The sequence below is a fragment of the Cervus canadensis genome, chromosome 9 (assembly GCF_019320065.1).
Source record: "Cervus canadensis isolate Bull #8, Minnesota chromosome 9, ASM1932006v1, whole genome shotgun sequence".
In the NCBI taxonomy this organism is placed as follows: domain Eukaryota; kingdom Metazoa; phylum Chordata; class Mammalia; order Artiodactyla; family Cervidae; genus Cervus; species Cervus canadensis.
In genome coordinates, this window is record NC_057394.1 from 42,784,655 (window position 1) to 42,856,743 (window position 72,089).

At 36.9% G+C, this 72,089-nt stretch overlaps 1 protein-coding gene across 2 annotated transcripts; it reads right to left on the reverse strand.

The window, feature by feature from the left end:
- Positions 1 to 4,512: 4,512 nt before the first annotated feature.
- Positions 4,513 to 29,537, reverse strand: LOC122447360 (ferritin heavy chain-like). 2 transcript variants are annotated; one of them, XM_043477955.1, is made up of 4 exons: positions 28,826 to 29,537; positions 20,637 to 20,643; positions 12,152 to 12,161; positions 4,513 to 4,525 (listed from the first exon to the last, which is right to left on the reverse strand). In XM_043477955.1, exons 1-4 carry the CDS (start codon positions 29,326 to 29,328, stop codon positions 4,521 to 4,523), a joined length of 525 nt encoding a protein of 174 aa, XP_043333890.1. In that variant the 5' UTR covers positions 29,329 to 29,537; the 3' UTR covers positions 4,513 to 4,520. The 2 variants fall into 2 exon arrangements, with proteins under 2 accessions (XP_043333890.1, XP_043333889.1); XM_043477954.1 differs by lacking the exons at positions 4,513 to 4,525; positions 12,152 to 12,161; positions 20,637 to 20,643 and having other exon boundaries at positions 28,621 to 29,537.
- Positions 29,538 to 72,089: the final 42,552 nt, after the last annotated feature.

The window sequence follows — 72,089 nt, forward strand, 5'->3', positions numbered from 1 at the left end:
CTCAACATCTTACTCTCTTAAGACTACGTCCTTGGAACACCTCCCACTGTGGGAAAGGTAGGCAAAGTATACACCCCAGAAAATGAGGGAAAGGGGAGGAAACTCTGGATGCCAAAGTCCAGCTCAAAGGACAATGGGAGGTCATGTCCTGGCCTCCTTCAACATCCACAAAATTTAAACACCTTGAATTTGACTAGTAAAAGACCATTTTCAACATTCATTTATTAATTGCTTCTAATTAACAAGCAAATTAATCTCATTCCTTTGCAGTCTTCCTTCAAGTATTAATCCTAAATAAGATTTCTTCTATTAAAATCTCTTTTTTTAATACAATAGAGATAAAACAGAAGAAAAAGTCAAGTTGATTGTTCAAAATTATTAAGGCATTAAACATAATCTTATATTTTAAACTCAAATAGCATTCTTATGGAAATAGCTATATTTACTGGCTGAATATAGCAGTATTTTCCAAAGTCTCTCTCTCTCTTTTTTTTTTTAATACTGTAGATTTTTCAAGTTCTTTTCTTATTTCCAATTTTGTCATCTTGTTGTTTCGTAAAGATCATCTTTAAAAGGAGTAACAAGCTTGATATTCCTGTTACAATTGAGATACTGGCATTTAAGAAGGTACTTAAACGTTTTCAGTTTGTTAAAATGTGTGTGTTAATCGCTCAGTCATGTTTGACTCTTTTCGATGTTATGGGCTGTAGCCTGCCAGGCTTCTCTGTACATAGACTTCTCCAGGCAAGACTACTAGAGTGGATTGACATATCCTTCTCCAGGAGATCTTCCTGACCCAAGGGTCGAACCTGGGTATCCTGCATTGCAGGCAGATTCAGCTTGAGCCACCAGGGAAGCCAGTCAGTGGTAAAATGTTTACTTGGAACTCTGGTAATCCTTTCAGATCCCTAATTTTTTTTTTTTTTTTTTAAGTATAGTAATAGCCTGGGGGAAAATTGAAGCTTCAATGCCTGCCAACATTATAGCTGCATTTCAGTTTAAAGAAAAACCCTCCCCGTTATATCTCCCAGTGTTCAATATTTACCTAAAACTAAGTGGAAAAAAATTAGTTTTTGAAGGTGTTCAAGGCACATTTTCCTAAGAGATGGCACCTTGGCATATTGAATATTTTAAGCTGAAGAAGTTTGAGAAAAGAGCTGAAAGAGGAAAGTTGCTCTCTTCTAGCCCCTCACCCATCTTTCCTGAAACAGGTTAGGAAATCTTCAAGTGAGGGGTGCTTTTCCCATACCCAGAAGAAAGAAGCATCCTTATCTCTGAACACAAATGAAGGCCCAGAACAGTCTTAACACACAGGCCTTGATAAGTTTCCCCCAGTTTATTACAATTACCTTACACTCCTTACCTTCTTATTCTTCCACAACTGTCTACTCATCATCAAACCTAGCCTAAAAGTATGTATGTATGTTTCTTTGGGTCTTCATTTCTTTCTAAGACCTCCTGTGTCACATAAAACTTAAATCAATTTGCATGTTTTTCCCCTGTTAATGTCTTTGTCAGTTTAAGTTTCAGATCTAGCCAGGGACCCTAAGAGCTGAAAGATATCTCACTCCCCTGCATTTTCATTTCTGGATCCTTCAAATGTCTTTCTTGTTATTGTTGCTTTAAAAAACAATTTGTTCTCTTCCTTTTTTTTTTTTTTCTATTCTAGCATATGCTTCTTTGTTTGAAAGCCATGTAAAATAGATTCAAGCACTCCTATCTGTGAAATGGGGTATTTACCTCATTAATATATTGTTTCTCCATTCATATAATTTAATATAGTACCTGGAACAGAGAACATAATAAAGAATAGTCTTTAACTGTATTAGATTAATCCAGTCAGCACAATAAATATATTGTTTAATTTTTAATTAAATTTGATTCCATTTTAATCCTAAAAATATCTCAGCTACACATCACTGCTGTGTTAATGTCTATTTTGTTTATAGAAGAGCATCACTGTTCTGTTTGAGAATTCAAATTTAATTATGTTTATACATTTTTCTAAGTTAAATATTATTTACCCTCAAGAATTACATTCTTTCCATATATTATTGGAAAAGACATCTAGTTCCCTCTAATAGCAGAGCCATGGTTTATCTTCAAGTGGCAGCAGGTAATAATAAACCTGTTTCTTTCTCTCTCTATTTTTCCTGCATTGTTCATGATCAGCAGTAAAAAGAGAGGCTGCAGGACTCATTAGGTTGTACACTTGATAAATTTTATAAAGCAACCCTCAATAGGAAATAAGAAAGAAGAAAAAATGAGCAATAAATAAAGCAACAAAATTGAAATGAATTGCACATTTCTTGAAAAATCAGGAAGACAAGGAAGAAGAAAATTTTGTTTCTTGTGGAGCATGCAACATTTGCTTTTCTTTTTTCTATTGTAAAGGTTATTGGGGGAAAATATTTTTGTAGAAAAATAGTAATCATCATCAAGTTTTATTCACCTTTTTGCTGAACACAAAAGTGTTTTGTGACACAAAAGTGTCACACCAAAAATTAATAAATTTACTATATCCCCACTGAAACTTCTTCCTATGTTACATCCCAGGGACAGTGAAGTTTGGAAACAGCAAATTTCCTTCTCTCTTTAAGGCAATGCCAAAGAATGCTCAATCTACCTCACAATTGCACTCAGCTCACATGCTAGCAAAGTAAAGCTCAAAATTCTCCAAGCCAGGCTGCAACAGTACATGAACTGTGAACTTCCAGATGGTCAAACTGGATTTTGAAAAGACAGAGGAACTAGAAATCAAATTCCCAACATTTATTGGATTATTGGAAAAGCAAGAGAGTTTCAGAAAAACATCTATTTCTGGTTTATTGACTATGTCAAAGCCTTTGAATGTGTGGATCACAACAAACTGGAAAATTCTGAAAGAGATGGGAATACCAGACCAGCTGACCTGCCTCTTGAGAAATTTGTATGCAGGTCAGGAAGCAACACTTAGAACTGGACATGGAACAACAGACTGGTTCCATATAGGAAAGATCTACATCAAGGCTGTATATTGTCACCCTACTTATTTAACTTATGTGCAGACTACATCATGAGAAACGCTCAGTTGGATGAAGCACAAGCTGGAATCAAGTTTGCCAGGAGAAATAACAATAACCTCAGATATGCAGATGACACCACCCTTATGGCAGAAAGCGAAGAAGAACTAAAGAGCCTCTTGAACAAATTGAAAGGGGAGATTGAAATAGTTGGCTTAAAACTCAACATTCAGCAAACTAAGATCAGGGCATCTGGTCCCATCACTTCATGGCAAATAGATGGGGCAACAATGGAAACAGTGACAGACTTTATTTATTTTTTGGAGGGGGGGCTCCAAAATCACTGCAGATGATGACTGCAGCCATGAAATTTAAAAATACTTACTCCTTGGAAGAAAAGCTATGACAAACCTAAACAGCATATTAAAAAGCAGAGACATTACTTTGCCAACAAAGGTCCATCTAGTCAAGCTTTGGTTTTTCCAGTAGTCATGTGTGGATGTGAGATTTGAACTATAAAGAAAGCTGAGCACTGAACAATTGATGCTTTTGAACTGTGGTGTTGGAGAAGAGTCTTGAGAGTCTCTTGGACTTCAAGGAGATCCAACCAGTCAATCCTAAAGGAAATCAGTCCTGAATATTCATTGGATGGACTGATGCTGAAACTGAAACTCCCAAGATTTTGGCCACCTGATGCGAAGAACTGAGTCGTTAGAAAAGACCCTGATGCTGGGAAAGATTGAAGGCTGGAGGAAAAGGGGATGACAGAAGATGAGATGGTTGGATGGCATCACCAATCCAATGGACATGAGTTTGGGTGAACTCAGGAGTTGGTGATCGACAGGGAGGCCTGGCGTGCTACCGTTCAGGGGGTGACAAAGAGTCGGACACGACTGAACAACTGAACTGAACTGAACTCTTCTTTTTCTCCCTCCCACTTCCCATTCTTCTCTTCCCACATCTTCCTCTCTATTCTTCAGCAACGGCATTCAACTCATTTTAGGAAAATGTTTTACCTTTAACTCCAAACATTTGGGTTCTTCCAGAACCATCATTTGCATCATCTTTTTCTTGGCCAATTCAATTCATTCAGCTGTAGATTTTTCTCCATAGTTGGGTCTCTCATTATATGCTCATATCCTGAACTTTGTGATCCTAGGACCATGCTTTCCACTTAAAGATATTCTTACCATCTCTTTTAGAGTCTCAAGACTCACACTGAAGCTTAGCAGTCTTCCATGTCTGTGTTTTGGAACATATTTGAATCAATAAGTATAAATATATAAATATATATAAATAAAGTGAGTTCCTGATTATCTTTTAAAGCCATTAGATACTGAGAACTGACACAGAATGATTTCATATCTGTTTAACAATTCTAATTCTCTCTCCAAATGAAACATTTACTTTATCAGGTATTCACTCATAAATGGAAATAATGATCACGCATCCATACATACTACATTTTGCCTAAGCAGTCTCAAATTATCTGTAATAAGGATCCTTTTTACATTTTTTTCAATCTATTGCAGATGAATACATAAAGACTTTATGTCAATGTTAATTGCTTTTAAAGTTTCTAAATATTTTTTTTTCCATTTCTGTACTTATTTTGTTAAAGAACTGTGACCAGTAAAGTATAGCACATTACATTGAACTGAATACATTTATTACCATGGATATGTCACTATTAGCTTTCTCAAAATAAAGCCTGTACTTTATCAGACATTCACTCATAAATAAACCAGCTGATCCTAAAGGAAATCAGTCCTGAATATTAATTGCAAGGACTGATGCTGAAGCTGAAGCTCTAACGCTTTAACCACTTGATGTGAAGAATTGACTCATTAGAAAAAATTCTGATGCTGGGATAAGATTGAAGGCTGGAGGAGAAAGGAACAACATAGGATGAGATGGTTGGATGGCATCACCAACTCAATGGACATGAGTGTGAACAAGCTTTGGGAGTTGGTGAAGGATGGGGAAGCTTTGAATGCTGTAGCCCATGGGATCACAAGAAGTCAGACATGATTGAGTGACTGAACTGAACTGAACTGATATGCCACTGTATCTGTTTGGATTAGATTTAGTGGGAGCACCAAGATCAAAGTGTCATAAATAAGAGCTCTTACAAGTAATTTTTCTGTTTCATGTAAAGTCTGAAGGTATGCATGTCAGGACTGTTGTGGCAATTTTCATTTTGGAGTCCCCAGATACCTAGGCTTTTTCATCTTCCTTGTTGATGTTTTTAGACTCTACTAGTTTTCCATATGGGATATATAAAGAATTCAGCACTTGTCATCACATTTATATAAAGGAAGCAGAAGAAAAAACAAATAGAAGAAAGAACAGAAAAAAGAAAAAATGAGGAAAAAACAAATTAAAGTAGGAAAGCACTCATGTTATCTATTGAAGAAATTCCAAGCAGCTGAAATATGGCACTTCTGTTTTTATCCTATTATCCAAATTTAGATACATGACCACACTTAACATCATGAGAGGTTTTGAAATGAAATCTTTATTGTGTGGAGTTTGATTAATTCAAAAAAAGGAAAAAGAAAATTGTAAACCATATCTGTTACATTATTGTATAGATTCCATTTGGTGTTTAAAAGAGTTTCCCCTATGACATAACTGGACAATTTTTTCCTCAATAGTACCATTTACTGAAGAGACTGAAGGAGGATGCACTCTTATCATTTTAACTTGACAATGCATATGATTTCTGGGATGGATTAAATACTTCCATGACAATTTTCATGGTCATTTTTTATATTTCAGGATGGACTTTGATAATATATGCCCTTCAAAAAACTAATATTAAAAGGATATTGCTTAAACACACCTGGAGGATATTTTTTCCTAATATAATTTATGAGGTCACAGTTGCCTAAAATCATTATCAATAGAATTCATTAATCCAAATGGGTCACTGTGAGGAAGAAAATAATTAATTTGAAAATATGTGAAAATTAAAAGTATTGAAAAAAGAGAGATTTAACCTTTTAAGGACTTTTGCTAAGAAGTCACACAGTAATTTCTGCTTTTCTCCTAAAACTGCTCTTTCTTCCCCAGTAACCAGATCAAGGACAAAAAAAGAAAAAAAGAATCACAACTTGGCTTAGGATATATTAGGTGGCATGATTTAGATTACAGTTTTGAGGATTAGACATTGGAGCTATAAAATTCCTATACTAAAAGAGTGAGTTTTATACCCACTGGGGTATAAAACCCATAGTGGTATATACCCACTGATTATTTTTCTACTATTGGCATTAATGCTCAAAATATGTATTTTCTCATACTGTAACCTTACTGTCTAAGTCACATTTGGAGTTCAGATAGAAGTAATTCTGTTGTCTAGACAAGGTTGTATCTTGCATAAGGTTAATTTGGACATACATGAATTACTTGGTTTTATTTTTTGATCATATATTAAAAGGGTTCAGTGATGCACTGTCCATGGGGGAGAGGCAAAAAGAGTGATGCTTGTGCTTTCTTGATGGCTCAAACAGTAAAGAATCTGCCTGCAATGAAGAAGACTGGGATTCAATTCCTGGATTGGGAAGATCACCTGGAGAAGGAAATGGCAACCCACTCCAGTATTCTTGCCTGGAGAATTCAATGGACAGAGGAGCCTGGTGTGCTATAGTCCATGGGATCTCAAAGAGTGACTGAGGTACTAACTTTCACGTTTCTCTTTGGGTATATAAACTGGTGAAACTGACTACATATTGTTGTCAAGCAATTAAGGTAGAAAGCACTGAAAGAGGGTCATATTTTGAAATCAGTATTGTACACATTTTTGGAGTGAATGCAATACACAGGATTACTATGCTCCTAAATTACAAAATAATATGTTCTCAAGGGTAAAGGAAAAATATTTTAGAAGTTATATAACCCACCATCCTAACTGATAATATCTAAACTATTTCTGTTTGAATGTTTTAAGTGTTGATATTTTCTTGGATTAATAGACACGGAATAATACTTTTAAAATAGGCATTATTATTTTGGTGTGATAGGATGACACCTGACTCTTTATAGAAGATAATAATAGCTTTGGAAGGAAGTACATTCCTATAGGACATGCTGCATCTTTTCAAGAAGATCTTAACATTACTTAATGAAACACATATTAAATATAAACTATCAAATATATTTATTTCCATGTTTATTTTATTAATAACATACATAGTACATAAAGTATGGCCTTCCCTGGTGGCTCAGCTAGTAAAGAATCACTTGCAATACAGGAGACCTGGATTCGATCCCTGGGTTGGGAAGATCCCCTGGAAAAGGGAAAGGCTATCCATTCCAGTATTCTGGCCTGGAGAATTCCATGATTGTATAGTCCATGGAGGCACAAAGGCTTGGACTTTATATAAAGTAAATTTTTATTTTATATAGAGTAAACTGGCCTTTTCCCTCAGTTCCTGGGAGCTTACCTCTAAATTCTTTACATTTCCACATGATATGCCTATCTCTGTTCATGGTGCACCTTTCAGACAATTCTACTAATGATGTGTGACTAATGGTAGCCCTTACACAGATAATGATAACCTGAGATGACTCAGGATACAAGCCATTTCCAAAGGACCAGTCAAGTAATTAGAGGCTTTGTTTGATCTTTTTGGACGGGAGACGGCTGGAGATGGAGTTTAATCTCTTGGTCAATGATTCAATTAATTATTCCCACTTAATGAAATCCCAGTAAAATCTCTGGACACTGAAGCTTGCAAATGCTTTAAATGCTGTTTTAGTACAAATGCCTTGGTTCTTTTGCAGAATGTTTTATATAATATATGTTTAATCAGAAAAGTGAAAGTGAAAGTCACTCAGTAGTGTCTGACTCTTTGTGACCCCATGGACTATAGCCCCATCAGGTTACTCTGTCCATGGAATTCTCCAAGCCATAATACTGGAATGGGTAACCATTCCCTTCTCCAGGGGATCTTTCCAACCAGGGATCGAGACAGATCTGCCACATTGCAGGTTAAATCAGAAAACGTGGAAGAAAATATTTTATGCAGTATATGTTGTCATAAAAAGTCTAATACTTGGACTTACTTGTAAGTTAGGTTAGTCTATACAATTTTATGTATATTCTGACAGAAATATTAAATTTCTGGATCTGAGAAACAAACCGTGTATTGGACCAAACACACTGGAGAAACATCCTAATCCCCATTCCTTGACCCCCAATCCTCATTGGATTATGCAATGGCTTAGTCTGTTCAGGCTCCTATAACAGAATATCATAGACTGGGTGGTCTATAAGCAATAAAAATTTGTTTCTCACACTTGTGGAAGCCAAGAAGTCCAAGATCAAAGTGCTACTAGCAAATTAGGTGTCTCGTGAGAGCCCACTTCCTGGTTCATAGACAGCTGTCTCCTCGCTATGTCTTCACACAGTGGAAGCAGAGAGAAAGATCTATAAGGCTTCTTTTATAAGAACACTATTCAAGGGGTCCACCCTTATGATTTAATCACCTCCCAAAGGTTCCACCTCTTAATACTCACATTGTGGTTAATATTTTAACAAGAATTTGAAGAGAAATACAAACATTTTGCTTATTGCGCACAGTATTTGGTATTAATTTGGCATGCAGTGGGTTTACATCACAGCAGTTGTACCCCAAAATTGAAATACTTAGTGCTTATATGGGAGAAGGAAATGACAGCCTATTCCAGTATTCTTGCTCGGAGAATCCTGTGGACAGAGGAGCCTGGAGGGCTGCTGTCCATAGGGTCACAGAGAGTGGGACATGACTGAAGCGACTTAGCAGCAGCAGCAGTACTTACATAGAGTAGCTGGTGCCCCTACCCATTTTCACTGCCAGAAAAGGAAAGGGATTTCATTCTTTTTTTTTTTTTTTTTTATTTTTTTTTATTTTTTTTTTCCAGTGGGTTTTGTCATACATTGATATGAATCAGCCATGGATTTACATGTATTCCCAATTTTTAATCAGAAAGATCAATGAATCTCCTCATATGAGGATTAGAAGGGCTTCATGCTTATTACCCAGAAATTAAACTGTATGTCTCTCAGAAGATGGAGTGTCTTAAGTTTATTATTAATGTAGAACACAAGCAAATCTACTTCAGGAAAAAGAGGGGATTTTTTACTATCCTGAAATGTGTCTAGGGAAAGATATGTTCTCTACATTTACTATAGTTTATATTTCTTGTCCTAGAGAAGGCCTGAAATGTGCAGAAAAACAGAAATCCAGGGAGAATTATCTCCTGCATTATCTTTAAACTGTAATTGATTAAGAAATATTTTAAGATATAGATGTAAAATTTTCCAGGGATGATTTTTCATCTTTGAGACTCTGATTTCTTAACTTTCTTTAATATTTATTTATATAAATTATTATTACATCCTAATAATATAATAAAAAAACATAGTCTTAAAGGCTACTTCCCTCATGGAACACACAGTCTAGTGCTGAAAACAATGTATGTAGTGTAAACATACAGTTCAGTTCAGTTCAGTCGCTCAGTCGTCTCCGACTCTTTGCGACCCTGTGAATCGCAGCACGCCAGGCCTCCCTGTCCATCACTAAACCTGAGCTCACCCAAACTCATGTCCATTGAGTTGGTGATGCCATCCAACCATCTTATCCTCTGTCATCCCCTTCTCCTCCTGCCCTCAATCTTTCCTGGCATCAGGGACTTTTCAAATGAGTCATCTCTTCGCATCAGGTGGACAAAGTATCGGAGTTTCAGCTTCAACATCAGCTCTTCCAATGAACACACAGGACTCGTTTGACTCCTTGCAGTCCAAGGGACTCTCAAGAGTTGTCTCCAACACCACAGTTCAAAAGCATCAATTCTTCTGCACTCAGCTTTCTTTACAGTCCAACTCTCACATCCGTACATGACTACTGGACAAACCAAAGCTTTGACTAGACGGACCTTTGTTGGCAAAGTAATGTCTCTGCTTTTTAATATGCTGTCTAGGTTGGTCACAACTTTCCTTCCAGGAGTAAGCGTCTTTTAATTTCATGGCTGCCATCACCATCTGCAGTGATTTTGGAGCCCCAAAATGTAAAGTCTGACACTGTTTCCACTGTTTCCCCATCTATTTGCCAAGAAGCGATGGGACCGGATGCCATGATCTTAGTTTTCTGAATGTTGAGCTTGAAGCCAGCTTTTTCACTCTCCTCTCACTTTCATCAAGAGGCTCTTTAGTTCTTCACTTTTTGCCATAAGGGTGGTGTCATCTGCATATCTGAGGTTATTGTTATTTCTCCCAGCAGTCTTGATCCCATCTTGTGCTTCCTCCAGCCCAGCGTTTCTCATTATGTACTCTGCATATAAATTAAATAAGCAGGGTGACAATATACAGCCTTGATGTACTCCTTTTCCTATTCGGAACCAGTCTGTTGTTCCATGTCCAGTTCTAACTGTTGCTTCCTGACCTGCATACAGATTTCTTAAGAGGCAGGCCAGGCAGTCTGGTATTCCCATCTTTTTTCAGAATTTTCCACAGTTCATTGTGATCCACACGGTCAAAGGCTTTGGCATAGTCAATAAGGCAGAAATAGATGTTTTGCTGGAACTCTTTTGCTTTGTCAATGATCCAGCGGATGTTGGCAATTTGATATCTGGTTCCTCTGTCTTTTCTAAAACCAGCTTGAACATTTGGGAGTTCACAGTTCACATATTGCTGAAGCCTGGCTTGGAGAATATTGAGCATTACTTTACTAGCACAAATGGAAAGAATATTGCAATTTATAAAGGTCTACCAGTAGAATCTGACAGTTACAGAGATCTGAGAAAGATTGTCTGAGACACAAATGCTGTTAAATGAAGAATGGATGTAATTTACTTAGGAGAACTCTCTAAGGAGAGAGACTTGCATGCACCATGCTCTGTGGTGGAAGCACACATAGCCTGTTCCTAGCTTAGAGCAAATCAAAGTGTAAGAGCAAGTGGGACTTGAGGTGCTGAGGTCCCGCTGTGATGGGGATTTCTAAATCTTAGGGTCAATGGGCATTACTTATTTTCATAAATAAAATACCATGGAGGTATTTTTAGTGGGAGAAAATAGATGGTGATTTAATGTACATTTTCAAAATAATACTATGCCTGCTGTTAATAAAAAACAAATGAAGACCTGATTGCCAATAATAATATGTCTCCCAGTATAAATTCAAGCAAAGTATAGTCCACAGTAAAGTAAAAACCAGATTGCAAACTTCATGTATAACTAGTAATTCATGACTTAAAACATCACATGCATATTATAGTAGACAGAATTCTGTGATGGCCTCTGTAGTGCTAAGGAATACTTTGTGAATATGATGCTCACAGATCACTGTGCTTTTCTCTTGTTGTAAGGAATAATTTGTGAATATGATGGGATATGAGTCCCCTATTAATTATAATCTGTTGATTTAAAAGGAATTTGAGGGCATCTAAAATATGTCATTCAAAGGTTCTGTGTCCTCCTGAAGTCAGGAAGGTTTGAATGTGAGAAAGCATTGGAGAGGACACATATCGAGGCCCCGAGAGTGTTACCTGGGAGCTGAGCTACTTTGTGCAGTAGCTTGAACATTCTTTGGCATTGCCTTTCTTTGGGATTGGAATGAAAACTGACCTTTTCCAGTCCTGTGGCCACTGCTGAGTTTTCCAAATTTGCTGGCATATTGAGTGCAGCACTTTCACAGCATCATCTTTCAGGATTTGAAATAGCTCAACTGGAATTCCATTACCTCCACTAGCTTTGTTCATAGTGATGCTTCCTAAGGCCCACTTTACTTCTCATTCTAGGATGTCTGGCTCTAGGTGAGTGAATGTACCATCATAATTATCTGGGTCATGAAGATTCTTTTTTTGTATACTTCTTCTGTGTATTCTTGCCACCTCTTCTTAATATCTTCTGCTTCTGTTAGGTCCATGCAATTTCTGTCCTTTATTGAGCCCATCTTTGCATGAAATGTTCCCTTTACATCTCCAATTTTCTTGAAGAGAACTCTAGTCTTTCCCATTCTATTGTTTTTCTCTATTTCTTTGCACAGATCACTGAAGAAGACTTTTTTATCTCTCTTTGCTATTCTTTGGAACTCTGCATTCAAATGGGTGTATCTTTGCTTTTCACTTTTCTTCTTTTCTAAGCTATTTGTAAGGCCTGCTCAGACAGCCATTTTGCTTTATCACATTTCTTTTTTTTAAGGATTATCTTGATCCTTGTCTCCTGTACAATGTCATGAATTTCTGTCCATAGATCATCAGGCACTCTGTCTATCAGATCTAATCCCTTGAATCTATTTCTCACTTCCACTGTATAATCATAAGGGATTTGATTTAGGTCATACCTTAATGGTCTAGTGGTTTTCCCTATTTTCTTTAAGTCTGAATTTGGCAACAAGGAGTTCATGGTCTGAGCCACAGTCAGCTCCTGGTTTTGTTTTTGCTGACTGTATAGAGGTTCTTCATCTTTGGCTGCAAAGCATGTAATTAATCTGATTTCAGTGTTGACCATCTGGTGATGTCAATGTGAAGAGTCTTCTCTTGTGTTGTTGGAAGAGGGTGTTTGCTATGACCAGTGAATTCGCTTGGAAAGACTCTGCTAGCCTTTGTCCTGCTTTATTCTGTATTCCAAGGCCAAATTTGCCTGTTACTCCAAGTGTTTCTTGACTTCCTTCTTTTGCATTCCAGTCCCCTATAATGAAAAGGACATCTTTTGGGGGTGTTAGTTCTAGAAGGTCTTATAGGTTTTCATAGAGCTATTCAACTTCAGCTTTTTCAACATTACTGTTTGGGGCATAGACTTGGATTACAGTGATATTGAACGGCTTGTCTTGGAAATGAACAGAGATCATTCTGTCGTTTTTGAGATTGCATTCATTACTGCATTTCAGACTCTTTTGTTGACTATGAGGGCTATTCTATTTCTTCTAAGGGATTCCTGCCCATAGTAGTAGATATAAGGGTCATCTGAGTTAAATTTACCCATTCCAGTCCATTTTATTTCATTGCTTCCTAAAATGTCGATGTTCACTCTTACCATCTCCTGTTTGACCACTTCCAATTTGCCTTGATTCAAGGATCTACCATTCCATATTCCTATACAATATTGCTCTTTATAGAGTCGAAATTTGTTTCTATCACCAGTCAAATCCACAACTGGGAGTTTTGTTTGCTTTGGCTCCATCTCTTCATTCTTTCTGGAGTTATTTCTCTGCTGATCTCCAGTAGCATACTGGTGACCTACAGACCTGGGGAGTTCATCTTTCAGTGCCCTATCTTTTTGCCTTTTCATGCTGTTCATGGGGTTATCAAGGCAAGAATATTGAAGTAGTTTGTCTTTCCCTTCTCCAGTGGACCACATTTTGTCAGAACTCTCCACCATAATCCTTCCATTTTGGGTGGCCCTACATGGCACGGCTCATAGTTTCATTGAGTTAGACAAGGCTGTGGTCCATGCAATCAGATTGGTTGGTTTCCTGTGATTGTGGTTTTCATTCTGTCTGTCCTCTGATGGAGAAAGATAAGAGGCTTATGGAAGCTTCTTGTTGGGAGAGACTGAGGGGGAAACTGGGTCTTGTTCTGATTGGTGAGGCCATGCTCAGTCAATCTTTAATCCAATTTTCTGTTGATGGGTGAGTGCGTCTACTTTCAGAGTTTATTATAACTGCCTCCTGAAGTGGTCAGTGTGAGCATGAAGTGTTAGATGGACAGAGTCTTGGACTGGGGAACAACCCAGTGTGATGGTCTCATCTCTGTTTCTGATTCCTGTGCCTTTGATTGCAAGTCCATAACATGGAAATAATAATTCTTGTCCAATCTCTCTCACGAAGGACAAAGAAGTGAAGTCACTGCCAAGAGTGCGTCATCCTTAACAATATCCTGAAATTCATCTGTACTCCCTGAGGAGGTCAATGAGCACAAGAGGCCATTGCTGGTACCAAAGCTCCAGTTCCTCATGGAGTCCAGTCAAAGGAAGGAAGTCCACTCTGTGACGCTTCATCAGCCGCCATAGTTGTCAACTAAAAGAAAAAAAAAAAAAAAGATGTACAACTTGAGAGTTGTGAGTTAAGTTTTATTTGGGGCTAAATGAGGACTGCAGCCCAGGGGGCAGCATCTCAGATAGCTCTGACAGACTGCTCAAAAAATAGTTTAGTTACCTCAAATGTCTAATGGGAATAATATTAGAACTAATGGAGCTAAAGCTGGAATCAAGATTGCTGGGAGAAATATCAGTAACCTCAGATATGCAGATGCCACCACACTTAAGGCAGAAAGTGAAGAACTGAAGAGCCTCTTGATGAAAGTGAAAGAGGAGAGTGAAAAAGTTGGCTTAAAATTCAACATTCAGAAAACTAAGATAATGACATCTGGTCCCATCACTTCATAGCAAATAGATGGGGAAACAGTGGAAACAGTGACAGACCTTATTTCTGGGGGCTATGAAATCCCTGCAGATAGTGACTACAGCCAAGAAATAAAAGATGCTCGCTCCTTGGAAGAAAAGTTGTGACCAACATAGACAGCTCATTAAAAAGCAGAGACATTACTTTGCCAACAAAGTTCCATCTAGTCAAAGTTGTTTTTTTTTTTTCCAGTTGTCATGCATGGATGTGAGAGTTCAACTATAAAGAAATCTGAGCACTGAAGAATTGATGCTTTTGAACTGTGGTGTTGGGGAAGACTCTTGAGAGTTCCTTGGGCTGCCAGGAGATCCAACCAGTCCATCCTAAAGGAGATCAGTCCTGAATATTCATTGGAAGGACTGATGCTGAGTCTGAAACTCCAATTCTTTGGCCACCTGATGTGAAGAACTGACTCGTTAGAAAAGACCCTGATGCTGGGAAAGATTGAAGGTGGAAGGAGAAGGGGATGACAGAGGATGAGATGGTTGAATGGCATCACCAACTCAATGGACTTGAGTTTGGGTAAACTCCTGGGTTGGTGATGGACAGGGAGGCCTGGCGTGCTGCGATTCATGGGGTCACAAAGAGTTGGACACGACTGAGCGACTGAACTGAACTGAACTGAACTAAGGGAGTTAAAACTAAAACTATTTTTCAGTGAATGCCATCATCTTAATGTCATGACTATAAATTTCCTTTAGTAAAATGCAAAAAATTGATGTACAATAATTGATTAGATTGTAAATTATATATTGTATGATAGAAATTGTGCAACTTCCTTCTACTATCCCACACATTACATATTGTAAATATAAAGTTTAAGAGAATCATTGACAGATATATTTTCATGATAGACAAATAAATTGGTTAGTATTTTAATATTCCAATTATTTTAACTAATTGTGCAATTATTATAATTTAAAATCTCATTTTATTGCAGTTATATAGAACATGAACTATAAAAATTTTGTTACAAGATCCTGTTTTAAACATACACACACACATGAGCTAAATTAGCATTATCTATTAAGCCAGTAAAAAATTTTAATGTTCCCATTTCAGTGTACAAAACTAGACATGTAGATGAAGAGTAGATATTTTTAGAAAGATTATACAACCTGTAAGCAGTTAAATATGCTCATATTCAAGACCTAACTCTGATAACCATCCTACTTATATTGTAGCTCACATAATCAATGCACTTGAACTTTTTTACATATAAGAATGTATTGAGAAATTTTTCTATTTAAAAATAGTTTTTGATTGTCTTTGAAATCTTTAAATTAATTGTTGAAGTAAAATATTTACCTCTAACTGTGCTTATTCTTTTCATTATAAGAGAAGAAGTGAAAGGGAGACAAAGGCATAGAATAAAAAAAGGAAGCATTACATAATTTGTCAATGTACAAACCTTTTACTACAGTAAAGTGCTTGCAAAGTATTGAGTAGTTGTCCAATATTAAGTCATCTTTAGGAACAAAGTGAAAATTTGACTGACAAACAATGCAATCTTAATTTTTTAAGTGAATTGGATTTTCTGAGTGTCTGATGGTTTGTCCCTGTAGGATCAATGGATTTCCTTTTTTCTAGATGAAAACTGTTCAATTGGACATTGTGCCTCCCTTTTGCAGTTCATTATAAAGCCTAACAGAGTAGCTGGCCAATGTCAGTTTGTGTGCAACATTTCCAGTTAGGTTCCTAGGAATCAGAAAAAAGAATAGAAGGTAGGAGCCAGGTCCTGCTCTTTAAGTGATGTTTTACAAGAAAAGAGTCAGGTACCTGTTCCTAGCTCTTCTGAAGATCTGAGCAAGAAACCCTTAGCAAATGAATATTAAAAGAACATTAAGGAATTTTGTGAAAATGGAAATAGTATTTCTTAAAAGGATATAATCAGGAAATTAATTATAGATAAGTAACTTAGGCTCAGAAAGGAAGAAATTCAGTCTAGCTTGTCAGTTTAAAGTAAAGATGACAGGAAAGCAGTCAGGGAGAAGCAAATAATTTTATCCATTTCTATGGCTGATTCATATCAATGTATGACAAAACCCACTGAAATGTTGTGAAGTAATTAGAAAAAAGAAAAAAAAAAAATAGTGATATTTTCTCATAATGATAAAATTATGAATTTACCTAAATTAAGAGTAAAATATGGCAATCTAAATGACAAAAACCACAATATTAATAGTATTTTTAAAAATCAGTTTTATTCAATTTGAAGACCTTATGTAAGTTGAAATTGTGTAAACAATTTAGTTTTTGAAAAATATACTCATTAGAACATATATTCCAATTGATTTTTACATGTGTTGAAAAGTTGCTGTTGGAAATTGAATATAAAATTTTAGATAAATAGTTTTATATGATGAATGATCCCTCACAGTCTTTAATACATGAATATATACTATGAATCTCTAAGGTTAGGGTAGAGTTTTCAGTACTTTCTCAGAAATTTCTATTTTTTCATCCATTTACTCATTCATTTACTCAATCAATATTTTTTTTTTCAGTATCTCCAAATACAAGACACTTTATTAGGCACTAGAAATATAGCAATGAACAAAAGAGACAAAACTGCCTATCTTCAAGACTTTGCGTTCTAACTGAAAATCTTGTGGGTCTAATGTTTTCCGTATCAGTCTTTGAGAAACACTGACAAAATATACACAGATTGTTTCAAAATTTAAATAGGGTAATAGGTAACATTTAGCTGAAGTGGAAAATACTGTGGTCTTGGATGTTTTGTTAGCAGAGATCTTGAGACTATTTATTTGACAACACTTCAAAAATATATATTCCAGTAATAATGCCATATATATTCCATGAATAATGCCATTCAACATACATAGCTGATAAAATTAGAAGATAAAAAAACAATAATCATAAATATAATTTAAGAAGTCAGACACATAAATTAAGCAGTAGATTAGAAAATCTTACAATTTCATAGTTGCTGTTTTTCAATCACTAAATTTTGTTTGACCCTGTAACCCATGGAATGCAGCATGCCAGGCTCCCCTGTCCCTCATCATCACCAGAGTTTGCCCAAGTTCATGTCCACTGAATTGGTGATAGTATTCAACTATTTCATCTTCTGCTACCCTCTTCTCCTTTTGCTTCAGTCTTTCCCGCAACAAGATCTTTTTCTGTGAGTCAGCTCTTCACATCAGGTGGGCCAAAGTATTGGAGCTTCAGCTGCAGCATCAGTCCTTCCAATGATTATTCAGGATTGATTTCTCTTAAGATTTCCCTTAAGATCTCCTTGCAGTGCAAGGGAATCATAAGAGTCTTCTCCAGCACAACAATTCAATAGCATCAATTCTTCAGTGTTGAGTCTTTTTTATGGTCCAAATCTCACATCTGTACATGATTACTGGAAAGACCACAGCTTTGACAATATGGACCTTTTTCTGCAAAGTGATGTCTTTGCTTTTTAATATACTGTTAGGTTTGTTATTGCCTTCCTTCCAAGAAGCAAGTATCTTCTAATTTCAGGGCTACAGTCACCATCCACAGTGATTTTGGAGCCCAAGAAGAGAAAAACTATCAATGGTTCTACTTTTTCCCCCTTTTTTTGCCATAAAGTGATGATACCAGATGCCATGATCTCAGTTTTTTTAATGTTGAGTTTTAAGCCAGCTTTTTCACTCTCCTCCTTCATCCTCATCAAGAGTTTCTTTAGTTCCTCTTCATTCCTTGCCATTAGAGTGGTATCATCTGCATATCTGAAGTTGTTATTTCTCCCAGCAATCTTGATTCCAGCTTGTAATTCATACAGCCCAGCATTTCGCATGATGTATTCTGCATACAAGTTAAATAAGCAGGGTGACAATATACAGCCTTGACTTACTCCTTTCCCAATTTTGAACCAGTCAGTTGTTCCATGTAAGGTTCTAAGTGTTGCTTCCTGACCCACATACAGATTTCTCAGGAGACAGGTAAGAAGTTCTGGTATTCCTATCTCTTTAAGAATTTTTTGCAGTTTGTGTGATCCACACAGTGAAAGGTTTTTGAGTAGTCAATGAAACAGAAGTAGATGTTTTTCTGGAATTCCCTTGATTTTTCTATGATCCAATGAGTGTTAGCAATTTGATCTTTGATGCTTCTGACTTTTCCAAACCCAGTTTGTGCATTGGGAATTTCTCGATTCAAGACCTGCTGAAGCCTAACTGAAAGGATTTTGAGCATAACCTTACTAATATGGGAAGTGAGCTCAATTTTCCAGTAGTTTGTACATTCTTTAGCTTGCCCTTCTTTGGAATTGGAATGAAAACTGATCTTTTCCATTCCTGTGGCCACTGCTGGGTTTTCCAAGTTTGCTGACATATTGAGTGCAGCACTTTAACACCATCATCTTTCAGTATTTTAAATAGCTCAGCTGCTTATCATCTCCACTAGCTTTACTGGGCTTCCCAGGTGGCACTAGTGGTAAGGAACCCACCTACCAATGCAAGAGATGTAAGAGACCTGGGTTTGACCCCTGGGTTTGAAAGACCCCTGAGGGAGGAAATGGCAACCCACTCCTGTATTCTTGCCAGGAGAATCCCTGGACAGAGGAGCCCGGTGGGCTACAGTCGAAGGGGTCGCAAAGAGTCAGACATGACTGGAGCCACTTAGCAAACATACAAAGCCCATGTGACAATTTCATAGTAAGTGTTGCAAATTAAAAGAACTGATTCATTGAACATTCTAAAATTTAAGAGGCAAGTGGCAGGATTTTTATTATTCTCTGATAGATTGCAGTCTACATGTCATGATACTTTCAATTTCACCAAAGACCACCACACAGCTTTTGACAGCCTAAGTTTTACAGAAGTTGGCATTATTAGCTAAAAAAAAAAAAAAAAAAAAATTATCAAAAGTGAAGTGATTGCTCTGTGGCATCATCGAGAATTGTGATTGGATCAACCTAAGGCAGTGATACTCACTGTATCAACAAAGAGATCTCTTCTACTTTAAACTTATCACAGGAAGTGATAGTTGCCTGCATATAAAGTTGTCTATGTTGGCATATCAATGGTTGTGGCTAGATGCTATCACAGGGAATCTCAGGAACACATGAGTTACAACATACACATGCTTTGGAATGTGGTATGTGGTGCAGGTTCTGTATTGAAATGAGATGAGAAACACTGAAGATTGATCTTCACATATTTTGAGCACAAAAAAGTTTTGTTAGTGCTCATAAAGGTTTACAATTTTTGCTTAATTATTATTTAGTTATATTAAGTTGCTGTCTGTTGGGTTCTATAGTATACTTTCATATCACCTCACTTAGCCATTGCACCCCAGCAAACTCTTGCAAATATTTTAATGTTGCAGAAAAAGAAGAAGATACATGCCAAGGTTAAATAACAAAGTTCATACAGTGGCCCTGATATATGACATCTGATCTATGCAAACTGAAAGACAGTACTGATTCTATTCTTCTCTACTTTCCACACAGTCTTGAGTTATATTTTGAGATAATGATAAACGTAGTGTCCTCCCAATGTTAGAACAGTGCTCAGCACAGAGTGATAAATATATATTAGCAATATGAATGTAACTAGAAGTCTTTATTCTGATTTACAAATGAATTGATTCCATACTAAGGTTTGAAAATAAAGTTGATCATTATCTAGCAATAGGAAGTGACCGGTTTTTCTGTATTTTTCCCATTACCAACCAAAAATAAGTTTAAAATGTTGCATCTATTTTGAGATATCACTTTTCAAGGCTATTTTCCCACTCTACTCCATTAAGCTTATCTGAATATATAAATTGACTTCTGGGTATGCAAATATACATCACAATCTGAATTAAGTTTCATATATAATCAGGCTGGTAGTGAAATTGGTTTCTTTTTATTGTATATTTACTTTTCTTTGCTAACAGAGTGTATTGTTTAAGAAAAGACATTTTTGGCGTTTACAAATGTGTTTGGATCTGCATGCTTGGAAATATTGCAACGAAACTCAGTTTGATTAGTCAATATGTATTGATCACAATCAGAGTTATTCAGGTATAGTGATCATAAATTGTAGCAATAACATTTATTTTTATAATAATAAATTATAACTTTAATTAGAAAGTCTTGTGTGATGTTTTTCATTTGTGATAATCTCTTTATTGTTATTTAGAGCACTTTTATACAATCAATACTCTATTAGAGCTTCAAGCTAACAGTTTATGTGAATCAAAAATTCAAAAGCTGTCCTCAATGAAAAAATCATTATCATTATTATCTTGTTATTTAGTATTTATTGTAAACTGCATTTCTTCATTGAGCTTAGACATCATTTATATTAGTTTTAATGGTCTCACTAAATTACTTATAAAACATGAGAAAAAATTCTATTTACTAAATTTGAAAGGCTATTATTTTTAAACTTGAGGTTCTCTGTATATTGATTTAAATAAAATTTTATTTGAAGAAAGGAGATAAGAAAACTTGAGCCAAATAACTTCAAAGATTTATAAAGCATGAAAAATTCTTTTATATCCTTTTTACATTTTACATAGATATTATTCCAAATCACTGAATAATTGAAGCAATTAACAATAGATACTGTCTTCTATTTTCCCATGCAAAGTTCCATATTTTGGTTTCATTTTTCAGGATGATATGTTGCAAAGAAGAGACAATAACATATTCAAACACATCCACATTCTCCCTTGAATAAAAAAAATAAATATTAGAAATGCCATTCATTTTTGAAATATAGATACTATTAAAGGAAATAATCAGTTTACATTCCCACCAACAGTGCATCAGGGTTTCCTTTTCTCCATATCCTGTCCAGTGTTTATTGTTTGTAGATTTTTTGATGACTGACCATTCTGACTGGTGTGATGTGATACCTTATTATAGTTTTGATTTGCATTTATCTAATACGGAAATGGTATGGACCTGACAGAAGCAGAAGATATTAAGAAGAGATGGCAAGACTACACAGAACTGTACAAAAAAGATCTTCATGACCCAGATAATCATAATGGTGTGATCACTCACCCAGAGCCAGACATCCTGGAGTGTGAAGTCAAGTGGGCCTTAGAAAGCATCATTACGAACAAAGCTAGTGGACGTGATGGAATTCCAGTTGAGCTATTTCAAATCCTGAAAGATGATGCTGTGAAAGTGCTGCACTCAATATACCAGCAAATTTGGAAACCTCAGCAGTGGCCACAGGACTGGAAAAGGTCCTTTTTCATTCCAATCCCTAAGAAAGGCAATCCCAAAGAATGTTCAAACGACCGCACAATTGCACTCATCTCACACACTAGTAAAGTAATGCTCAAAATTCTCCAAGCCAGGCTTCAGCAATACGTGAACCAAGAACTTCCAGATGTTCAAGCTGGTTTTAGAAAAGTTAGAAGAACCAGAGACCAAATTGCCAATATCCGCTGGATCATCGAAAAAGCAAGAGAGTTCCAGAAAAACATCTATTTCTGCTTTATTGACTACGCCAAAGCCTTCGACTATATGAATCACAATAAACTGCGGAAAATTCTGAAGGAGATGGAATACCAGACCACCTGACTTGCCTCTTGAGAAACCTGTATGCAGGTCAGGAAGCAACAGTTAGAACTGGACATGGAAAAACAGACTGGTTCCAAATAGGAAAAGGAGTATGTCAAGGCTGTATATTGTCACCCTGCTTATTTAACTTTTATACAGGGTACATCATGAGAAACGCTGGGCTGGAAGAAGCACAAGCTGGAATCAAGGTTTTTGGGAGAAATATCAATAACCTCAGATATACAGATGACACGACCCTATGGCAGAAAGTGAAGATGAACTAAAAAGCTTCTTGATGAAAGTGAAAGAGGAGAGTGAAAAAGTTGGCTTAAAGCTCAACATTCAGAAAACTAAGATCATGGCATCTGGTCCCATCACCTCATGGGAAATAAATGTGGAAACAGTGTCAGACTTTATTTTTGAGGGCTCCAAAATCACTGCAGGTGGTGACTCCAGCCATGAAATTAAAAGACGCTTACTCCTTGGAAGGAAATTTATGACCAACCTAGATAGCATGTTAAAAAGCAGAGACATTACTTTGCCAACAAAAGTCTGTCTGGTCAAGGCTATGGTTTTTCCAGTGGTCATGTATGGATGTGAGAGTTGGACTGTGAAGAAAGCTGAGAGACGAAAAATTGATGCTTTTGAACTGTGGTGTTGGAGAAGACTCTTGAGAGTCCCTTGGACTGCAAGGAGATCCAACCAATCCATCCTGGATGAGATCAGTCCTGGGTGTTCATTGGAAGAACTGATGCTGAAGCTGAAACTCCAATACTTTGGCCACCTCATGCGAAGAGTTGACTCGTTGGAGAAGACCCTGATGCTGGGAGGGAATGAGGGCAGGAGGAGAAGGGGACGACAGAGGATGAGATGGCTGAATGGCATCACCGCCTCGATGGGCATGAGTTTGAGTAAACTCTGGGAGTTTGTGATGGACAGGGAGGCCTGGCATGCCGCGATTCATGGGGTCACAAAGAGTTGGACACAACTGAGCGACTGAACTGAACTGAATAAGTGATGTTGAACACTTTTTCATGTGTTTATCACCCATTTGTATGTCTTCTTTTTTTTTTTTTTTTCCCACACTGTTCATAGGATTATTGAGACAAAAATACTGAAGTGTTTTACCATTCCCTTCTCCAGTGGACCACGTTTTATCAGAACTCTCCACCATGACCTGTCCATCTTAGGTGGCCCTGCACAGCCTGGCTCATAGCTTCACTGAGTTACACAAGACTATGGTCCATGTGATCATTTTCATTAGCTTTCTGTGGTTGTGGTTTTCATTCTGGAGGCTGAGATTATAGATCTTACTTCTTCTGTCTGCCCTCTGATGCATGAGGATAAGAGGTTTGTGCAAGCTTCCTGATGGTAGGCACTAGCTGTGGGGAAAACTGGGTCTTACTCTGGTGGGCAGGGCCATGCTCTGTAAATCTTTAATCCAATTGCCTGTTCATGAGTGAGACTATGCTCCCTCCCTGTTAGTTGCTTGGCCTGAGGCCACCCAGTCCTAAAGTCTACAGGCTCTATGGTAAGGCTACTGGTGACCTCCAAAAACTACTTATGCCAACATTCACCTCCCAGGACTGCTGCTGCAAGTTTTCCTGTCCCTTGTGGCATGCCACTTCTGAGCCACACCTCTGCAGGAGACCCTCAAACACTCGGTCTGGCTTAGTCTCTTATGGGGACATTGCTCTCTTCCCCTGGGCCCTGGAACACACAATATTTTGTTTGTGCCCTCCAGGAGCCTCTATTCCCCCCAGCTCTGTGGGAGTTCTGTAGTCAAATCTTGCTGTCACATGTAACATAAATGTCACATCACATGTGTGGATGTAAGAGTTGGACCATAAAGAAGCCTGATCACTGAAAAATTGATGCTTTTGAGCTATGGTCCTGGAGAAAACTCCTGAGAGTCTCTTGGACAGGAAGGAGATGAAATCAGTAAATCCTAAAGGAAATCAACCCTGAGTATCACTGGAAGAACTGATGCTGAAGCTGAAGCTCTAATACTTGGCTACTTGATGTGAAGAACTGACTTGCGAAAATATCCTGATGCTGGGAAAGACTGAAGGCTAAACAGGAAGGGGGTGGCAGAAGATGAGATGATTAGATAGCATCACTGACTCAATGAGCATGAAACTGAGCAAACTCTGGGAGACAGTAAGGGACAGGGAAGCATACGCATGACTTAGTGACTGAACAATAATAACATCTTCTTTGGAGAAATGCCTGTTTAGATCTTCTGCCTATTGTTTGATTGAGTTGTTGTTTTTCTTGTATTGAGCTATATGAGTTGTTTGTATATTTTGGAGATAAATCCTGTCAATTGTTTCATATGCAATTTTTTTCCCCTTTCTGAGAGTTGTCTTTTCATATTGTTTATAATTTCCTTTTCTATGAGAAAAGCTTTTAAGTTTAATTAGTTCTTATTTTATTTTGTTTCAATTTCCATTACTCTAGGAGGCGGGTCATAGAGGATCTTTCTGTGATTCACACCAAGAGTGTTCTGCCTATATTTTTCTCTAAGAGTTTTATAGTTTCTGGTTTTATATTTGTTTTTAACCCATTTTGAGTTTATCTTTGTGTATGGTTTAGGATGTGTTCTAATTTCATTTTTTAAACATGTAGCTGTCCAGTTTCCCAGCACCACTTATTGAAGAGTCCATCTTTTCTTTATTGTATATTCTTGCTTCCTTTGTCAAAGAAAACAATAAATGCTAAAGAGGATGTGGAGGAAAGGGAACACTCTTGCACTGTTGGTCAGAATGTAAATTGGTACAGCCACTGTGGAGAACAGTATGGAGATTTCTTTAAAATATTAGTAACAAAACTATCATATGACCCAGCAATCCCAATACTGGGTGTATACCCTGAGAACACCATAATTGAAAAAGACACATGTACCCCACTATTCATTGCAACACAATAACCAGGACATAGAGGAAACCTAGATGCCCACCCACAAATGAATGGAGAAATAAGTTGTGATATATATGTACTATGTGATATTACTCAGCCATGAAAAGGAATGATTTTGAGTCAGTTCTAGTGAGGTGGATGAACCCAGAGCCTATTATACAAGTAAGAGAAAAAACAAATACCATACATTAACATATACATATGGAATCTAGAAAAATGGTACTGATGACTCTATTTGCAGGGCAGGAATAGAGACTCAGACATAGAGAACAGACTCATGGACACAGCAGGGGTAGGAGAGGGTGATGAATTGAGAGAGTAGCATTGAAATAAATGCATTACCATATGTAAAATAGCTAATAGGAAGTTGCTATATAACACAGGGAGGTCAACTCAGTGCTCTCTCCCAATCTAGAAGTGGGAGGGAGGTTTAAATGGGAGGGAACATATGTAAGCCTATGGCTGATTCATGTTCATGTATGGCAGAAGTCAACACAGCATTATAAAGCAATATCCTCCAATTAAAAATAAATAAATTAAAAAAAGAAAAATAATCATTCCAGCAAATATTCAGTTCAGTTCAGTGGCTCAGTCATGTCCAACTCTTTGCAACCCCATGAATCGCAGCATGCCAGGCCTCCCTGTCCATCACCAACTCCCAAAGTTTACTCAAACTCATGCCCAGCGAGTCGGTGATGCCATCCAGCCATCTCATCCCCTGTCATCCCCTTCTCCTCCTGCCCCCAATCCCTCCCAGCATTAGGGTCTTTTCCAATGAGTCAACTCTTCGCATGAGGTGGCCAAAGTATTGGAGTTTAAGCTTCAGCATCAGTCCTTCCAATGAACACCCAGGGCTGATCTCCTGTAGGTTGTACTGGTTGGATCTCCTTGCAGTCCAAAGGACTCTCAAAAGTCTTCTCCAACACCATAGTTCAAAAGCATCAATTTTTCGGTGCTCAGCTTTCTTCACAGTCCAACTCTCACATCCATACATGACCACTGGAAAAACCATAGCCTTGGCCAGACGGACCTACTTGAGAGCAAATTTTGTCATAGTTACCATGTTATCCTAAAGGGGTGTGCAAAATGAGACATAGCTTTGAATTAAGTTGGGGAAGTAAAATATTTGTATGTAAAATATAATAAATTAAAACAGAAAGTAAACAAATGTAGGTATTTTAAGGCTAAAATAACTCATATGTGTTGGCAGAGTTCAGAGAAGCTATTTGGGAACCCATTTGGACTTACTGAAATTCAACAACCAAGTAGTAAAAATTAGGATTATGTTCAACTGAGAGTAAAAGAGATCCAATTTCCCCAATGATTTCAACAGTCAAAATATCTGAAAGTGCGCTGATATAGCATCTCTGCTCCCCAAAGTCATCACAGATTCTGAATCTCTTCAGTTAGCTATCCCTAGAGTATAACCAATATTCACAGAGTCCAAAACAAACAAAAAAGCAACTTCAGATAGCAGCATGGAGAAAGAAATGAATAAGGGGAGAAGGTCACTTACCATCTTTGTTGTTGTTAAAGAATAACCAAGACTGCCTTGATGTTCTTCTTGGCTTGACCAAAATTTCTAGAGATTTCTTCCTAACTGTATGTCCCTGGTCTCTCTTTTGTTAGAATATTTAACTTGTAATTTAAAATTTTCCCTCTGACCCTCTTTTTTACTGTGAGGTAGTTGTTGTTTTCAACCTTGTCAAATTCACTTATTAGTTTTTGTCAATACTTCTGTAGATTCCTTAGGATTCTCTATAAATATACAATCATGTCAACAATGAATAAAAGCAGTTTTACTTCTTGCTTTCCAATTTTTACTCCCTTAATTTCTTTTACTTGCCTGATTGCACAGCTTAGGATCTCCAGTAATTTGTAGAAAAGAAATAGAAGGAGCAGATAGCTTCACCATGTGCCCATTCATGAGGGGAACAATATTTAGACTTTCATCATGAGGTATGATGTTGGCTGCAGGTTCCTTTTGTTTTTGCCTCTTTTAAATTCTTATATGGACATCTATGTTCCTTATTGTGTAGATGTGTGTGTGTGTGTGTGATTGTGTGTGTTTAATAGGTAACAGATCAAATAGCATTATCTATGATGATTTAAATGAAAAGTGAGTGTCCTTTCTCTGTATAGTCTCCATTCTTCCACTGGCTTCCTGCAAAGGGCTTTAAGAATGTAAAAAAACGATTGAGTCAAAAGTTTGGAGGAGTCTGGGTCCCCAGATTACCACACAGAAGAAGATCATCTGCCCAGCCACCAGGAAAACCTACTGTGTTCCACAACTGGAATTTTGCGGCTTAATTGTTGCAGCAGCTGTTACTCTAACAAATACAAACGTTAAATTCCAAAAGTAGTTGTTGTTTAGTTTCTCAGTCTGATTCTTTGTGACCCCATGGACTGTAGCCCGCCAGGTTCCTGTTTCCATGGGGATTCTTCAGGCAAGAATACTGGAGGGGGTAGCTAATTTTATTTAAAAGGCAGGGATATTGAATAATATCTCTCCAACTGAGAAAGAGTTTTGAGACTAGAAAACAACACCATAGAGTATAATTGTGAAGTTTATTATAGTAACTTATATACAGTTAGAAGGTGATTCAGAGACATTTGTAGCTACACTCTGTCCCTGAAAGGGACACAGGGGAATTCAAAGGAATCAAGGATAAATGTAGAATCTGACCAAAAAGGAAAAAGCAAATCCACATCAATGGGAGCCAGGAGTTTTTCCTTCCCTGGGGATCTCATGACTATTATTCTTAGTGGGCTATTAACAATATGCATCAGCAAAGGAATTCTTTCAGTTCAAATATCAGATAAAGTCAAGGGTTAAAGACTATACGAAACTTATTTGACTTGCATGCATTTCTTGTGATTAGGTTAGAGTTCAGTCATGCAGAAAAGGGAAGAGTTAGGACTCAGGCTCAAAATGGTGTCAGTGTGATCCAGGCACACAAATGATTATTATTATTTGCTGACTCCAACAATGTGATGTTTTTCCACCTTTCTCCCCCATTCACCCATTTCTTTCAATTCCCCATCTCACTTTGACAATCATAAATCCATTCTCTGTATCTTGTGTTTCACTATTTTTGTTTTGTTTAGATTCCACATTCTGTATTCATCTTTGTCTGACTTATTTCACTAAAGTCACTGAGGTCCATATTATTGAAAATGGTAATGATGTATTCCTTTTCATGGCTGAAATATTTTCTATTACTTATTAGAAATTATATCATTTTAATACATTACGATGAATAATGCCATAATGAACATGGAGAGCAGGCACATATCTTTTTAAGCTAGTGTTTTTATTTTCTTCAGACAAAAACTCAGAAGGGAAATCACTGCATTATGTTAGCTCTATTTTTCTTTCTTTGAGAAAACTACATCTTGTTTTACATGATAACTGCACCAATTTACATTCCCACCAGCAATGCACAATGGTTTCCTTTTCTCCATACCCTAATCACTCTGAAATACTTACAAATTTCCTGCCAGTCTCTAGTCAGTTTCACAACCCAAGAATGTCTTTCTGAAGCACCTCGAGCCCTCGCTTTCAAATGAAAACATCGAGAAAGGTAGTTCTATTTCTCAGTTTCTGTGGGAATGGAGGAGCCTAACTTAGATTTATGCCAATTAGGAAACACAGACCCTAATTACAGAGAAAAAGCATTTGAAAACTCAGGGATAATTCACTGTGCTCAGTAAATCCCAACTATCAACTTGCCCCCACTGTTGTCCTGCCTTCCACTAATTTTCCACTACACACCACAGAGTTTATTTTTTTATTTTTTATTTTTTTTTTGGGGGGTGGGTACCAAATTACTTTATTTGAAGGAATGGTACTAAAGAAAGAACTTAAGTAGATGTTTTGTTGCAACTTATAGAAAAGGTGAAGGTAACCCAAATATGCAAGCACTGCCTTGGGGACCAGAGGAGTCACCCCTGTGGCTGTGGGAAGCCAGCCTGAGGCTTAGCGCTCAATGTGTCCCAGGGTGTGCTTGTCAAAGAGGTACTCTGCCATGCCAGATCCAGGGGCCCCCATCTTGCGCAGGTTGGTTATGTGGTCACCCAATTCTTTGATGGCTTCCACCTGCTCATTCAGGTAATGAAGCTCAATGAAATCACACAGATGGGGATCATTTTTTTCAGTGGCCAGTTTGTGCAGTTCCAGTAGTGATTGATTCACACTTCTTTCCAAGCACAGCGCACACTCCATTGCATTCAGCCCATTCTCCCAGTCATCACGGCCTGGTTTCTTGATATCCTGAAGGAAGATTCGGCCGCCTCGCTGGTTCTGCAGCTTCATTAGTCTCTCAGCATGTTCCCTCTCCTCATGAGATTGGTGAAGAAAGTACTTGGCAAAGTTCTTCAAAGCCACATCATCGCGGTCCAAATAGTACGACATGGACAGGTACCCATAGGAGGCGTAGAGCTCCAGGTGGATCTGGCGGTTGATGGCGGCCTCCGAGTTCTGGTGGTGGTTCTGGCGCTCCTGCGAGGGGGATGCGCTCGTCATGGCGGGCGGATGAGAAGGGGCGGTGGCGGCGACGGCGACGGCGACGGCTGCGCTGCGCTGGAGCGGCGGTGAGGATTGGGCCGGTCGGAGGGTGCTGTCAAGTGGGGACGAGGGCTGGCTCTGAGTAGCCTGCCGGGGCTGGGGGGCACGAGCAGCCGGGTTCCGTTCAAGCACTGTTGAAGCAGGAAACCGCGGCGACTCTCCGCGAAGACTGCCCACCACAGAGTTTAAACATCCCCCTGCCTTGTCTTCAACACAATTGAGGCCAAGCTCTCTCCACAATTGCAATAACCTTAAATAAAGTCTATCTTGCTCATTGAACTTTGTTTGATACAATTTGTTTTGGACAAGAAGTTTACCAGAAGCTGCCACATGAAATTTGCACCTGATTGACCAGACCTTTGTTCCAAGGCCACTTGGGAATGTAGTCTTTTTAATGAGCCGTTATACGTTGAGTAAAAAGTTCTGCTTTTATAAAAGAAAAAGATAATCAACATTTGGAGGTAACTCTATGCAACAATTTGCTTACTAACTTTCATGTACCAAAATAAAGACACTAGAATTTTGCCATTTGGCAAGTCCTTGAATATGCAGCGCTATTTTCAGACTGCCTTGTATTTTTGGTCTTCCTTCTTCTCTTGTCTATTTACTCATTCTTCAAGTGTGGTAAAAAATAAATGTGTTAAAGTACTGTGACTAACGGTTGTCTCCATTCAGTGAGAATTTTGTCATGTCAATTAATAACTTAATCATTTTATAATAAAGCTTTGTGATGCAGATATTATGTGGCAGTCACTGTCTTGGTGCACTGAAATTACGCATAGTCTGAAATTATGAATAACAGAACCTCAGCAGCAATCAAAAAATGCAAGGCTCGCAAAGATGCAAAATAAACAATTTCAGATCAAAGTACATATGGGGAAAAAGAAGATGCAAATGATAATGTAATTAAATATACACAGGAATTAAAATTAAGGTCTTGTGAAAGTTTTTCTCACTGACTGAATAACTGAATGAATTATTGAAGATGAAGATGGACAAACCAGGGAATTAGAAGAGCATTGGTAAGGGCTATAAGAATGAGTCTTCAAATGGCAACCCTTGTAAAACAGAGAATGGAAAATAAGCATATGTTAAAAAAAGGGGAAAAAAGACTACAATCAACCCTCCAGGACTATCAGATTAAATGAACCAGAGAAACAGGAAAACACAAAATGCAAAAGTTTCTGAAAATAAGATACTTTTGGAAAGAATTGCCAAAAGTATGGTAACATAAAACTAACATTATATTCAGGGTTAGGCATATATTGATTAAAAAACTACATTGTTTCTTCTCTCAAAAGGATCACAATTTAGTTGCATATATTTGGAAAACATTCAAAGTAATCTTAAAAATGGTTTATAAGTATTCTTGTATTTGAAATGAAGAGGTAACACAGAAACTGCCTTTATCACACACTCTGTTCAGTTCTATCGCCCAGTTATGTCCAACTCTTTGCAAACCCATGGACTGAAGCACACCAGGCTTCACTGTCCATCACCAACTCTCAGAGCCTGCTCAAACTCATGTCCATCAAGTCAGTGATGCCATCCAACCATCTCATCCTCTGTCATCCCTTTTTCCTCCTGCCTTCAATTTTTCCCAGCATCAGGGTCTTTTCCAGTGAGTCAGTTTTTCACATCAGGTGGCCAAAGTACTAGAGTTTCAGCTTCAGCATCAGTCCTTCCAATGAATATTCAGGGCTGATTCCTTTTAGGATTGGGAATAAGCAGTTTATTGAGACATTAATATTATAGCAGTACAGTTCAGTTGTAAATAACTAGAGAGATGTCAAAGGAACAAAATAAAGATTACTAAACATTAAAGAATAATAAATAATACTAAACATTAAGGACCAGGTTCAAATGGAAGAAATAATCAATAAGAGCAATGAAAAAATTAGCTTTCTTAAGACAAACTCCAATAAAATCACCTTTCAACATGATAACCTTTTTTGTTTTTTTTAAATGGGAAAATATCACACTATGTTTGGTTGGCAATGACTCCAGGCCAGAATATACTTTACTAAATATTATAGTACTCAGTGAACATGAACTTGTCAAACTACTGTGAATGCCATGAGTGCTCTTTAAGGAAATAATCACAGTAGAAAAAAAAAAAAAAACAATAAGCTAATTAGTCAAGGCCTAAAAGAACTTGCAAAGTTAAAGTGTGTCAGCCTCTCTGAATCTCCATGTGGAGATTCTTTCTACCTAACATGTCCATGGAGATTTACAATTTAATTTTTATCCCACAACATACTTCTTGTCCTGCAATGCTGACTTACATATGTCTAAACAAATTACAGTCTAAACAGAGCACATTTGTCTTGGTATTACATTTTTTGGTAACTTTAAAAACTTCTCATTACTTATCATACCCATTTCTAATCACCAACTGTGTCTCTCTCAACTCACTCAACCCTTAAATATCATTTTATTTCTTCATTTAAATTCTATCATTTATTTTATGCTTAAAATATACTTACAAAGAAAAGGATATCATTAAATTAATTGTATTTATGGGGCAACAATTTTTCCTTTCAAAATTATTTATTATAAGCCAAATTGGAAAGAAAGGATCTAATAGAAGAATTTTCCACAGTTTATTGTGATTCACACAGTCAAAGGCTTTGGCATAGTCAATAAAGTGAAGTAGATGTTTTTCTGGAACTCTCTTGGTTTTTCGATGATCCAATGGATGTGTCAATTTGATCTCTGGTTCCTCTGGCTTTTCTAAATCCAGCTTGAACATCTGGAAGTCACAGTTCACGTCCTGTTGAAGCCTGGCTTGGAGAATTTTGAGAATTAGCTCACTAGCAGGTGAGATGAGTGAAATTGTGTGGTAGTTTAAGCATTATTTGGCATTGCCTTTCTTTGGAATTGGAATGAAAACTGACTTTTTCCAGTCCTGTGGCCACTGCTGAGTTTTCCAAATTTGCTGGCGTATTTAGAACTGGACACGGAACAACAGACTGGTTCCAAATTGGGAAAGGAATATGTCAAGGCTGTATATTGTCACCCTGCTTATTTAAGTTATATGCAGAGTACATCATGAGAAATGCTGGACTGGATGAAGCACAAGCTGGAATCAAGATTGCTGGGAGAAATATCAATAACCTCGACAGAAAAGTGAAGTTGCTAGTCATGTCCGACTCTTTGCGACCCCAAGGACTGTACCGACCAGGCTCCTCCATCCATGGGATTTTCCAGGCAAGATTACTGGAGTAGGTTGCCATTTCTTTCTCCAGAGCATCTTCCCAAACCAGGGATAGAACCTGGGTGTTCCACATTGCAGGCAGACTCTTTACCATCTGAGCCACAAGGGGGCTTCAAAAAGTAAAGACAGAAAGTGAAGAACTAAAGAATCTCTTGATGAAAGTGAAAGAGGAGAGTGAAAAAGGTGGCTTAAAACTCAACATTCAGAAAACTAAGATCATGGTATCTGGTCCCATTACTTCATGGCAAATAGGTGGGGAAACTGGAAACAGTAACAGATTTTATTTTCTGTGCTTCAAAATCACTGCAGATGTTGACTGCAGCCATGAAATTAAAAGACACTTGCTCCTTGGAAGAAAAGTTATGACCAACCTAGACAGCTTATTAAAAAGCAGAAACATTACTTTGCCAACAAAGGTCCATCTAGTCAAAACTATGTTTTTTTTTTCAGTAGTCATGTATGGATGCAGGACTTGGACTATAAAGAAAGCTGAGTGCTGAAGAATTGATGCTTTTGAACTGTGGTGTTGGAGAAGACACTTGAGAGTCCCTTGGACTGCAAGGAGATCCAACCAGTCCATCCTAAAGGAAATCATTCATGAGTATTCATTGTAAGGACTGAAGCTGAGTCTGAAACTCCAATACTTCGGCCACCTGATCTGAAGAACTGACTCATTTGAAGAGATCCTGATGCTGGGAATGATTGAAGACTGGAGGAGAAAGGGATGGCAGAGGATGAGATGGTTGGATGGCAGCACCGACTCAATGGGCATGAGTTTGAGTAAACTCTGGGAGTTGGTGATGGACAGGGAGGCCTGGTGTGCTGCAGTCCATGCGGTCGCAAAGAGCTGGACACAACTGAGCGACTGAACTGAACTGAATAGAAAGAAGATAAGAAATTTGCCAGATGTAAAATAAATTTCAATATTGTCAAGAAGCCGGCTCATTTGTATTAAGAAGATGAGAGAGATAAATGTTGAGAAACTACAAGCAAAGCTCAGAGTTTTAATTTTAGATTTTAGCAATGCATTTCTGGGAAGGCACTGGGATTTCCCTGGTGAATCAGGTGGTGAAGAATCTGCCTGCAATTCAGGAGCTGCCACTGCTGCTGCTGAGTCGCTTCAGTCATGTCCGACTCTGTGCGACCCCATAGACGGCAGCCCAATAGGCTCCTCTGTCCCTGGGATTCTCCAGGCAAGAACACTGGCGTGGGTTGCCATTTCCTTCTCCAATGCATGAAAGTGAAAAGTGAAAGTGAAGTCGCTCAGTCGTGCCGACTCTTAGCGACCCTGTGGACTGCAGCCTACCAAGCTCCTCCGTCCATGGGATTTTCCAGGCAAGAGTACTGGAGTGGGGTGCCATTGACTTCTCCAGCAATTCAGGAGGACCGGGTTCAATCCTAGGGTTGGGAAGATACCCTGGAGAAAGGAATGGCTATCTACTCCAGTATTCTTTCCTGGATAATTCCATGAACACAAGAGTCTGGTGGGCTATAGTCCATGGTGTCGCAAAGAGAGGAACATGACTGAGAGACTAACACTGAGACTTTCTTTTTATCAAGGTCTTGGGTGTTCTCGCAATGGTTAGCCAAACATAAATGTAAATGAGTGTCTAGTTGTCAAGAACAAAATCTCAGAGACTGGCTGTGACATGGTCATTTGTAAGATTGTTAAGTCATTAATGTACAATAATAGAGCTTAAATTTGAAAAATAATTCTAAGTCCAGTTTAGATAGTACACATGAGAAGAGAGGAAACACAATTTTTTGTTTTGTTGTTAAACTAAAGTTAGTTTAAATAAAGACAAGTAGTGATTATCTGGTATAAGATTCAAGGATATATAGATGGAAATTTTGGAAGATGAAGCCTTTAAAAGGTTGTAATTTTTGCAGCTTGTCAGTTTTTTCTTGTCAGCAGGCTACAGTCTTGTTTAGCATTCTAAAAATAATGCTGTTGGGTCACCCTCAGGATCTTGAAAGGTAGGTGATGAAAATGTCGCTCTCCAGAGGCATGTAAAAGAACTTACCTCCCCTGACTAGACAGTAGCAAGAAAGAATTCTCTGATTCCACTGTTTTCTGATAAAAGCAAAAAGTGGTCTGGTCCATTTGAGATCTGATACATCATATTTTGAACTAAGAACCTTCATAAGCAGGTGAAGTTATTCAGTTACTGTAAGGAGTTATTCAGTGTCTCCTTCCAGTAAGTCTTTTAAACACATAGCTAATAGAGAATAAGTTGATATTTAAACTTTACTCTTTTCATTGAGTTAGTGAGAGTGAAAAATACCACTGTGTCCCTCTCATATTGCTTAAAACCATATAACATGTTAGATGTGAATAGAGTGAGGAAAGACATTCATATTTTTCCATCTACTATATTCCTGCAGTGTAAAAAGTACTTAGAAATGTTATCTCAATTAATTGGATTGCAAATTTTGGTGGAAAAAGGGTCTCCTATTCATTTTGAATAACAAACAAATGACATTCAAAACACTGTTATGTTCAATAATAAACAAAACCATTAAAACTACAATTAAGCATTAAATATGTAATGTATTGCTTGCATGACTTCCACCGAATTAAAATTCTTAAGAATTAAACTTACAGATACACATGATCAAAAACACCCTGAGTTGTCATTTATTCAGGAGAGGTTTTCTCAGGCATCGCGTTCTATGGCCATCTGTTTATTCATGTTTTAGCAGAATTTTTGAATATTTCCTTTTTATCTAATTAGTTTCATATTTAGGATTTAGGATTAAACGCACATTATATTACCTTTTCCTGTTGGTCTCACTCATATACTGCTATTTTCCTAGTTTTGCTTGTTTGTTTGTTTGTCTCTAGTCTGCCCTAGTGGAGAAGGCAATGGCACCCCACTCCAGTACTCTTGCCTGGAAAATCCCATGGACGGAGGAGCCTGGTGGGCTGCAGTCCATGGGGTCGCTAAGAGTCGGACACAACTGAGTGACTTCACTTTCACTTTTCACTGTCATGCATTGGAGAAGGAAATGGCAACCCACTCCAGTGTTCTTGCCTGGAGAATCCCAGGGACGGGGGAGCCTATTGGGCTGCCGTCTATGGGGTCACACAGGGTCGGACACGACTGAAGTGGCTTAGCAGCAGCAGCAGCAGTCTGTCCTAGAATCTATTTTGTTACTCTATAACAGGTATTTAAAAAGTAGTAAAGCAGCTGAAAGAATATAAATAAACAATATAGTTGAGACTTCAGAAGGAATATTGGAAATTGCTTCAAATCAAGAAAAGGCTTCTCTAGAGGAGAAGCCCCTACGTCGCACCAGTGGTAAAGAATTGACTGCCAATGCAAGAGACTTGGGTTCAGTCCCTAGGTATGGAAGATCTCCTGGAGAAGAAAATGGCAACCCATACCAGTATCTTTGCCTGGAAATTTCCATGGACAGAGGAGCCTGGTGGGCTACAGTCCACGCGGTCCCAAAAGAGTCAGACAACTTAGCATCTGAGAACATCTAGAGAATATCTATAGAAAACTAAGGTGGAAATCAGAAGTACTATTTAGTAAAGAATAACCAAATGAAAACATAATGAAGAGTAATGCAAGATGAGTGAAAGGAACTACAGTAATAGGATCTAAAAGCTGATTAGAAGTTTCAATATTTGATTCAAAGAGTTACAGGCCATCCTTTTAAATTCCCAACCATAATGTATTACATGGCTTATTCAATCAACAAATAATATATTTACTCATTGAAAAATAACTTGCAAATGCACAATCAATGTATAATTTAATAGAAAGATTTTTTTCTCTTTTTCTTCTCCTTCCTTTTCTTTTTAAAGAAGAGATCAATCCAAGAGCAATAGCCTAGCAGTTAAAAGAGCTTCCCCAGTGGCTCAGTGATAAAGAACCCACTTGCCAATGCAGGAGGCTCAGGTTTGATTTGAGGTTAGAAAGATCCCCTGGAAAAGGAAATGGCAACCCATTCCAGTATTCTTGCCTGGGAAATCCAATGGCCAGAGGAGCTTGGCGGACTACAGTCTATGGGGTTGCAAAAGAATTGGACACAACTTAGCAAGAAAACAGCAAAAGCAGTTAGAAACTCCATAACATTTGACAGTTACTTAATCAATGAGTATAAATAATTATACAGTTCATTAATAGGAAAGCTGAGATAATTTAATGAGGTGATATATATTGAATTTTCACTTTATGATTCTTAATAGCCTGCTTTTAACTTTGTGACTGAGGACATGTCTCTGACATACAAATTATCATCCCTTCACATGTAGCCAAGTCAAGCATCATCTTTTGGCAGCTCCTTTGCTTCTCCCTCACAATTTTGCATTGTCCCAGGATAGCCTATCCTAGATTTTCTATCTATACTCATTCCCAAGATAATTACATTCAGTCTTATGTCTTTAAATGCAATCAAAGTATTTAAAATGTCCACATTTATTATATCTCCAGCTCACATTGCCAACTTTCTCCAGCAATGCTTCTAGTTGGATGATTAATCAACATCTTAAACTTGAAAATTCTACAACTGAACTTCTGAAACTGCTCAAAATCTTGTGTAGCCTCAGATTGTCATACCTCAGTTGATGGCAGCTTATGCTTCTAATTGCTCAGGCCAAAAATCTTAGTGCTATCCTTGAATTCTCATTGCTGAATGAAAGCCGAGTGGGGAGGGGAGAAAAGATTATTGTTACTTCTTTTAAAATGTTTGCTAAAGCCAAGCACCTTTCATCATCCTTATGCACTCTGGTAAAACCGTCACCAAAAGTTCTCTTGCGGTAATTCAATCTCTAAACTAGAAGTGTAGCTTCCTCACTGTCCCTTTTCAGCTTGTTTTCAGCAGAGTTACAGGAATAATTCTCTTACAATACAACTCATAACATGTCACTCCTCTGCTCAAACTCATAGTAAATGCTATTTATTATTTTTCCAACTTCATCTTTCACTACATTTTGCTGGGTTGCTATACTCACAAAAAACCTTATCTAGTCTACTTTATTTTTATAGCATTTATTACATTCCAAAATACTTGATTTTATATAATTAATATGTTTATTATTTATATTACCCCCCTCTTCCCCAACTAGAGAGGGGAAAGAGGACTTCACAAGGGAGGAATCTGGACTAATTTCTTCACTGGTGTGTCCTAGGAGGCTAGGATTGTGTCTGGCATGCAAAGGTACACAATCGATATTGGCCAAATGAATAATTTCTACTCAATGTCTCAGTTGTGCATGACAGGATTAACTACGCCTTTCTTTTTTTTTTTTTAATTTTTTTCATTTATTTTTATTAGTTGGAGGCTAATTACTTTACAATATTGTAGTGGGTTTTGTCATACATTGACATGAATCAGCCATGGATTACATGTATTCCCCATCCCGATCCCCTCCCACCTCCCTCTCCACCCAATTCCTCTGGGTCTTCCCAGTGCACCAGGCCCGAGCACTTGTCTCATGCATCCACCTGGGCTGGTGATCTGTTTCACCCTAGATAATATATATGTTTCAATGCTGTTCTCTCGAAACATCCCACCCTCACCTTCTCCCACAGAGTCCAAAAGTCTGTTCTGTATTTCTGTGTCTCTTTTTCTGTTTTGCATATAGGGTTATCGTTACCATCTTTCTAAATTCCATATATATGTGTTAGTATGCTGTAATGTTCTTTATCTTTCTGGCTTACTTCACTCTGTATAATGGGCTCCAGTTTCATCCATCTCATTAGAACTGATTCAAATGAATTCTTTTTAATGGCTGAGTAATATTCCATGGTGTATATGTACCACAGCTTCCTTATCCATTCATCTGCTGATGGGCATCTAGGTTGCTTCCATGTCCTGGCTATTATAAACAGTGCTGCGATGAACATTGGGGTGCACATGTCTCTTTCAGATCTGGTTTCCTCAGTGTGTATGCCCAGAAGTGGGATTGCTGGGTCATATGACAGTTCTATTTCCAGTTTTTTAAGAAATCTCCACACTGTTCTCCATAGTGGCTGTACTAGTTTGCATTCCCATCAATAGTGTAAGAGGGTTCCCTTTTCTCCACACCTCTCCATCATTTATATCTTGTAGACTTTTGGATAGCAGCCATTCTGACTGTCTTTGGTACCTCAAAGACAACCTCTTTAACAAGTGGTGCTGGGAAAACTGGTCAACCACTTGTAAAAGAATGAAACTAGAACACTTTCTAACACCATACACAAAAATAAACTCAAAATGGATTAAAGATCTAAATGTAAGACCAGAAACTATAAAACTCCTAGAGGAGAACATAGGCAAAACACTCTCCGACATGAATCAGAGCAGGATCCTCTATGACCCACCTCCCAGAATATTGGAAATAAAAGCAAAAATAAACAAATGGGACCTAATGAAACGCAAAAGCTTTTGCACAACAAAGGAAACTATAAGCAAGGTGAAAAGACAGCCCTCAGATTGGGAGAAAATAATAGCAAATGAAGCAACAGACAAAGGATTAATCTCAAAAATATACAAGCAACTCCTGAAGCTCAATTCAAGAAAAATAAATGATCCAATCAAAAAATGGGCCAAAGAACTAAACAGACATTTCTCCAAAGAAGACATACAGATGGCTAACAAACACATGAGAAGATGCTCAACATCACTCATCATCAGAGAAATGCAAATCAAAACTATGCCTTTCTTATGGAACTTTCCTCTCTAGCTTCTGATACATGAAACATTTGGGTTCATATGCTGCCTCTCCATCACTTTCCTGACTACATCTTTTATTCCCATATTGACATTCACACCTAATCTTTTTTCATTGTCCATATTTGCACTACTTTTGTTAATAACATCAATTACATGGGTTTCAATGTCAAATGCATGGTAACAAATTTATGCAGGTTTCTGCATCAAAAACCTAAACATTTTGTACCAGACACATGTATCCAACTTTCTACTTGATGATTTGGTTAACTCATCATTATTTCTAAATGAACAGAACGTGGTAATCACTGGTTTCCTCCTAAAAATCTATTTTACTGATTTTAATAAGTGATAGCACCATTTGTAAATTAAAGTTAGAAACTCAGAATTCTATTATAGACATTCATTTCTATTTAATTAAATTTTAACTATGTATTTATTATTAATTTTCTTTTAGTATTCTAAACTTCATGAGATCAAGGAAAATGCCTAGTTCTGTCACCACTCTAAATATGATTTGCATGTATGTGTGCATATTTATATTGTTTATAAACATTGAGAATGAACTATTATTATTTTTATGATTCTTGTATTATTATTATAAAACATAATTATTGATTCTTCTAAGGTGATTGCTATATGGTTAAACAAAAATTAATGCACAAAAATAATTTTTAACACCATAACTCCAGGAAAATTAAATCAGCTTTCTTGTTTCACAGGTAGTATACATAAGCTGTGACAGAATACAATCTAGAGCCCACTTATTCTTTCTAACCTTTTTCATTATTACTTTTTTGTGGCTTTTGATTCTGCTACATTGCTATGAGTATATGTCTTTATTTTCTAGTAATTATATTCTATTTATTCAAAAGCCTACCGTGCTCTTTGAAGTATTTGAAAATAAAATAATATGAGACTACTTATACTTTGACCTTAATTTCAGATGCCTAATAATCACTTTTTGAATTGAATATATGAATAAATTATCTCTTCATTCTAGCAGGTACAGCAGCATTTTCATGAGTTAATAAAGAGCGTGTAAAATAGAATTTTGTATTTTTCTAAAGGTGATACTCTTTTCCACACAGTATTTTAAGCATGAATCAAGGAAATCTTATTCTTACTTAAAATACTATAGTATTTCAAACACAAATTAAAGTATATTAGTATTCTTTTATTAGTTTAATGTTCTGGATTTTTCCCTTTCATAACGCCCTGTATTCTTTCAGTATTTTTATACACAATAGACAGAATTTTCTTTTAAAAATGTTTCTATTCAAAACTTGAGTTTTCTTAAAGAATAAGCTACCTAGTTTGTGATAGATAGATTGAATTTAGTAGAAGTGTCTAATTCTCTCTAATTTTTCTTTCAGGTTTTCAGTACTTTAACTGAAGTAGCCAATAAATATCTCATATACATATGTAATACATAGTGTTATGTATGAAAAATACTATGTTATGCATATGTATCTATATAGAAATATAATGGTTACTTATTTGTGTGAATAGAAAAATAGATAGACCATTAAATTATGAAAGAAATGGAAAGAGAAATGGAGAAAGAGAGAATCAGGTTTAAAGTGGACATACGATAAAAGTGCTGGAAATCTAAAAGAAAAGCTTGCAAAACATCACATATTTGTTTTGACCTTACACAGAGATACATGTGTGCTAAAGTAAAGCTAATGTGAATCTTTATCTTCAAAAGCACAACTTTGAGAATTTTCCTTTTCTTGTAATGGAAAACAATATTATTCTATTGGTTTTCGCTTGGTGTTTTATTTATGTCATATAGCTGAGTTCAGATTAAGCATTCTCTATTATTCAAATATATTGTTTACATAGATTGTTTTGGGGATCCATTTAGAAACTCATTTGAAAAACTCAGAAAGCTGTGAAAAGTAATGTCGTGTTTATATGTCTTTTTTGTTTTTTTTATTTTACCAAAGATATTTAAATTTAATATATACAGAATTAAATATACCAAGGGATATCAAAATAATACTGTAGTACTATGTGAAAGCTTTAAAATATTTGCACCAACTGTCAAAAGCCTTTTCTGTTGTTAACTGTGGTTGCTTAAGTTACAGATCTACGAAATTTTCATCAATCAGGCCAAATTGTACATGGATTGGGTGAAAGAAAAACTTTACAAAAGGTTACATTGAAGAGAGTTTATAAAGAATGTGCCATAATCAGTGACCCTTGTTTCTCTGCTTGTTATGATTCTTTCACTCATTACAGTCCATTACCTGAATCCAACCAGTTTTCTGAGTTCAAAGAAAGTTCATTTGAAGTTGCCTTGGCTTTCCCCAATTTTTAAGGATATAATTGGCATAATACTATGTAAGTTTAAGGTATAAAACAAGTTGATTTGATACATTTACATTTTGCAATATGATTATCACAATAACCTTAGCTGACATCTTTATCACCTCACATAATTTTAATTTCTTTTATGTGGTTATAATAATTAAGATCTACTCCCAGTAATTTTGGTGTGTATATTATAGCATTTGATTATAATCACTTGACTATTCATTAGATTGCCAGAATTATTTTCCTTTTCTAGTTACAAGTTTTTACTCTTAAATATCTCTGTAATATTCCTATTCTGCAGGCCCTACTAACCACCATTCTACTTTCTGTTGCTACAAATGTGGCTTTTGTAGATTCCACATATAACCGTTATCATGCAGTATTTGTAGCTTTCTTTCTGACTTACTTCACCTAGCATTATGCCCTTAAGGTCCATCCATGGGGTTGCAAATGGCAGGATTTCCTTCTCATAGGTGAATAATGGTCATCTTTAAGTATTCATTTGTGGACAGACCCTTAGATTGCATTTTGGGTATTGTGAATAACACTGTAGTGAACATGGAAGTACAAATATGTTTTTGATATCTTGTTTTTGTTTCCTTTGGATATATATAAAGAAATGGAATTGCTAGGTCATATGGTAGTTTTATTTTTAGCTTTCTGAGGAACCTCCGTCTTAATTCCCATAGTGCCTAAACCAATAGACGTCTCCCCCAACAGTGCACAAGTGTTCCCTTTTCTCTGCATCCTCACCAGCATTTGCTCTCTTATCTTTTTCACGACAGCCATTCTAACAGCTGTGAGATGATACCATCTCATGACTTCAACTTGCATTTTCCTGATGATTCATGATATTGAACCTATTTTCAGGATCCTATTGACCATTGGATAGCTTCTTTGGAAAAAATGTCTATTCAGTTTCTTTGCTCATGTTTTAATTGGATTATTTTTCTGATACTGAGTTGTTTGAATCCTTTACATATTTTGGATATTAACCCTTTATCTGACATATGGTTATAAATATTTTCTCCCATTCTATAGGTTCCATTTGGTTGATTGTTTCTTTCATTGTGCAGAAGCTTTTTAGTTTGATGTATTTCGACTTGTTGACTTTTGCTTTTGTTCCTTGACCTTTTGGGGTCATATCCAAAAGAGCTTTACCAAGACCAGTGTCAAAGTGTTCCTCTCCTATGCTTTCCTCCAGGAATTTAGGGTAGCATGTTTAATGTTTAAGTCTTTACTTCAAGTTAACTTCTGTGAGTGGGATGTTAGGTGGTTTGATTTCATTTTTCTCCATGTGGTTATCCAGCTTTCCAACACCATTTACTGAAGGAAGTATCCTTTCCCCATATGTACCCTTTACTCCCTTGTTAAATATTAGTTGACCATATACACATGGGTTATTTTAGGACTCTCTATTCTGTTCCATTGGTCTATGTGTGTTTTTATGCCAGTACCATATTCTTAATTACTATAGCTGTGAAGCGTAGTTTGAAATCAGCAAGTGTAATGCCTCTGACTGGTCCTTCTTTCTCAGTATTGCTTTGCTATTCAGGGTTCAGTACAACAAACCAACAGCGAATATCATACTCCGTAGTAAAATGTTGAAAGCTTTTCTTCTAACATCAGGAACAAAACAAAGAAAAGGGTGTCCACTCTCACTGTTCTTATTCAACACAGACCTAGAAATATATTTAGAAGAATTAGATAAGACCAAGAAATAAAAGGTATCTGAATTGGAAAGGAAGAATTGTCACTATTTACAATGGATATTATCTTATACACAAAAAACCTTAAAAAATCAATCATCCAACTGTTGCATTTAATCAAAGATTTTAGTAAAGATTCAGGATATAACATAAACATATAGAATCAATTTCATTTCTAAATGTTAACAACAAAATATCTGAAAAAAATAAAACAATCCCATTAAATCCCACCGAGGATAATATAAATTTATTATATTAGTCTTAAATTTAATCACAGAAGACAAACAAATGGGAAAACATCCATGTTCATGGATTGGAAGAATTAATGTTGTTAAAATGTCCATATTATATAAAACATCTATAGATTCAATGCAGTCCTTTTGAGAATTCCAGTAACATTCTTGAAAAGTTCCAACGACATTAAAAAAAATTTATTTATTTATTTATTTGATTATGTCAGGTCTTATTTGCAACATAAGAGTTCTTCATTGAAGCCCAGAAGGGCTTCTTTAATTGTGGTACAGGGGCTTAGTTGCCCTATAGCATGTAGGACTTTAGTTCCCCAAACAGGAATTGAGCCCCCACCCCCTACATTGCAAAGTGGATTCTTAATCACTGGACCACCAGGGAAGTCCCTCCAGTGGCATATTTTCACAGAAAATAAATATCCTAAATTTTTTATACAATTACAAAAGACTCCAAATAAGCAACATTATCCTAATCTTTTAAAATTTTAACAAATGAAGTTAAACATTAGGGGATAATTATTAAATCATGAAATTTAAAGTAAATAAAGTAAAACCATTCTGATTGCTAGAGATAGAATAATCACTATAGATAACAGGATCCTACAGGCATACTTTGATTTTCAATATAAGAAAAGTCAAGGTTGCCAAAATCGTGTAAAAATCCCTGGTATTGCTGAAGTTAAGGAGGATGTATATTTTCAGTAATCTTCATATATCTACTCCATATGTGTTGAATTTTCATTTGGAGAAGATGGAATAGCTTGTGAATCCTCAGTTTTAGTGAAGAATAAAAAATCGCAAACATAAAACTAATGGCTATAATGTAGATAAAATTTTAAGAAAATTTGATACATATTGCAAACTGTATTATTTTAGTCACACTCTTCATTCAACTAACATATTTTACACCATCAGTTCAGTTCAGTAGCTCAGTTGTGTCCGACTCTTTGCGACCCCATGAATCGCAGCACGCCAGGCCTCCCTACCCATCACAAACTCACAGAGTTTACTCAAACTCATGCCCATCGAGGCGGTGATGCCATCCAGCCATCTCATCTTCTGTCGTCCCCTTCTCCTCCTGCCCCCAATCCCTCCCAGCATCAGGGTCTTTTCCAATGAGTCAGCTCTTCGCATGAGGTGGCCAAAGCACTGGAGTTTCAGCCTCAGCATCAGTCCTTCCAATGAACACCCAGGGCTGATCTCCTGTAGGTTGTACTGGTTGGATCTCCTTGCAGTCCAAGGCAATCTCAAGAGTCTTCTCCAACACCACAGTTCAAAAGCATCAATTCTTTGGTGCTCAGCTTTCTTCACAGTCCAACTCTCACATCCATACATGACCACTGGAAAAATCATAGCCTTGACTAGATGGACCTTTGTTGGCAAAGTAATGTCTCTGCTTTTTTTTTTTTTTTTTTTCATTTATTTTTATTAGTCAGAGGCTAGTTACTTTGCAGTATTGTAGTGGTCTGCTTTTTAACATGCTATCTAGGTTGGTCATAACTTTCCTTCCAAGGAGTAAGCATCTTTTAATTTCTTCACTGCAATCACCATCTGCAGTGATTTTGGAGCACAAAAAAATAAAGTCTGACACTGTTTCCACTGTTTCCCCATCTATTTGCCATGACATGATGGGACCAGATGCCATGATCTTAGTTTTCTGAATGTTGAGCTTTAAGCCAACTTTTTCATGCTCCTCTTTCACTTTCATCAAGAGACTGTTTAGTTCCTCTTCACTCTCTGCCATAAGGGTGGTGTCATCTGCATATCTGAGGTTATTGATATTTCTCCCAGCAACCTTGATTCCAGCTTGTGCTTCTTCCAGCCCAGTGTTCCTCATGATGTGCTCTGCATATAAGTTAAATAAGCAGGGTGACAATATACAGCCTTGATGTACTCCTTTTCCTATTTGGAACCAGTCTGTTGTTCCATATCCAGTTCTAACTGTAGCTTCCTGACCTGCATACAGGTTTCTCAAGAGGCAGGTCAGGTGGTCTGGAATAATAAATGAAAAAATCTAGATAGCAGCATACATTAATTTTGTTCTGTCTGAGGAATTTTCCCAATGACTGTGCCTCTACTTCCTTTGGTAGTAGAGATTAAATAAATGTAAGAAGACCACAAATCTGAACTAGTTACACAGAAATAAGTAAAGTAAACATATTAGTATTTGACCATGGTGAATATTGTATAGATTATTATTATTTCATGGAAAAATATTTTAATTGTGGAGATATGTGGCTCTTAAAATAAAGTATGTGCTCTTAAGACTACTATAAAATCATTAATGAAACAGTAATTAATTTGAGCAATTCCTAAATAAACTTCTGAGTCTTATGCCTAAACCATGGCAGGTGTTAAACAACATGAGACATTCTGACATCTTGCCAGATGTCAATGATAATACCTACTTGACAGTGATAAATATAAAGTGTTAGAAGAGAAAATCACTTCAAGTAGATTATTCCTGTCAAGGCTCAGCTGGCTTTAACTAGGAGTACACATAACAGTTGCTTTGATGTACCCTGGGGTATGCTCTGGAAGAAAATTGGGTAGATGTTGGAAATTTTTCCCATAATTTCTATGAAATCTGTGTTCTGTGCTAAAAAGAAAAGTGATGGTAACATAAAAAATTATCATATTCCACTGTTTTGAAATAACAGATACTGTTAGTGTCTTATAGTTTTAACTTGAGCAACCCCACAAAATCTGTTCTTCTCTTCATTCTTCAATGTGAACAGTTTGTCTGATTTTTAAATGCTTGCTAGTCTCATCTTTGAGAATCTAAAAGAAGACAAGCATTGTACTAATATACTTTTCAGTCTGTAATTATGTGAGGAAAAGTGAAAAGAAAGTGAAAGTGTTAGTCGATCACTCATGTTTAACTCTTTGCAACACTATGGACTATAGCCCAACAGGCTCCTCTCTCCATGGAATTCTCCAGGCAAGAATACTGAAGTAGGTAGTCATTCCCTTCTCCAGGGCATCTTCCAAACCCAGGGATTGAACCCAGTCTCCTGTATTGCAGGCAGACTCTTTACTGTCTGAGTCACAAGGGAAGCTCAATTATGCCAAAAAATAAAGTAAAAAAAATTGAGAAAGACTCAACTCATACAATACTGTGTGTCAATTATATCTCAATAAACCTGGAAAACATAATTTAGAAGAATGCTTGCCCAGCAAATTAAACAAATATATATATATATTTGTTTATATATATATAAATATATATATATATATATATATATATATATATATAGGAAAGGATTGTTTCCCATCCCCCTTCTTTCTCCTGAGGCATGTAGGTGTCTTACATACCTTGATAATGAAGCAACTACGTTAAACTCAATTGTATACTAAGATATGTTTTGTGAAGTTAATTCTTGGAATTGTTGTCCAAATCACTGGCAAAAGAAAAAAATTCAAATGCTAAAAAGTAGGATACAATCATTCTTTAACTTCAGTATATTTTAAAATGTCATAAAGAGAAAAGATATTACCTGTATTGCCATAATTATTATTTAAGTCCCAAGTCATAGGAAACAAAATGATCACTCAATAGTTTTTGTAAATATCTAAATCTATAAGCAATTGCTTTTCTCTTCCATTTATACACTTTAATAGAGCTCTTAATATAGTGTTTATTTAAAACTGAACAATTCTCCAACACCAATCTTAGAAGTTCTCAGCTTTATTTTTTCCTACTTATACATTTTGTGGATGGATTCCAAAATTTTATGGGTATTGAAACAACAGGATATTATGGATATTGAAACACAGTGAGGACCATAAAAACTCGGCAAGTTTGGCTTTTTGAAAGTAATTCTCTCTCTCTCTTTTTTTTCCCATCAGAGAATAGCAATAAAAACACAAGGAAATATCTTAATAGGCTATATGGCAATGTCTAGCCTTGAAGACAGAGTTTTTATCTTTTCTATAAGCTGAACCTGCAATTACCATGTTCTTCTGAGTGGTAAAATTGTGTGTGTGTGTGTGTGTGTGTGTGTGTGTGTAAAAGTAAGAGAGATTCTTAAACTTCAAAGAGTTTCAGTAAAGTCTTGGCTTTCTTTTATTAAAAAATTATTATATAAAAGAACTACAAAATGATCACTTGATTAAGTTACTGAATGTATAAAAAAGAGACTATGGTATCAGAATTAGTATGTAGTTAATTGTATTTATAGCTCAAGAGTAGAAGAAACTCTACTCTCTTAGATTTATTTGGTACATGAAGTATTCAAAACTTATGGAGATGACAAAGCCTCAGGTTTATAAAGTGAAATCTAAATTCAATAAAAAATATTATTCAAGGATTACATCGGATAAAATATTTTAGTACTTAAAAATCACCATTGCAAAAGGGAAACATGCTGGAACTCTACTTCAAAGATTTTCTTTTTACTCCCTCTTCAGCTTGACTATTTCTAGTTTTTGGCCACTTTCATCTAGTAAACTGATGTCTAGCTGGTCATAGAATATGTCCTATGGTATTGTTGGTGGCCCTGTGTTTGGAGCAGTGGATCCTCAAGGGAAAATGAACTTTATAGATCTTTCCTTTTTGAGCACTCTCGTCTACTTTCTATGGATTCACAGAAAATCAGTTGTAACTGGGCTTTATGCTTTGCTTCTTTTCAACTGAGCATCCATTGCTTAAAAAATATGGATGACAAGATACTTTCTATCATTATCAAATACTCCTGTGGTCCTTATCGCTTTTCAGATTTTATTAATTTGCCATCCCTAATACATCCCTAATTAATATTATTTTAGACAGTCATTCATACAACTGCTCTGATTGACTATTTGTAGGAATCTTTGTATTAAATTCTTTGTATGTTATTTTAGAAGAATCATTCATAAACCATAATAATTAATTTAAGAAGTAAATATACTACATATAATCCACTTGCTATAAAACATAATAAAATAATACTCCTAATCCAACCACCTAATCTAACAATTAGAACCTTGCCAATAACTTTGCTGTGCAAACTTCCCCATTTCTTCTTTCTTCTCCCCAAAGGTCAGTACTATTGAAAGTTTTAGCACTATTGTACTTTTGTAAAGCATTGTATTAAAGGTTTGTGTGTATTATACCACAATAAGCTTTCTTCACAAAATATTATATTTCTGCCAGTAATCCATGCTGTTCCCTATAGGTCTCATACATATTTTGTGAAATTGAATATATATGTATATATATATATATATGTATATACAGGAGTGTTATGACCAACCTAGATAGCATGTTAAAAAGCAGAGACATTATTTTGCCAGCAAAGGTCCATCTGGTCAAGGCTATGGATTTTCCAGTGGTCATGTATGGATGTGACAGTTGGACTGTGAAGAAAGCTGAGCGCCAAAGAATTGATGCTTTCGAACTGTGGTGTTGGAGAAGACTCTTGAGAGTCCCTTGGACTGCAAGGAGAGCCAACCAGTCCATCCTGAAGGAGATCAGTCCTGGGTGTTCATTGGAAGGACTGATGCTGAGGCTGAAACTCCAGTGCTTTGGCCACCTCATGCGAAGAGCTGACTCATTGGAAAAGACCCTGATGCTGGGAGGGATTGGGGGCAGGAGGAGAAGGGGACGACAGAGGATGATATGGCTGGATGGCATCACCGACTCGATGAACATGAGTTTGAGTAAACTCTGGGAGTTGGTGATGGACAGGGAGGCCTGGCATGTTGCGATTCATGGGGTCGCAAAGTGTCGGACACGACTGAGTGACTAAACTGAAGTGAACTTATATGTATATGCATATATATGTATCTATATATATATAAAATCTGTGTCCCAGTAATGTTGTGTGTGTGTGTTCAGTTGCTAAGTCATGTCCCACTCTTTGTGACCCCATGGACTTCAGTACAGCAGGCTTACTTGTTCTTGTCTTCCAGAATTTGCTCAAATTCATGTCCATTGAATTGGTGATGTTATCTAAACATCTCATCCTCTCCCACCTTCTTCTGCTCTTGCTTTCAATGTTTGTCAGCACCAAGGTCCTTTCCAATGAGTCAACTCGTCATATCAAGTGGCCAAAATGTTGGCGCTTCAGCATCAGTCCTTCTAATGAATATTTAGAGTTGGACACGACTGAAGCGACTTAGCAGCAGCAGCAGAGTTGATTCCGTTTAGGATTGATCAGTAATTTTACTCCTAGATATATGCCATGGGCAGGGGGTGTGTGGGGGGCACTTGCTAATTTTCACTAGCAGATCTATAAGTCATGAGTAGACATTCAATTGTTTATTGCAGCATTGGACAAATCAGTAAAAACAAATGCCTATAAAATTGAGAAAAATTCTATTTAGGTAAATAAACTGTGCTGTACTCACACCTAAATGGTGCAGTAGTACTTTATTTTTGAAACACAGAAATAATTAGTTCCAAAAATATTTTCTAGGGCTTCTCTTGTGACTCAGCTGGTAAAGAATCTGCCTGCAATGTGGGAGATCTGGTTTTGGTCGCTGGTTTAGGAAGATGTCCTGGAGAAGGGTAAGGCTACCCACTCCAGTATTCTGGCCTGGAGAAGTCCATGAACTATATAGTCCATGAGGTCGCAAAAAGGGACTTTCATTTTCACATTCAAAAATATATTTTTATCTAGAAAAGTTTTCTATCTGCATTTATCAGATATTCAGGTAATTCTGTATTTAGGGAATTCTGAAGTTATCATTTAGGAATTTACAATCTTTGATTGGACCTTCTCTTGTTTTTCAAACATTGCTTTGTTGAAATCAGCTTTCCTCCAGTCTCTTATCTCCCTTTCCTTTGTTAACATGGTTAGAGATCTGAACAAGACTACTTTGATCTGGATCTTTTTTTTCCCCAACCGCATCCATTTGCAGACAAAAATCTTTCATAGTGTCCATATGGCACTATCAATTATTGATGTAATATAGACCCCACAGCTGCTCTGCTTTTATAAGTGCTCTAAAACAACAATGAGAATGACATAAATAAGTAAATATCCACCAGTAGTTTTGCTGCTTGAAGAAAAATATGCGGGAGAAAAGAAATCTAACTTTTTTTTTTTTTTTTTTTTTTGGCAGCTGAATTACCTCTGCTTGAGTCAGACATTTTCCCTATGAGATTTGTGAATTAATTGTGGAATAGACCAGAAACTTGCAGAAAAAAATGTATGTCTATGGTAGCAGAAACCAGTCTAGAGGGGTTATAAAATAGATCTACAATAAGAATAATATGCACATGCATTAACATGAGGTTTTCAAGAAGATCATCTTGCAAACGAAGACATTAAATGTTATGAGCAGTGATTTCCTTCTATCAAAATAAATTTAAGGCTGTGGAACAGAATGCTTATAACACTTCTACTCTCATCTTGAAAATCTGCCAACCATCAGAGATGAGGCTAAAAGGATAAAGAGGAAAGAATAGACGGACATAGGGATAAGTGATGCCTTAGAGAACTAGACACTTTTTTTAGCTGCTCTCTTTTTCTGGATGCTCAGTTCAGTCAGTTCAGTCACTCAGTCATGTCCAAAGTTTTGCGACCTTCTGGACTGCACCATGCCAGACTTCACAGTCCATCACCAATTCCTGGAGCTTACACAAACTCATGTACATTGAGTCAGTGATGCCATCCAATCATCTCATCTTCTGTTGTCCCCTTCTCTTCCTGCCTTCAATCTTTCCCAGCATCAGGGTCTTTTCAAGTGAGTCAGTTCTTCACATCAGGTGGCCAAAATATTGGAGTTTCAGCTTCAGCATCAGTCCTTCCAATGAATATTCAGGACTGATTTCCTTTAGAGTTGACAGGTTGTATATTCTTGCAGTCCAAGGGACTCTTAAGAGTCTTCTCCAACACCAGAATTCAAAAGCATCAATTCTTCAGCGCTCAGCTTTCTTTATAGTCCAACTCTCACATCTATACATGATTACTGGAAAAACCATAGCATTAGCTAGACAGAGCTTTGTTGGCAAAATAATGTCTTGCTTTTTAATATGCTGTCTAGGTTGGTCATAGCTTTTCTTCCAAGAAGCAAGCATCTTTTAATTCCATGGCGGTGGTCACCAACAGCAGTGATTTTGGAGTCCAAGAATATAGAGTCTCTCACTGTTTCCATTGTATCCCCATCTATTTGCCATGAAGTGAATGATGCCATGATCTTAGTTTTCTGAAGGCTGAGTTTTAAGCCAACTTTTTCACTCTCTCTTTCACTTCCATTAAGAGGCCTTTTAGTTCTTCTTCACTTTCTGCTATAAGGGTGGTGTCATCTGCATCTCTGAGGTTACAGATATTTCCCCCGGCAATCTTGATTCCAGCTTATGCTTCATCCAGCCTGGCATTTCCCATTATGTACTCTGCATATAAGTTAAACAAGCAGGGTGACAGTATACCCCCTTGATGTACTCCCTTCCTGATTTGGAACCAGTCTGTTGTTCCATGTCCATTTCTAACTGTTAGTTCTTGACCTGCATATGGATTTTTCAGGAGGCAGGGTTGGTGGTCTGGTATTCCCATCTCTTGAGCTTTTTTCCACAGTTTGTTGTGATTCACACAGTCACAGGCTTTGGCATAGTCAATAAAGCAGAAATACACATTTTTCTGGAACTACCTTGCTTTTTTGGTGAGCCAACAAATGTTGGCAATTTGATCTCTGGTTCCTCTGCCTTTTCTAAATCCAGCTTGAACATCTGGAAGTTCACAGTTCATGTACTGCTGAAGCCTGGCTTAGAAAATTTTGAGCATTGCTTTGCTAGCGTGTGAGACGAGTGCAATTATGCAGTTATTTGAACATTTTTTGGCATTGCCTTTCTTTAGAATTGGAATGAAAACTGCCCTTTTCCAATCCTGTGGCCACTGCTGAGTTTTCCAAATTTGCTGGCATTTTGAGTGCAGCACTATAACAGCATTATCTTTTAGGGTTTGAAACATCTCAACTGGAATTCCATCATCTCTACTAGCTTTGTTTGTAGTGATGTTCTAAGGTCCACTTGACTGCATTCCAGGATGCCTGGCTCTAGGTGAGTGATCACACCATCATGATTATCTGGGTCATGAAGATCTTTATTGTATAGTTCTTCTGTGTGTTCTTGCCACCTCTTCTTAATGTTGTCTGCTTCTGTTAGGTCCATGCCATTCCTTTCCTTTATTGTGCCCATCTTTGCTTGAAATTTTCCCTTGGTATCTCGAGTTTTCTTGAAGAGATATTTAACCTTCCCCATTCTATTATTTTCCTCTATTTCTTTGCATTAATCACTAAGGAAGGCTTTCTAGTCTCTCCTTGCTATTCTTTGGAACTCTGCATTCAAATGACTATATCTTTACTTTTCTCCTTTGCCTTAGCTTCTTTTTTTTTTCTCAGCTATTTATAAGGCCTCCTCAGACAATCATTTTGCCTTTTTGCATTTCTTTTTCTTGGGAATGGTCTTGATCATTGCCTCCTATACAGAGTCACGAACCTCTGTCCATACTTCCTCAGGCACTCTATCACATCGAATTCCTTGAATCTATTTGTCACCTCCATCACCTTCACTGTATAATCATAAGGGACTTGATTTAGGTCATACCTGAATGATCTAGTTGTTTTCCTTACTTTCTTCAGTTTATGTCTGAATTTTGCAATAAGGAGTTCATGATCTTGTCCATAGTCAGCTCCTAGTCTTGTTTTTCTGACTGTATAGAGCTTCTCCATCTTTGACTGAAAAGAATGTAATCAATCTGATTTTGTTGTTGACCATCTGGTGATGTCCACCTGCAGAGTCTTCTCTTAGGTTGCTGGAAGAGCATGTTTGCTATGGCCAGTTCATTTTCTTGGCAAAACTCTATTAGCCTTTGCCCTGCTTCATCTTGTAATCTAAGGAAAAATTTGCCTGTTACTCCAGGTGTTTCTTAATTTCTTACTGTTGCATCCCAGTCCCCCATAATGAAAAGGACATCTGTTTTGGATGTTAGCTCTGGAAACTCTTATAGGTTTTCATAGAACCATTCAACTTCAGCTTTTTCAGTATTACTGGCTGGGGCATAGACTTGAATTATTGTGATATGGAATGGTTTTCCTTGCAAACAAACAGATCACTTTGTCCTTTTTGGGACTGCATCCAAGCACTGCATTTCAGACTCTTTTATTGACTATGATGGCTACTCCATTCCTTTTAAGGGATTCTTGACCACGGTAGTAGATATAATGGCCATCTGAGTTAAATTCACCCATTCCAGTCCATCTTAGTTCACTGATTCCTAAAATGTTGATGTTCATTCTTGCTATCTCCTGTTTGACCACTTCCAATTTGCCTTGATTCATGGACCTAACATTCCAGGTTCCTATGCAATATTGGTCTTTACATCATTGGAATTTACTGCCATTGCCAGTCACATCCACAACTGGGTGTTGTGTTTACTTTGGCTCCTTCTTGTCATTCTTTCTGGAGTCATTTCTCCACTGTTCTCCAGTAGTATTGGGCACCTACTGACCTGGGGAGTTGATCTTTCAGTGTCCTATCTTTTTGCCGTTTCATACTGTTCATGGGTTCTCAAGGCAAGAATACTGAAGTGGTCTGCCATTCCATTCTCCAGTGGACTGCGTTTGTCAGAACTCTACAATGTGACCCGTCAGTCTTGGGTCACCCTACAAGGCATGATTCATAGTTTCTTTGGGTTAGACAAGGCTGTGGTCCATGTGATCAGTTTGGTTAGTTTTCTGTGATAGTGGTTTTCAGTCTGTCTGCCCTCTGGTGGATAAGGATAAGAGGCTCATGAAAGCTTCCTGATGGGACTCACTGTGGGGGAATTTGAGTCTTGTTCTGATGGGTGAGGCCATGTTCAGTAAAGTTTAATCCAATTTTCTGTTGATGGGTGGGGCTGTGTTCCCTTTCTGTTGTTTGAACTGAGGCCAAACTATGGTGGAGGTAATGAAGATAATGGCAACCTCCTTCAAAAAGTCCCATGCACACAGTGCCACACTCAGGGACCCCGACCTTGCAGCAGGCCACCGCTGACCCACACCTCTGCTGGAAACTCCTGGACACTCATGGGCAAGTCTGGATCAGTCTCTTGTTGAATCACTGCTCCCTTCCCCTGGGTCCTGGTGCACACAAGGTTTTGTTTGTCCCCTCCAAATGTCTGTTTCTCCAGTCCTGTGTAAGTTCTGGTGGATCTATGGTGGGGTTAATGGTGACCTCCTCAAAGAGGGCTTATTCCATACCCAGGTCTGCTGCACCCAGAGCCCCTGCACTGTAGCAGGCCCACTGATGGCTGATATAGCGAGATGGCAGAATAGAAGGATGTGTGCTCATCTTCTCATGTGAGAACTCCAAAATTACAACTCACTGCTGAACAACCATCAACAAGAGAATGTTGGATCCCATCAAAAAAAGACACCCCGCCTCCAAGGGCAAAGAAGAAGCCACAGCAAGACAGTAAGAGGGGAAAAATCGCATTTAGAATCAAACCCCATACCTGCCAGAGATCCTCGGAGGGTTCAGACAAAACCTTGTGCACACCAGGATACCCCATAGAGACTGAGCCAGACTTGTCTTTGAGTGTTTCTTGATTCTAAATTTTATGAATTCAAAGAATAATCATTCATTTTGCTTATAAATATTTACTGTGTTTAATACTGCAATGGACACTAAAATTATAATGATGAAGAAAATATAAACTGATATTGCTCATCACTCATGAGTTATATACGCTACTATTTTCTATACTTTCCCATCCATTTAAAGACTAAAGACAAATATTAGTAAATTGTCAGAGATGTTGTTCTTAGTAATTACAGGCTTGAAAATTAGATCATAATTTTTGTTTGACTATTTTGGCTATAGTTGTGTAAAACATAACAGAGAAAATGGTCAAAGTCTAAACATGAATCAAGAGAGTTGTGGAACTGCAAAGAGTAAATTTCCAGTAAAAAGGAAACTCTAACTTGATTGACCTACCCATAAACACACACACTCACACCATATATGTGTGTGTGTATATATATACCTGCATTAATACATACATATTGTACTACTGAAATTTTCAACCTGATTCCTCAAATTTTTATCAAGTTATGCAAAGAATTTTCTTTGTTGAAATTCAGTTTTTCTGGGTAATCAAGTATGAGAATGCAGAACAAATAAACAGAAGTGACTGGATAGTGCATTTCTTATTACTTGAATTTAGATTCATTGAATAAACCCCTTCTAGAGAGCAATTTGAGTTGGCAAGACAAGAAACAGAAAAAAGAAAAAGAGGGAAAAAAATATCTGTATTAAGAAGAGAATTGGTAACACCAATAAAATGTGATTTACTTTTGGTTCATTTTATGGATGTACCTATACAATATATCAGAAAATATGAGAAGTAAAAGTAGTTGTGACAATCCTTTGTTGAATATTCCACATCAAAGAAGGAAAGCTGCATAAATAATACTGACATGGGAATAAGCCCTCATGAAAACACCATAGTTAATGGAATGGAATACAAATTGTGAGTGAATTAGGTTCAGTATTCTATGGTGAAATTGCTAGTGGCACAGAGAATCATGACATATAATATCTTCAGAAGACGTGACTGTGATACAGTGTGACAGGAGTCTAAGGCAAAATGGAAAGCCATTATACATTATTTCATTTTTCAGGCAGAATTAAGTAGATTTAGTTTCAACTCAATTTATGGTTGCATTTTAAATTTTACTGTTTACATTAGTAATTAGCATTTGGAAAGGATGATAAACAAGGAGATAGCATTACTATACCACACTAAAAATATATTGAATAACTCTAAACATATGCATATATATATTCTCACCACCTATATTATAAATTATTAACTTACTCTTAAAATTTCATCATATTCACATAGGACATTCTGTGATTTTCCACATCAGTGCTTACTGTAGACAACTATAATTATTTATTCAACTAAATAGGTAACTGAACTTTTTCTTAATTTGAAAGTCATATTGCAATCCTTAATCTTCTTCATAGTAGAAGTATAACCTGAATCAAAGGACATGAACAGACAATCCTTTAAAAATTAAAATACTTAGATAGTAACAGATGAAAAAAAAAAAAACAAAACAGTTTCACCACCTTTAGAAATCCAATAATTTAAATTATAACTAAAGAGGCCGTAAGAATTGATATGCCCCTCAAATTAGCTTAATTAAAAACAAAACAAAATAATGAAATTTGTAGTGCTCTTGTGTATTAAAAGATAGTGGAGATATAAATTCATAAAATATTTGGGGGAATCTTTTTGGAAATATATATCAATCTTGAAAGTGTTTATATTTTGACTATGGCATTTTATTCATTAGAGTATATCATAAGGACAGTCTGAAAACCAGACAAATATTTATTCATTTTGATAAAGTTCAGAAAAATATGTTCATTATTATTAAAGATATTTAACACAATGCCAGATAAAGTAGGGATATTTAAATTCAATAAGTATTTATTGCATCCATTTTTCTTCCAAGCTCCATATTGCAAAGATGGACAAACACAGCATAATGAACTAAAGGGTGTGTGTGAATCTCCTCATTTACTCCTGCTTTCTGAGAGTGACATATTTTTCTCCTTTACTATTTTTTCTCTGCCTATAATTCAGTGCTCCTTAAAGCTCAGTTGATATTCTCTTTATATAGAATCTTTCTAGCATACATACATTGCTGAGTGGAAACCTCCTCAGAAGCTTCCCATGTGTGATCTGAAATCATCCCCCTTGTGCCGAGGGCAGGAAGAGACAGAAGAAAGAGGCAGATCACTACAGACTGGTAACCGGTAGGTTTCCTAAAAGCAGGGAAACTTACAAGCTTGTTTTGGGTGGCCACAAAATGAGTAGTTTTCCACACTGACCACCCAAATCTTAAAAGTTATCTAAAGGCTTTAACTGGAATCACTCACTCATTACATCCAGATAGTCTCAATGCCAGGTTTCTATCTCAAGACTGTATCCTTGGGGAAGCTTCTGACAATGGGGAAGGCAAGTGTGGAATGCACATTCCAAAGATAGGTGAGGAGGTGGGGAGCCTCCAACTGCCTGGGTCCAGATTTCAGGCCACATCTGCTAGATAATCTCTCCCAAGTTCAGTGAATATTCTCCTGATATGACAATAACAACTTTAACATTATGTTTCTATCTCAGACCTCTTGCCTGAGCTCTGAACCTACATCTCCATTCCAAATCAGCTACTTAAATGTATCCCAGGAGATACAAGCTTCGCACTCCAAAATCAAAGTTTATCATTTCTCAGAAATCATTTTCCTTCCTTGACATATCTTTGTTTGGTGAATAGCTCCACGTTTTTACAGCAGCAGAGAGGGACCACATCCTTCTGCAACATTCTATCCAATCATTTTGAACTTCTGTAGAATTCAACTCTTCATTAACACCGTTATCCAATCCTTTGCCCAAAAGGACCCATTAAAAAAAAAAAAAATTAAGCCAACTTTTTCTTTGAAAAAATTGTATATTTACATGCAATTGTAATTAAGACAGCAGAAATATCCTATGTACTTTTTACTGAGTTCCCCAATGGAGACATCTTGCAAAACAACAGTGTACTATTACAACCAGGATTTTGACATAGGAAAAATACTTTACAGTTCCATCAGAACAAGGATCCCTTATGTTGCCATTGAAAAGCCACAGCTAGTTTCCACACCCCCATTCCTGACAACAACTGGTCTGTTATCCACTTCTACAATTTTGTCATTTCAGAAACATAATATAAATGATATACTGTGTGAGATCTTTGTAATTGGCTTTTTTTTTTTTTGTCAATCAGCATAACTCTCCAGAGACTCATCAAGTTGTTAAGTATATAGATGCTCATTGTTTCTCATTACTGATTAGTATTTCTTGTCCTGGTGTACCACAGTTGGTAGAAGCATTTTTTCTTTGAAGGGAATCTATTTTCAGTTTATGGCTATTGCAAATTAAGCTGCTATAAGGCTTCATGTACAGGTTTTTGTGTGAGTTTACATTTTTCATTTCTATAGGATAATCGTCCCAGAATGAAATTTCTAGGTCACATGATAGCTGCATATTTAGTTTTATAAGAATCCACCAGCTGTATCATTTTGTATTCCCACTAGCAATATATGCTTTATACATTGATTTTCTGCATGTTTGCCAACATTTGCTGTTGACTCATATTTTTTAAATGATATGTCTTCATGAGTTAGACTAGTAAGTAGTATAGTATTGCAGTAGCTCAATAAATGTTTGTTGAAGATTTGTTGAATGAGTGAATGAAATGCTTTGTTAATATCTTTAAAGATATTTCTATTTAGGTTAGGATACTTAGTGTTTGGGGATAATTTAAGTTCTCCCAGAAGAATGTTATGATAAAAATTAACAAAGTGAACTGGATTACTACTTAGATAGTTATTGATTAAAATTGATTTTGTTTTCACAGCTATAGAAAATTTAAAACAAAATTGCCATCTTTCACAAAATAGAATATGCATCATAAAGGCTTTTTTAGAATATCCTGGCCATTAAAATGTATGTCATTTATATAAACTGTTAACAAAACAACATGGAAATGCAAGCTATTCTGAGTATATTAAATTGAGGAAAAATTAATTCTACTGCTAATAAAGCTAATATGGGTGCTTGTGTTTTTCACTGAAACTTATTTTAAAAGACTGTGTTAGATCCATGAGGTTTGCATTATAAAGACAAAAGGAGAAAAATCTTTAATTTTGAAGTATGTATGAAAATTTTAATAGAGGGGCTTCATTTATTTAGCCATATTTACTTCAATTAATATTTATTGACAACTAATCATATGCCAAACATTGTTCTCTTCATTAGGATACATTCAGTGAACAAGAGAGGAAAGTTTCTTGTATAAGTGAGACTTACATTTTAGTAAATGATAATAAATAATATATCATTGTCTTATAATAAGCAACTAAATTATAGCTTACATCATAAATAATATGAAATAAAAGAGAAATTAAACAAGATTGAAAGAAACAAAAATTTTGAGAGAATGTGGTAGACTGTAATTTAAGATATGAGGTTAAGTTAGACATCATCAGGAGGTTAAAATATGAAAAGCAATTTTTTTTTTCATTTTTATAGGTGAAGAACATTCTTAACGATACAAATAGCTAGTGCCAAAACTGTAAACTGGGAGAAAGAATGTTTGTAAAACATCGAAAGGGAAGGAGAAATATGTGTGGTTATAGCAGAGTCAGCGATTGGAAGAAGATAAATATTAAGTCATCGTGGAGACAGAAATGGCAACCCACTCCAATATCCTTGCCTGGAGAATTCTATGAACGGGGATCCTGGCAGGCTGCAGTTCATGGAGTTGCAAAGAGTTGGACACAACTGAGTGACTTTCACACTTACATAGTCGATGATGCAAAAGCATATCCTAAAGGTACAAAGAGTCAGACATGACTGAGTGATTGAACTGAACAGGGGTACAGAAGCCAGATTCAGCTTCATTATTCTTTGCCCCAACTGCTCAACCCCCAATTTATTGGTCTGTCATGCAGCAAGCAGAAAGGACTTGGACTCAGTAACAATGATTTATCTTATCAACAATATCATGAGTCAGCTGAGGAACTGGAGACCCAGAAAGATTTACCTAAATTAGCAGAAGAGAAGGGAAAAGGCCAATGATAGTTTAAGATCCATATTTTACTGACAGCAAAATCTGATGATTCTTTTATACATTGTAGCTCCTACTGTTTCTAAAATTATCAGAGTCATTTACTTGATGTTCTCATCATAAGAGAAAAGTTTTGAAATATATTTCCCCCAGAAGATAAAGAGAAGAATTCCTAAATAATTTTAATATTATCTTAAGCATATAATAGCTACATCTTGAATTAAATAATATAATAAAACAGATCCTTTATTAGATTAAACAGCTATAACCATGGAGTTCTCTGCAATTTTCATATGTCCAGGGTCACATATTGTTAAGTTTTCAGGGCTGCTATAAGAGCTACCAAAAATTTAGTGGCTAAAAGCAACAGAAATATATTATTCTGGAGGATAGACATCTGAAATCAAGAGATTGGCAGTGTTGCTTCTCTCTAAGAGCTCTGATGGAAAATCTGTCCCCTGACTTCTTTCTAGCATCTGGCGACAGAGGAGAATTCTTGCCATTCTTTTGCTTACAGATGCATCACTCCAAAACCTGGCTCAGTATTCACATGGAGTTTCCTTATGTGTCTCTTCTCCATACTTATGAGGATATTGTTTGTATTAAATTAAAGGCTCACTCAATCTCAGTATAACCTCATCTTAATTATGTCTGCAGAGATCCGATCTCCAAATCAAGTTACATGCAGAAGTATCAGGCATTAAGATTTCCACATATCTTTTGAGCAGACACAGTTCAACCTATAGAATATAGAAATCATGCAGCAGAGATCAACTAAAAACAATGAAGTGAAAAACTCTATAGGCTGCAATATCTGGGTACTTTTGGAATATTGATGTCTATGTGAGTATGTATATTTGTGTGTTTGTTTTTATGATCATGGTTTCAAATTTACGTGTTGTGTCACAATTCATGCACTGCTTTTAGGCTACAGTCGGCCTCCATAACTGAGGATTCTCAATCCACAGTTTTAAATAATTGCAAATTGAAAATACTTTTAAAAAATTCCAGAAAGTTCTAAAAAGCAAAACGAATTTGCCACATGTTGACAAATATTTACACTGAACTTATGACAATTTATGTAGCATTTAGATTATAAAGGTAGAGATTTTTAAAATACAGAAGGATGTGCATGGGTTTCATAAAAATACTATACTGTTTTATGTAACAGAGGAACATCCTCAGATTTTGATATCAGAGGGGATCTTGGAACCATCCCCTGCAGCTGACCTTGGTTCTTTTTCGTGCTAGTGGTAAAGAACCTGATGCCTATGCTGGAGACAGAGAAGACGTGGTTTTGATCCCTGGGTCAGGAAGATCCCCGGAGGAGGGCCTAGAAACCCACTCCAGTATTCTTGCCTGGAGAACCCATGAACTGAGGAGCTTGACAGCCTACAGTTCATCGGGTCACAAAGGGTCAGACATGACTGAAGTGACTTAGCACGCATACATGCAAACACTATAGAGGAGCAGAATTTGCTACTTTCCTTGATATGTTAAGATGCCTGCCAATATAGGAGATGTAAGAGATGCAGTTTCAACCCCTGGGTTGGGACGATCCCCTGGAGGAGGGCATGGTAACCCACTCCAGTATTCTTGCCTGGAGAATCCCATGGACAGAGGAGCTTGGTGGGTTATAGTCCATTGGGTCACAAAGAGTCAGACATGACTGAAGCAACTTGGCACACGTAGCAAGGGCACAAGAAACATTCGCATTTATAAGGGAAATCTCCATTGTAAGAGTGTCTCTCTAGATGTACTCGGAGGAAGAAAATGATCAAATCTCTAGAAGATCTTATTAACGGAGAAGGCAATGATGTAAACCTGTTTAACAACTTTACCCTGGTTTATTGTGCTTTTCCTGGTAATGTCCATATCTGATTCTAATTTCATATTTTGTCCCTAACTGAAAATGTTATTTATTGAAAGTTACTCAAATGACTTGGGTCTCTCCGAGGTATACATATTATAAAACATGTATTTGTCTTCCATCTGTTAATCTGCCTCATGTCAATTTAATCTCAGACCATCCAGAAGACCCTAGAAGGGTAAAGCAAAATTTCTTCCCCCTCAACAAGTATAAAGCTGTAGAAAGATAAGGATTTGAACAGACTGTTTCAATGATCTTATATTCATTTCCTTCCTCTTCTCTGTCTACAAATAATTAACCAACATAGATTTCTTAATTGGAGATTTATCTTCAAGAAGACTACCAAGACCTTCCCTTTGGGACATGTAAATTTTGCTCACCAAGAATGCTCAAAATGCTCCAAGCTTTTAATTAAAAAAATGTTTTGGGACTTGTAAATTTATTATCCGTCTTCATAAAAGTTGGAATTTAGCCTTGCTTTCTTGAAGAATTTTTATCATGAATAGTCATTATATTCTTGGCCTTACATTTTAATTTTCTGATAGTCAGATATTTTTTCATCAATATTTCCCCAATAGCTAAAATTATACCTCCATAATTATAAAGGTTTAGCTAATGTGGAGAATTTAATATACAATATAAGTCTGAAAGCAGCTTTATAGAACACTCAGTCAGTTCAGTCATTCACTTGTGTCCAACTCTTTGTGACCCCACGGAATGCAACACTTCAGGCTTCCCTGTCCATCTCCAACTCCTGGAGCTTGCTCAAACTCATGTCCATTGAGTCGGTGATGCCATCCTACCATCTCATCCTCTGTCGTCCCCTTATCTTCCTGCCTTCAATCTTTCCCATCAGGGTCTTTTCCAATGAATCAGTTCGCATCAAGTGGCCAAAGTATTGCAGTTTCAGATTCAGCATCAGTCCTTCCAATGAATATTCAGGAATGATTTCCTTTAGGATGGTCTGGTTTGATCTCTGTGCAGTCCAAGGGACTCTCAAGAATTTTCTCCAATGCCATGATTCAAAAGCACCAATTCCTCGGTGCTCAGCTTTCTTAATAATCCAACTCTCACATCCATATATGACTACTGGAAAAATCATAGCTTTGACTAGATGGACCTTTGTCAGCAAAGTAATGTCTATGCTTTTTAATATGCTGTCTAGGTTGGTCATAGCTTTTCTTCCAAGGAGTAAGTGTCTTTTAATTCCACGGCTGCAGTCACCATCTGCAGTGATTTTTGAGCCCCCCAAAATAAAATCTGTCACTGTTTCCATTGTTTCCCCGTCTATTTGCCATGAATTGATGAAATTGGATGCTATGATCTTAGTTTTTTGAAATTCTGTAATTTCTGAATTTCTAATTTCTGTAATTTCTAAATTCCTAAATTCTAATTTCTAAATTTCTAGACATTAATTTCTGAAGTCTAAAATCTGCAATTTCTAAATTCTGAAATTCTGGTAATTCTGTACCCTGACACTGAATTAAGTCTCAGACACAGAGTTTTGGGTGACGTTAAAAAGGATGGCTTTATTATTTTGCCAGGCAAAGGGGGCCATGGCAGGCTAATGCCTTCAAAACTGTGTGTTCCCAACTTGGGGAGGTAAGTGAGAAGTTTTATAGTAAAAAGTCAAAGAGAGTGTGATCAGCTCAGGGATATTCTTCTAATTGGTTGGTGTTGAGGTAAGTAGGCCTCAGCATCATTATCCTTCAGGTTCCAACAGGTCTGGGATCTATGTGCTTGTGGGTAGCATACCACCATTAATCGCAAATCTTTCCCACCTGGAGGAAGTTTTAGTATCTGAAAAACATCTCAAAGATTCTGCCGTATGTATTGATGGGGAATCTGGGCCTTGCCCCAACACTGCATTATTGTTTCTCTTAACTGTTTCTTTCTCCCTTCTTTCATATCCCCCCACTTCCCTAATTAACAACTGCTTGAATCTGCCCCTTAGAACTCAGGGAAGGTCATGGAAGCTGAATGAAGGCTATTTTCTATAATCAAAGAAATGGGCACAGAAAGACTTTGTGCCCAGGAGAACCACAGGACCCTGTTCATTACCAAGAACAACTTTATTGGGAAAGCTGAGAGTCTATGTCAGAATAATGTCTTAGGGAATTCTGACATCAGTCAGAATTCAGGCTTCTTTTATATTGAAAGAGGAGGTACAGGTTGGTTGTAAACTTTTTGGTGTCAAATCCTTTGTTCTTACATCTGTCCACATAGGTCAAGTCACTATATTCCTATAAATCTCCAATAAGACAAATGTTATTCTTGGTTCTGCAACTTTTTACCTATATATGAATGGGAAAGTGTTATAATACCCTTAGTGATCAGAACCTTGAGAATAGGTTACCCTGTATATTTAAGGCTATAGGCAACATTATTAACTCAAACTCAAAGCAATAGAATACAAAGGTTGAGGTAGAGGACATAAATATAATACAGGGTTAAATTTGTTCTTCATAGAAAAAGCAAGGGAATTTCAGAAAAACATCTATTTCTGCTTCATAGACTATGCTAAAGACTTTGATTGTGTGGATCATGACAAACTGGAAAATTTTTAAAGAGATGGACCAGCATACGTGCCTTCTGAGAAACCTGTATACAGGTCAAGAAGCAACAGTTAGAACCAGACATGGAACAATGGACTGTTTCCAAATTGGGAAAGGAGTACATCAAGGTGGTATATTGTCACCCGGCTTATTTACCTTATATGAAGAGTATATCATGCAAAATGCTGGACTGGATGAAGCTCAAGCTGGAATCAAGATTTCCAAGATAAATATCAATAACCTCAGATTATGCAGATGATACCACCCTAATATCAAAAATCAAAGAGGAACTAAAGAGCCTCTTGATGAAAGTGAAATAGAAGAGTGAAAAAGCTGGCTTAAAACTCAACATTCGAAAAACTAAGATCATGACATCTGGTCCTCATGGTAAATAGATAGGCAAAAATGTAAACAGTGACAGGCTTTATTTTCTTGGGCTCCAAAATCACTGTGGATGGTGACTGCAGCCTTGAAATTAAAATATGCTTGCTCCTTGGAAGAAAAGCTATAACAAACATAGACAATATATTTAAAAAGCAGAGACTTCACTTTGCTGACAAGTGTCTATTTGGTCAAAGCTTTGTTTTACCAGTATTCATGTACAGATATGAGAATTGGACCTTAAAGAAGGCTGAGCACAAAAGAACTGATGCTTTCACACCGTGGCACTGGAGAAGATTCTTGAGATTCCCTTGGACAGTGAGGAGACCAAACCAGTCAATCCTAAAGGAAACCAACCCTGAATATTCATTAGAAAGATGGCTGCTGAAGTTGAAGCCCCAATACTTTGGCCACCTGATGCAAAGAGACAACTGCATAAGACCCTGATGCAGGGAAAGATTGAGGGCAGGAGGAGAAGGGTGTGACAAAGGATGAGATGGTTGGATGACATCATTGACTCGGTGGACATAAATTTGAGCAAACTGGGAGATACTGAAGGACAGGGAAGCCTGGTGTTCTACAGTCGATGGAGTTGCAAAGAGTTGGACATGATTGAACAACAGCAAATTGCAATATCAGCTTAGTAAAATTCTTATAAAGTATAAAATACTATGACTTTTCTCATTTTTTTCAGTAAAGAAAGGACAATTATAATTTTTACTCAATATGGAGAGAGAAACACTGCTTTAAAATTTTGACTTCTCATAATTTATGTTAATTGCTGAGATATTTCACTCAAAAGAGAAAAAAACAATGCTTCATTCTAAGAAAGATAGGAAATAGCATGTAAATATTAGTTACCTCTTTGATCATTGTAACTATTGTTTCATAAAGCTAAACCCTTCTAAAGAAATACCAGGATAGCAGCACTAACATTTTGTGGTGTTATTGTTTTACCTTAACTTCACAGCTTTTACAATGACACTAAAATGGAAAGAGATTACTGAAACTCAATTCCGGTCTTTATAAAAATATTTCCAACTTTTGTCACAGAGATAGTTTGATTTTTTTTTTTTTTTAACACTCATGTCCACAACAATAAAATGGATGAAATTTTCCAGAACTGTAAGTCTAACCAGCTCTTCTTCACATCATCTATAGCAAATAGTATTTACTGTAGGATATCAAGGAACCACAGTGGTCAGGGTGGGGGGCACGGAAAGAACAAAGATTGCTTTTTTCTTTCTTTTCTTTTTTTTTTTTTTTTTATAGCTTTTGCTTTCACAGTTCAACAGTAAATCAACAGTGAACATTTGGTTTGCCTGAGACCAACGTGAAATCAGCTTGCCTTTTGGAGTTTATATTGTCTTTTGTTCTTATCTGATAAGTCTTCAAAATACGCACAAGCTTTCCCATCTTGGAGATGCTCAGCACCAGTGGTAGTCCCCACTGACTTTATTCATTTCATCAAAATGATATGAAATTCAGCTGTCCAACTTTGTATTTGTGAGGGATATTGGTAATAGAGTTCAAAATAAAGTTACAGAGAGGAATTCATTCAGCACACAAATGATTTCCCCTATAGCTAATCCTGTTTTTATTCAGACAGAGACTTGTCTCCACAAGGCTATTTCTCTCCCTAGGAAGAAGACAGGGAAAAACATCTGATAAAACATATTTAAGCACACAGACAAGAAAATTCCAACTTAGGGTATTTTCTTGACAAATGAGTGTCCCCTTGGTCATACCTATGTTCAATGTCAGATTCGAACCTTACTAGTGACAAAGGAAGCTGTCAAATCAGTCATGTCAGATCAGTCATGATTTGAAAACACAATAAGACAGGGCAAGCAAGTGAAAAGAATAGGGCATAAAGAAATTCAAACTGATAGGTCTGATTTAGCTGATAGCTGCATCATGAAACAAAATTTTTATTTGCTGAAGCCGTATATTGAGAGCTTGAAAATATTTCCTTTTATACTTCTTTTATTTTGTCCTATAGATAATTGAATTTTGAGGATTATCAATTTCTTAAAACAATGAATCTAATGTGGACCAAAAGGATTTGTAAGTGATAAAACATACAAATAAAGTTGAAATTATTCTTAACACAGCTCATGAAATGACCCTTTCCCCTTTAAACTAGGGCAAATACATTTAAACAGTTGAAAAATAAATGTTGCTTAGGGCTTCTGACATGTTACTTCTCTGAGGACTAAGGGAGATTAAGGTCTCATCCTTCATTTTAAAGAGAGCACAAAAAGCTGGGCATCTACCTCTGGGCTTATTGCAGTATCAAAATCTCTCTCTCTCCTGCCACAAAAACAGGAAGTTCAATGTTCCTTCTTCCACAGTTCTGAATGTCCCAGAACTGTGTTAATGTTTTGACCAGTGGAATATGAGGGAAGTCATGTCGTGCCTACCTAAGCTACCATGCTGTGTGGAACCCAGGCAGCTCCATGGAAACCCTCCAGTGCCAGGGAACTCATGCCAGTCCTTCAGCTGAGCACCCAGCTAGTAACCAGCACCAACATTCTAGTCATGTTGATTGGCCTCTTTGAAATGCATCTTCCAACCCCAGCCCAGGCACTCTAGAACACATAGAACAGAGATAGAATTCCCACAAAGCCCTGATCAAATTGCAGATATTTAAGCAAAAGAAATGACTCTTCTTGTGATAAACCAGTAATTTGGGGGATGTATTGATACCAGTAGTAGAAAACTAGAACAACTTGTTAGGAGGGAGCCTGACTCTGCTACCCTTACCATATATCTAGCACCCCTCTTTGTTTTTTTTTTTTTTTTGTTTTGAGGACTAGGGAAAATGTAGAACAGAGTGAGTTCTCAGAGTTGTAAATAGCTGACCATAATTCTCTGGGTGTCAGGTAAAGGGTAGAGGATAAGGTGGGAGAATAGGTTTCTTTCTCTTTTAAGTCTCACTGCTCACATCCTGTAACACAGGATTAACTCTCAATAAGTCACTTGCATTTAAACTACAGTTGTCTCAGTATCTGCAGGGGATAGGTTTCAGGATTTAAAGGAACACCAAAATCTGAAAAGGCTCAAGTTTTTAAATAAAAAGGTGTTGTATTTGCATATAACCTATGGACTTTCTCTCATATGTTTCAAACCATCTACAAGGTCACTTGTAATACCTAATACAATACTGACTAAATAGTTGTAAATGTAATTCAAATGCTATGTAAACTATAGCAAATTTTGCTTTTTGAAACTTTCTGGAGATTTTTCTTTTTAAAATATTTGTCATCAGTGCTTGCCTGAATCTGCAAATGTGTAATCTGGGGTAGGGAAGGGCCAAGTGTAGTGTCTTGAGAGAATCCTAACAATGACAACCTTTAACAAGTGATGCAGGTTACATTGTACTAGTCGAGTAAATATGCCTTACTTACCACTATTTTTACTCATAAAAATAACAGATGTAGAGTCTTCTGATATCTGTTTTAAGGCCTTTTGGTTTTGAGGTATATGACTGGCTGATTGAACAATGCAGATTGTGTGTTTCTGTTGTTGTTGTTCAGTCACTCAGTAGTCTCCAATTCTTTGCGACCCCATGAACTGTAGCATGACAGGCTTCCTTGTCCTCCATTATCTCCCACAGTTTGCTCAAACTCATGTCTACTGAGTCAATGATGCCATCCAACCATCTCATCCTCTGTTACCCCCATCTCTTCCTGTCCTCAATTTAACTAGCATCAGGATCTTTTCAAATGAGTGGACTCTTCACATCAGTTGGCCAAAGTATTGGAGCTTCAGCTTCAGCATCAGTCGTTCCAATGAATATTCAGGACTGATTTCTTACAGGATTGACTGGTTTGATCTCCTTGCTATCCATGGGACTCTCAAGAGTCTTCTCCATCACTACAGTTTGAAAGTATCAGTTCTTCAGTGCTCAGCTTTCTTTATGGTCCAACTCTCACATCTATAAATGAATACTGAAAAAAACTTAGCTTTGACTATAACTGATCTTTGTCAGCAACATGATGTCTCTGCTTTTTAATATGCTGTCTTGGTTTGTCATAGCTTTCCTTCCAAGGAGCAAGCATCTTTTAATTTCATAGCTGCAGTCACCATCTGCAGTGATTTTGGAGCCCAAGAAAATAAAGTCTGTCACTGTTTCCACTTTTCCCCCATCTGTTTGTCATGAAATGATGGGACTGAATGCCATGACCTTAGTTTTTTGAATGCTGAGTTTTAAGCCAACTTTTTCACTCTCCCCTTTCACTGTCATCAAGTGTTCTTTGCTTTTTAAATTCCTTTTCACTTTCTGTCATTAGGGTGATGCCATATGCATAAATGAGGTTATTGCTATTTCTCCTGGAAATCTTGATTCCAGCTTGAGCTTCATCCAGCTAAGCATTTTATATAATGTGCTCTGCTTGTAAGTTAAATAAGCAGGGTGACAATATACATATCTTGATGTACTCATTTCCCAGTTTTGAACCAGTCCATTTTTCCATGTCTGGTTCTAATGGTTGCTTCTTGATCTCCATACAGGTTTCTCAGGGGCAGGTAAGATAGTCTGGTATTCCCAACTCTTTAAGCATTTGCCATAGTTTTGTTGTAATTCACACAGTCAAAGGCTTTAGTGTCGTCAGTGAAACAGAAATAGATGTTTTTCTGGCATTCCCTTGCTTTTTCTATGATCCAATGGATATTGGCATTTTGATCTTTGGTACTTCTGTGTTTTCTAAATCCAACTTGTACATCTGGAAGTTCTCAGTTCATGTACTATTGGAGCCTAACTTGAAGGATTTTGAGCATTGCCTTGCTAGCGTGTGAAATGAGTGAAATTGTGTGGCAGTTTGGAAATTCCTTGGCATTGCCCTTATAAATATGAGTAAATTTAAACATATTTTATTTTTTGTTTCTTCATTTTTTTCCACTTAATTCCAAGTGGATAATACATAATCTCTCTTTTATAATGACTAGTAAATTCCTTAATTATAAGATTATATGACACCTACTATACACTTTCTGTTATTCATCTCTGGAATAGCCCTGTAGTTAAAATCTCCAGTTAAAATTCAATCTAAGTCATATATCAGGTTTTTGCAACAAACAACTGATTGGTTGTTTCAGACCCAGGAATGTGGTGTAAACAAGAGGCAGGATCAGTTCTTTCAATCTTTCATCCTTTACAGTGGAGATGAGTGCATTGGAGCTATGTCTTTTGTGGGTATTTCTGATCTACTCTCTTCTGCTTCTGGGTTCACCTCCTCTGATGTGGGCGGGGAAGGAAAAAAAAAAAAAAGGCCTGGCAAAGATTTTAAAAACTAGGCACATATCAAGATGGAATGGTCTGGGTATAGGTTTGATTTATTCTGGCTGTCTTTGTTACTCATCACTACCCCCGAAATGGTATTCTGAAGAGATGGAAGTCAATGCTAACTTCATAAATGGTCCATTGCTGCTGTTATTCTTAGAGAATTTCATTTTTTTTTTTTTTTGAAGACTCTGAGAGTTATGGGAACTGGGGAGGGTATTTTTCTGTTCCTTCTTTTCCTAGAATATGCCATTCTGCAGACTCTATTCATTATGTGTTTGTGAGCTTTTCTAGCATGTCTTCTACTTTCAGAAATATTCAAAGATTTGAGATAAATTTCTTTATCTCCATATGTTGCAAAATGCTAGTTAGATAATGGCAACATTACAGTGAGTTTTTCCTCTTTATATCACTTTAGCAGTAACATGACAAGACAACATTTTCCTACCTTATGAAATGCACAAGCTGCATTATACATGTCTACTTGTAGAGCAAGTTAAATTTACTCTCTGCTTCTGTGTGTGTGTGCTTGGATGCTCAGCTGTGTTCTGCTCTTTGCAACACTCTGGACTATAGCCCACAAGGTTCTTATGTCCATGGGATTTTTCAGGCAAGAATACTGGTGTGGGTCTCCATTTCCTCCCCCAGGGGATCTTCCCAACCCTGGGATCAAACCCATATCTCCTCTGTCTCCTGTAATGCAGATGGATTCTTTACACCCAAACCATTGGGGCAGGACCACTCTCTCCTACAATTATTCAAATTTTTGACTTGTCAATTTTCTTAAAACAAAACAAAGCAGAACATTTATAAGAGGGTCACTAGGATGTCCAAAATACTCACTGCTTAACTTGTTTCAAATGCAGAAACATCCACCGCGACTTTCCTAGACTCCACTAATCCACACCCAGTAGTTTTTCTGGTTTTAGTTACTACCATCGTGGGATTGAAGCTTCTGCCCATGTCAGGCCATAACTGATAAAATCGCTCATTTACAGTTATCATGAGGCCTGGGGACACCAATCTCATGAGTTCTAGACATTGTTTTTCTCTATGCTTTATATAGTAGAACAATCGATTCCTTCTGATAAGATACTAGCTCTTTGGTTTCCTAGCATAAGAATCTCAAAGGGACCAAGCAGTAGATACAGCTTCAGCCTACTGTTTTTCCCTTGAGGAAAAGTGACTTTCAGGGATCAAGACATGTAAGCAAGCAAAGCATACATTTACTGAAAGTCTTTTCTTTCCATATATGGAACATAGAAATGTTCCATATATGATTCTCTGATAATGATTGTAAAATGTTCCTTCTACTTCCCCTTGAATTCTCAAGTCTATCTATTCTATGGAATGAGATGAATCAGCCTGTACTGGTTGTTGAGCTCTAGTACACTTTTCATCTCAAAGAACATTTCCCAAATGACAGATACCATATGAGTCTTTAAATATGGCTTTAAGTGTCCATCCCAAATTTCCATAAGTTTAGCTGTCCTCCTAGTGATGTAGACTACAGTATCAAGGCCCATTTTACACACTGTGAGATGGACTTGGAGTAATACTTCACTTATTATATGGAATTTAAAACTTTCACTCTAAATAAGGGTCCCTAGTCAATGACAGCCCACAGTATACTGAGCAAACCTTGGACAATTTATATATTTCTCTTTCTCCAGTATACAATTGCTCTGATGAAAGGCCATAAATTTCTTTGAGACTGTTATTCAGTCACTAAGTTGTGTCCAACTATTTGTGAACCCATGGACTGCAGTCTACCAGGGTTCCCTGCCCTTCACTATCCCCAGAATTTGCTCACTCATGTCTACTGAATCAGTGATGCCATCCAACCATCTCACCCTCTGTTGTCTCCTACTCCTCCTGCCCTCAAT

Bases quoted from the DNA above. Each gene is read 5' to 3' on its own strand.
- LOC122447360 (XM_043477954.1), bottom strand. From the start codon at position 29,328: ATGACGAGCGCATCCCCCTCGCAGGAGCGCCAGAACCACCACCAGAAC.